The sequence below is a fragment of the Pavona decussata genome, unplaced genomic scaffold (genome assembly GCF_977016875.1).
Source record: "Pavona decussata unplaced genomic scaffold, jaPavDecu1.1 SCAFFOLD_386, whole genome shotgun sequence".
Classification (NCBI taxonomy): Eukaryota; Metazoa; Cnidaria; class Anthozoa; order Scleractinia; family Agariciidae; genus Pavona; species Pavona decussata.
The window spans coordinates 3,335,559-3,407,647 of NW_028145758.1; the positions used below are offsets into that span (position 1 = coordinate 3,335,559).

The 72,089-nt window shown below is 39.9% G+C and overlaps 3 protein-coding genes and 1 long non-coding RNA gene across 4 annotated transcripts in view; 1 reads left to right on the forward strand and 3 right to left on the reverse strand.

Moving 5' to 3' along the window:
- LOC146451714 (uncharacterized) overlaps positions 1 to 1,502 on the reverse strand; it is a 3,535-nt gene extending 2,033 nt beyond the window's left edge. Inside the window, exon 1 of the mRNA XM_085099004.1 lies at positions 1,316 to 1,502. Coding sequence (XP_084955130.1) covers positions 1,316 to 1,406 — 91 coding nt within the window. The 5' untranslated portion in view covers positions 1,407 to 1,502. The remainder of the gene's footprint in view (positions 1 to 1,315) is intronic.
- Positions 1,503 to 7,410: 5,908 nt separating this feature from the next.
- Positions 7,411 to 14,417, forward strand: LOC146451715 (uncharacterized). The gene is made up of 2 exons (XM_085098932.1): positions 7,411 to 7,570; positions 10,157 to 14,417. The coding sequence occupies exon 2, from the start codon at positions 10,157 to 10,159 to the stop codon at positions 11,252 to 11,254; it is 1,098 nt and encodes a 365-aa protein (XP_084955058.1). The 5' UTR covers positions 7,411 to 7,570; the 3' UTR covers positions 11,255 to 14,417.
- Positions 14,418 to 16,641: 2,224 nt separating this feature from the next.
- On the reverse strand, positions 16,642 to 23,082 carry LOC146451716 (uncharacterized). Its single transcript, XM_085098993.1, has 2 exons — positions 22,999 to 23,082; positions 16,642 to 17,908 (listed from the first exon to the last, which is right to left on the reverse strand). The coding sequence occupies exon 2, from the start codon at positions 17,891 to 17,893 to the stop codon at positions 16,781 to 16,783; it is 1,113 nt and encodes a 370-aa protein (XP_084955119.1). The 5' UTR covers positions 17,894 to 17,908; positions 22,999 to 23,082; the 3' UTR covers positions 16,642 to 16,780.
- Positions 23,083 to 65,264: 42,182 nt separating this feature from the next.
- On the reverse strand, positions 65,265 to 69,504 carry LOC146451717 (uncharacterized). The gene is made up of 2 exons (XR_014859996.1): positions 68,336 to 69,504; positions 65,265 to 67,560 (listed from the first exon to the last, which is right to left on the reverse strand). It is a non-coding gene; the product is annotated as an uncharacterized LOC146451717 (long non-coding RNA).
- Between the last annotated feature and the right edge of the window lie 2,585 nt (positions 69,505 to 72,089).

Here is a 72,089-nt window from a genome sequence, read left to right on the forward strand (position 1 = left end):
ATAAAAATGGTAAGCTTGCGCTTTCGCAGTGCTTTCGGCTTCCTGACTGAAAGATTTCGTTTTTAAAGGCTGAAAGCTTACCATTTTAAACATTCTTTACAGAGAAGTTCAACGTTTTCAAATAATGGTTTGTTGTTTTATTCCCATTTGATCACAACAGTACAAAGCAAACAAAAGGTATTAACTCCAGCAGAACAATCGCGTGCATTGTATCTGCACTCACTGGAAAAATAGGACAATCATATGCAAGGCGGCAAAAGGTAAAATAAAGAAGCAATGTCACAGGTTATCACAATTTAAAGCTGGCCAGTCGCACCTTTTGGCGGCCTTGAGAGAATTCAACGGGCCAGTCCGCTACCATGTTGTAAGTTTTAATCAACGTTTCCTACAAATTTTGTACAAGACTTCCACACAGCCCCAGAATTAATTATGCATACATTTAGTGACTCAAACTCTGATCGCGCTCACTCTTTGTGGAAGAGGGTTAATGCTGCAGTGGTGGGGGTTTAACTCTGAGTAATGGACCCCTTGTGGAAACATTTTCTAAATCTAGTAAATTTTGTTCTACGGTGTTATTAATAAGGTGACTTAATCATTATATTTCCGTTGGTTTAATTTCTTTGTTTTTCAAGAGGTTGTTGCTTTATTTTAATATTCGAACAATATAATTTGCATATTATTGGAAACCGTTAATAGTTGGGCAGCTTGATGCATTGTCAAAAGCGCCTCGGCCGTTTCCGTTAATGGGCTATCTTTTCGCCTCTGGAAAGTCAGAATCCTCAAATTTCGAAATATTAGTGGCTAATCCTAAGACATTCTTCTAAATCGGAATTTTTTCTCCGTTCAACGGGCCAAATTTCAAAATTTGAAAGAGGCGGTCAAACGGGGCTACTGCGAGAGTTCTAATTTACTTTATATTTATTTGGTAAAAGTCAACGAAAATTGTTACGATCTTTTTGCTTTTAGTTGAAGTTCACTACGTGACTGAAACAGATAAACTGGTTGAAAGGATTTGTCTCCACACAATGACATATACATATAATATGAAAGGTCACTGAGATTCACTTCGTTGACTACTGATCACCGAGCACATGTCTGATTTGCTTGCGCGAGTGACAAAAGGAGGCTGAAAGACTATCACAGTCTTATGTACTGACCAGATTTGTAAATTTTAAAAACTTAAGAAGTGTTTTATCGATTGTTACGGCATGACTTCGGTAAACAACGCGAGAGACGATTTCGAAGTCGTAGTTTAATTTACACCCAGATTAAAAATAAGGTAAAACTTACATTCGTTTACCTTACACACACGTACCTGGCATGTAGATGCGATCCACAGTCCTGAAGGCAAGACTCAGATAGATGGAAAATGCGCACAGGATGACAAACGCAAATACGCTCTTCATATTTCGGCCGTCAGAAATCTTTGAGTAATCTGTAGCGTTCTTTCCCACTTATATCCAGTTAATACAACAGGCCGAAGCAGCTCGGGAAAGCCGTTGGTTTTCAAGCCTATTTCAGCGCGCACAACTGCATATCACGTGATGACCGTGATTGCATTCATTGGATTGTCACAATTGCCCATCACACAATGCGCTTTTGTTCTGTCCTTTGTTTGATCAGGGGTTAGATCAAGCTTATTTCTCAGTAGAAATAGTGGATTTGAATAGACTTTATCTGCTTTATTCGCTTCGTTGCCCCATTACAGATCATGTTAGGGGGTACTCTAGGGAGTAGTCTCTTTTAGAGTTGGTCATATTTATTTACGCTGGCATGCATTCTTTACTTCCAAAAGGACAAATTAGCATATAGGCCTGCGAACAAGGGTGTAGGCGCGAAAATTAAGATTTTTGTTGTTTTGTATGTCGGCGTTACGTATTTCTATGGGTCATTAGCGTTCTTGTTTTTCGTTTCTCGTTTATTAGTTTTTTCACTCCGTTGCCCTTTGTACTTAGTTTCTCGTTGATTAATCTTCTTTGTTTTCTTAGGTTGTTTTCGTACTCGCTAGTTTTATTTTGCATAATGCTATATATATATATATATAGGTTACTGGTTAGTTTTGTTTTGCTGCTCATATTGCGTAAGTCGTTCTAGTTCTAGTTAAGTTCAGTTACGTTTTTAAGTCTAGAGTGTCTGGCTTTTAAGTCAAGTTCCAAGTTCTAAGTGTTTTTCTTGTCGTCACATTCGTCTTGTAAGTATTCGTCGTTTATTTCGCTTGTCGTTTTCTATTCGCATGGTCATTTTCATTTTCATTGTTAATTTATTTATCTCTGTTATTTTTTGGTTATTTTTTGGTTAATAAAATGTTTGGTTTGTGTACGAGTTAACGCGTTTGCGACGACAAAGGGCTATGGCTGTTGATACAGATAGTACAAAGACATTCTTTGTATTTCTTCGAATTACGAAAAATCGTCGTGCATGAATATTCAGGTTCGGATAGGACTGGAAATTTTGTGGAAAATTTTGCCACTGTGTCATAATAACAAAAGTAGACTTATAAAGTGGCACATGCTTTAACTATTTTTCTGCTCAAGCGGCACTCCTCTTATAATCGCCAAATTCGATTCAGGATCGATGGGTTTCTGCCGCTGATGCACTACACGAGGTGAAGTGTTTAAAACATTTCTGACAATCGTTTTTCTATACTGAAGACTTTAAAAAGTTTTCTGGTTTGCAGGTTACCGGAGTGGAAAAAAAAGGTACTCAGAGTTTTATTTTGCTCTTGCTCCTTGCCACATAGGCTCGATTTCCGCCGCTCTCTCGGGTCCGGCTTTGCTCTCCTACTACCTAACAGTAGACCGCAAGCATTCCTACTTTTTTCCTCAGATCACGCGCGCAAAAGCGATGATTAAATTTCGCAAATCGGAAAAGTGAACGAGGAGGGATTGGGGAGAGGGAGGAAAATTGCGCGCGCGTGACAGAACTTACTAGGAGAGAAAAGAGCCTGCTCGCAGTCTAACCTTACTGCTACATCAAGATGAAATCTACCATTAACCTGCAGCTATTCGGCAGTTTTGTATTCCGATTCTTTTATCAGCAATTTACAATTTGCATTTCAAAATAATTCAATCCTAATTTTCTGCCTTTAGCAAACTTTTCACACGAACATGATCAGGTTCCACTGACCCAGCATGACTCAAAACTGGATCCCTAACGAGTTGGTTCTTACACCAACATCATACACTGTGCACGTGCTCCATCGCTTTTCGTTGCATCGAACAGTTTGGCTAGTGCAGGTTTTTATCGTTTTATGGGCTAGTTTTGCCGCTTAGATAAAGGAATAGATTTATACGGTTAAGTTAAAAAAATATTATTCTATTGTATTTACAAGTTTTCAACACACAAAATTATCTTCATTTCAAAATCTCAGCCTCGGGGTTATTCTTAAAATATTCTTAAAATTTCGCAAATTTCAGCCGTCGGTATTCTTATAAAATAAATTTTTATAAAAAAAAAAAAAAGAGTGTACTTTTAAAACGTCGCAAATTATAGCTCACCGGTGGTAACACGGATATTTGATGACGGTGAGATAATCACAGACTCAGGGGCCATACTTATGTATTTATACTTTGAAAGTGAGTAACAGTATTCTAGCTATGCAATGCGGCTGCACACAGGAAACCGGCGTACCGCGACGGGTAGAGGCATTACATGGCATGCAACACTCAGTGCTAAGATAAATCTTGCACTAGCATTCTTGACATGTTGTAACTTAAAACGTTGATATTCCGATCCGGTGGTCCTTACAGTAAGCTGTTGCGAAAGTGAAGTCTGCTAGTGATAAAGCATTCATGAACAAGTGTCTTAGCAGTGTATTTAGTGGCGGCTACTTCCTACTATGGTTAAGGGTAATGCGTTTTCAAAAGTATCCGTTTTCATCGCGGCGAAAACGAAGCAAAATATTTTTATCCACACTAGCGTTTTTGTATCGTTTTCACCTGTCCACACTAAAACGCTCAAAAACGATGAAACGACGGGGACCTGGGATTGCGCATGTGTTAACCATCATCCATCTTAGATACATGCTCCGATTTGGACTGGAACCGATGGCATGTGACTGCTTTTTACATCACCGTTTTCACCTGTCCACACTAGAAACGAAGCGTTTTCAAAAGTCTCCACTTTTGAAACCGTTTCCGAAAGTCTCCGTTTTCGTCAGCGTTTTCGGGCGTTTTAATGTGGATGTTAGGCGTAAACGTATCAAAACGTGTGCGTTTTCAAACGAAAACGTTAGTGTGGATGGGGCGTAATTAATCCTGTAGGTGATGAAGAAACACGCTACTACATACAATACAATACAAATTTTATTAACACTCTCCAAAGGGGCTTTTCAATATATAAGATTACAAGACAAATTGCAATAGGATTATGATACTACACATAGGATATGATACTATACTAGATATTTTAGCAATGAGCACATTTATTTGTCTAAGTGAAAGTCAGTAATCTTAGGTAATTCATATCCGCTTCCTGCTGCCTCCGCTTCCGCCTGGCTCCAGTTGGTTTACTCCTCCTTTCGTCCTCTGAAAGAAAGGAATCATTTCCTAGGCGGGAAATTACTGGCGCATCACAAGTGAGATCAGTTTTACAGTCAAAGTCAGAATCGGAAAAGAAGTCAGCTTTTTGCAAACATAATTAAGCGCATACGACATCAAATCCTATTTAATATTTTAATCAGTGTTTATTGTAGCCTTGTTTAATTAATCTCACTTCGATTATTGTAATGAGGTGTAGGGAAACTGCAACAAAGGCCTTTCTGATAAGCTTCAAAATCGCGCAGCCCTCATTTTGATGTCTGCCACTGAGTTATGAGAGTAATTTGAACGATTTGTTCCAGGCACTAGGGTGGCGAAAACTCTGTCATCAAAGATTAGACAAGAAATCTACGGAAATCTACTATGATGACTCCAGAATGTTTAAGATCATATCTTGTTTAATTTTCGCAATAACATGAATTACCGAAAACACACCAGCTCTTCCTGTCCATTTCCGATATATATTAAAATTCTAGATTGGCGAGGAGGCTTCGGGGAATAAGGCAAAAGAAATTAATTATTCATCTCTGAACCTCAATGTCAGATTTCTGTTGTTTTACTCCCCCAAGCCTCTTAGCCAATCTAGAATTTTAATATATCGAAAATGGTCAATTATTTAAAGCCGGAAGCGGTTTCTCATTGCCAGTGGAGCTCAGTTGAGAAACGGTTTACCCTTACTAGAATTGTGGCAAGCTACTTCCTTGAACTATTTTAAGCCTTAATTGAGTCGCCGCAGTTTTAATGCGTGAAATTGTAAATAAAATTTTAAACACGGCCTCCAAGAAAAGCAGCCTTGTTTTCGATAGCTGTAGTTAGGTAGACAGATAGTTGATAATGACAAATTTATAGGCTGATGTCGAAATACCTTGTATAAATAAAGTTATCGTATCGTATCGTTGAGCTTCTTTGCTATTTCGAGATCTTTCTGGGAATGTGATAGCCTCCCACGCGGATGGAGTTTTTTCGAGGAGCTTTTTTTTCTCGTGGGAAGAATAAGCCATAATCAACTCTTAGCGGCTCCTCTAAAATACACAGGAAGAACTTGAAAAAAATTGGACAATCCCTGATTTTTTCAAGTTGCAATCCACTTTTTTCCAACCTAGCCATCTGCAGACTGCAGCCAAACATAATTAATAAATCAGCCATTATTTTAACGATCCCATTAAAACAAATACCGTTTTTTGACTATTCATAGTGACACTTAAAGTTGGTGACACTGCCCCCTTAAGAATTGACGTACCGATGATCGAGTTATGGATGCCCTAGGGAATTAAGTTTGGTGAGCACGAGAGAGACGCGTGAGAGTTGCTGGAGGCTTTGTCAGTCTGGAGCAACTCTAGCTTCTTGAGTGCTCTTCAAACTTCCCAAGTGCATCTCATGAACTCTATACGCACAGCTAAAAGTAGAACCAAATATTTTATAGTGAGTTTTAATTGTGACTGGATAACCAAATCCTATCAATACGCTGTGCAAGGAAAACAAAGGTTCTGATTGGTTGGTTAAAATCACACCACGATGGTATGATCCGAAAGAGAACGTTTTATCTGAAATCTATTTTCATCTGTTTTCTTCCGTTTCTGGGGAAACTATATAAAAACTAATCGACGGAAAGTCGAGTTTGTCTAATTTGCGTGTGCATATGTTAAGAAATATACCATGATGACTCTAATAAAAATTGAGATGGGGAAGATAGCTATGAGCTATTCAGCACACGAGAATTTTGACAGTTATTGTAAATTAATACGGTATTCAGTAGAACTATCAACTTATACTCTTGGCGCTCGTGGATGCGAGTCTATTATAAGGCAACTGTGATATTGAGCGTCTATTCACCAGGCTTAACATATTCCATCACATTATTTCAGTTGCGCATACGCCGTACATTGACATTCAAATCCTAGCAATATGCAGGATGTTTACGAGTCTCCTGTGGCTCAGTCGGGTAGAGCATCCGAACAAGTAATCGGAAGGTCTTAGGTTCGACTCCTGATAGGGGCACTCAGTTTTTTTTTCCGAGCATGCCTTTATCATTAACTGATTAATACATCATTCTTAGATATTGAGCGTGATTTGATAATTACAAAAACGTTGATTAATGGATCTTGGGATCCGTATTTGACATCCCCCGCAGCGGAGTTTTGTAGGGGCGGATGGTATCATCCGGCACCAACTTGGTGAGAGAGACCCTGGTGACATCGAACGCACTCCCTAATCTTTGATTATTACCAGTTCTATTTATCTTGGTCTGTATAGCAGCTATCATTTTGAGGCTAGAAACTATGATACCGAACCATGCAGAAGTGGCCGTTTTCCCATGAAGCGACGTTGCCTCACTGTTTTTACAGTGAAAGAGATTCGATTTTAAGGAGAAGGCAACTTTATGACCACGAAGGAAATAAACTTGTTTGTGCAAAGCAAGATGCGTCAGCGTAATTGAGCTTAATAGAAATTGCCTTAGGGCCTTGTTTACGTGCTGCATCGGCTGCATCGATAATTTTTACGAGCGAGTTATTGCCAAATGGTGCTCCAGCTGGTCGCTCATGCGAAAAACATACGATTTTATGTCATTTGAATCTCATTGGAAAATAACAATTTCCTTTGACGGAAATCTGATGCAATCTGTATTTGTTTTCCTTTACAACTTTTGTTATGGTATATACTCCGTTGCTCATAATTACGAGCCGCAACGACTGAGAAATCAGTTTACTAAGGTTTTTAAGCTTGAACGTCGAACCCAAATCAGTTGACGCAACATGTATCTCTTGTTTGTCTTTTCGGTTAACTGGAAACAAATAATCACAAATAACATTGTTTGACCTGGGGTTCAAGTGGTTAGTCAAGCCGATTTCCTCTTAGTGATTGTGCAGTATTCGCCAGAACTTTCCCGGTGCATTCCAGAGGCCTCACGTAACCTCGGTTCTTTGTTTAGAAAACTTCTTGCGAGAGTATAAATATGAGTACCGTGGCTGATCACCGAAATACCCAAGGATACGGAACAAGTTTTCGAGTTCAGGATAGTAACAGGCTTACAGGTAACTTGAAAAACGTTTTCTCTTAGTGATTTAGATGTTATTATTTTAACCACTGCTTAGTTACTCTGTTAGAGGGCACACGTTTTTGCTTAGGGAGGAAGTCAGAGTTGTTTCGCGCATTTTGACGCTATCACATCCAGTAATGACCGATAAGCATCTTGGCGAGATGCTAAAGCGGACAGATTGAGCTTGATAGAAACTTTAAAACAGTTAACATTTCCGGTTGAATTATCGTCGTACGTCCGGTAATAGATTCCTCCGCGACGATCTATTTTGTTTACATCACATTCGAAGCAGTTTTTCGTGGCTAACAGTTCATCTCATCGAGATAAAAGGGCACTCTTGTGTGCCTCGACAAGTAAGAAAGAAGAAGAAAGTTGCCTTATTGATTAAAGCATAAGCGGAAGCCGGCAAGCGAAAACGAACGAACTGAAAAGGCAAGACTGTGCTTAGCTTTTGCAACCACAACGGTTCTTGGTTCAACCAAACTGTTGCAGTCAGTGATGACGTACCGTCAGGTTAACGAAATCAGTGCAATGATCTCAAAATTCGCTCCCTATGAGTATCAGAGAGTCGACTATCGAAATTTATCGAAGGCGATGCTTGTGCTGCCGCGCTGTTCAACCAGCGCTCGTTGAACGGAGTATCATGCCGTTTTCTTCCGTTGTTCTTTTGCTGCATTCTGCTGGTTCTGCGCTGATTAGGTTTGATCGAAACATTTCCTGCACGAGACGTCGGCTTTCCCGACTTTGCCGCGAAGTTTATCGACTGTCTTGTCACGTGACTCTTTTAGGGGGATTCCTACAGGGTTGGCGGCATGACCACTTCAGTGAGCTTCAGTGAGATGCGAAAACTGTGCCCAAAACTCGAGTTCTGTTTTTTCGCGTTTTCCTACCATTCAAACGAATTTTTTAGGGTATCTGTATTTATCGGATTTGAACGAAATATGGCCCTAATGTTCGTAACACATCAATACACCAGAAAGTATAATCTCCCAGTATTTTTCCGATGGCTGACAAGTGCCTGGTAGCCCACAACAAAATTTCAATTGTTCAACTTTACAATAGATTTCCTGTACTCTCTGTTATTAGTTTGATATCGGGTCGTCACGCAACATTCAAGTGCATCGTTGCATGACAACACAATGAAGAACAATTGCGAGTGGTACATGCGTTTCAAGTGATTTCAAACTTTCCATATTAAAGTGCCAGTCGATGTGTAAACATTTTCCCTTTGACTTACTGTTCGCAGGTGAACTATAGTAACATTACTTGTTTGGTGTAAGGAGAGAAAAGTCCGATATATAAACAACGCTGATAACGCCTTACACCCCAACAATGCAATTTCATGCTGGTATGTATGAAATTTAACGCTCTTTAGCACTTTGAAGTAAACTTTGTACTCTCAAGGTTGCTAAAAACAAACAAACAAACAAACAAACAAAATAGGTTTGAAACGGGATGTTATTAAAGCGAGGAATGAGGAATTGAGTATGGTTCAATTCTGGCTGCTACTCCCCCTCCCCTCCCCAGGCACACCCCCGGGATTTGCCCTTTTCATTTTTCTTCACTCACGTTCTATTCCCCATCCTCGAGAACGCAATAAGAGACTAAAAGTAGACATATTTTGACTTGATAATGACGTTTAGCTTACGTCGAAACGTCGTCGTTTTTCAGCAATTTTTTAATCTTAAAATGATTTTAAGAAATATTTTTAAAATCTTGTCTAAATCACTTCTTGGTCGTATAACCAATCAATGAGTAATCGATGAGTAATCAATGAGTGATAAACTGATTAGTCATTCATTATTGGCGATGATCAATGGGTGGTGGATGAATAATCGATGAACAAAAATTTTGTGGCCTGTTGATTACTCATCGATGTCATTGATTATTCATTGATGCTATTGATTACTCATCGATTACTCTTTGATTCATATATATTATTATGCGGCATTTTTCTATAATATAACCGAGTTTCCTGTTATAAATCTTAACGTGAATGGTTCGCGACAAGGTAGGCAGTGAGAGGAATTGTACATGCAAGGTTAAAAAAAAGTAACTGAATTCCTAGGAATCCAAGAGTCGTCTCTAGTCAATTACAATGTATGGGCCGTCTATGAGCAAAACGAAACGGCACGCATCATACTGTTTTTATGGATGGTAAAATTACCAAAAAGGAAATGTTCAGAAGGTCGAGCTGTCTGTCTCACTCTCCTGGCTATCAGAGTCTGGAAAACATACGTGTAAATTTTAGACAAGTTTTCTGCCGGGGTCGTTGTTTCGATCTATAAATGCAAATAAGAACTTTACGGTACGGTTTGTGTAGCCACGAGATTATATCGATGACTAATCAACGTCATCAATGACTAATCAATGTAATAAATGAGTAATCGATGGCTGAAAATTTTGTGGCCTATCGATTATTCATCGATTACTCATTGATCATCGGAAGTCATCGATGACTAATTAACTGATTACCCATCGAATACCCATTGATTATTACTCATTGTTTTATTGATGTCATCGATTAGTTACTTCTGGCAATTTCAACTTATTGAAATTGTCGTTTCTTTTGACTATTTAGATGCCCCCCTCGGTCACTCCAATTAAACCGGAAGACGATGAACCGGGATTGACCAACCAGTCAACCAGGTTCGTTGGCAATGTGGTGCACTCGTCACCAGTCTGCACAGATCCAAACTGCGTTCTTCCGGCATGTGTAAATACGAAACTACTGAAGAGCCATTTACAGAAATGCAAGAAGAAAATCGAACACTGCGACATTTGCAAAAAGCTGAAAGGCGGTGCAGAAGAACGAGAGATGCTGATGCCTGATGCGTTGGCTTGCCCTTCACTTAATCCCATTAAACATCGTGACGTGCAGTTAAAGGAGATCATAACTCCAGACGTTCAGAGCGATGATGAAATCAGCATTATCAAAGTCGTAAGCGGTGACAATAGGCGCAAAAAGAACCCGTCAGAGCCCTGCCTTTCTAGCCAGCAGATGGCGCCTTGTGATGCTGCAGGAAACAGTTCAAACTCTCTGGAACAGAGTTCATGCACTGCTGTAATACCCCTTGATCATAAACCCACCATCAGCTGTAGTATTCAGCAGCACCAGCAGCAGCAGCAGCAGGAACAAAATAACCTGATTGCATTGCAGCTAAATGGCGCAATTAACCCATGCAACCAAATCATACTGCCCAACTTGGAAGTTCTTTGTAAAGCTTTACAAGCTTTGAATACTGTTATTCAGTTGGTGAAGTCATCTGAATTGGAGATGCATGCCATTCCACTACTAGAACAGGCGCTTGCAGAGATGAAAATAACAGCGTTAAATCGTGTTGACGAAAAGAGAAAGCCCACGCCCTTTCCCATCACAAGCACCCCAATCGTGATGGAATACTGCGAAAGCGACATAACCGGAGGAGAAAACCAGTGGTTACCTTTGCAGTCGGTGGAATCACCCCAGCTTCCCCCTCCATCATCAGCCTCGCTACCCCTACCAGTGGGGTCCGTGGTAACAGAATGGCAATCCTCGGCATCATCAATGATGTTATCATCGGCCACACCTTCCTACAAAGCGAATTCTGTTTTGGAGCTTTGTGAAGACGTGACTGACCAAATCGATTTTGATCAGGATACCATTCTGCTGGATTTCGTCGAGGAATTGCTTGGATGAACCTAATCCACTGTGCTTCGTTGCAGGTGAGACAGAACGCCGCAGTGTAACTGCGCATGCGCCCCCTCTCGCTGGGCATTTCCTCAGCCGCGCCTTGCTCCACAACAGGCCCATCAAGGTTGCGGCCACTGTCCTACGACAGACAATGATTGTCTCACTCTGCCACTCTTCCCCTGTGGGTCCATCTCAGGGCAACTGTGGGTATGGTGTGGTTGTCCTTCCCAAAAACATGATCCAACCAGTGAAGTCTGCGTTGATCGGATGAAATGTACAGTTAATCAGTGTTGGTAGAAGTACATAGAGAGACCAAAAAATTTTAAGCCATCTAATTAATTAAGCTCTCGTCAGTACTGACTGGGCAACTACAATCTTGGACAGGACTAGTTGAGAAAAATGTGAATTGCGCGCGTTGATTTCCATCTTCCCTGGAGAAAACGCTGAGAGCAGAATTACAATTACAAGTGGAGAGGAAGGGGGTTGGGGTTGGGGGGAGGGAGGTGAGTTGCTGGTGTGTGAATGTAGCGAGTGCAATTTGTAGGTCCATGAAACGTTTCTCAACAGTTTGGTCCAAGATTAAATTGTAGGCTTAATGATTGAAAGGGGCACTGTCACGGAGCTTTTGCTGTATGTCGGTCAAAAATGCGCAAATATTCGAGAGGAAACCTCTTATCTAACGTAAGATTGCTCTTAGAGCATCGTGATGAAAATTTGAAATGTTTTCTCCGAACAAGAGTTAACTGTGATAATCTTTCAGCCATTTCTCTAAAATACACAGTGAGAACTTAAAAAAAAATGGCCAAGTTTTTCAAGTTGCAATCGATTTCTGTACAAGCCATCCGCAGCCAAAGAGAATAGTACTAGTTTCTGTGCATTAGTAGGATTATTGTTAACAAAACTGAACCATTATTTTGACGTTTACATCCATACCTGCATGAGTTTTTGCTATTGCTGAAAATAGGTGACATTGCCCCTTTAACCTTTGGGCCAAACCCTTTCATCACGTTGATAGGTAGCTACGTAACCTAGAGGGACAGTGGAGTTGGGTTTACACCCTCGTACTCGATACTTTTTGAAATTGGGGAAAGATTGAAGCAGCCTAAATTCCGATTGACGCCTGCTTTGTTATGTAGCTACTTGTCAGGGGCACCCAACGACAGTTTTCTCTCAGACCCTTTGAAACGCTATTTTAGGCTATCTGGAGAGCCTTTAAAGCTCTGTAGGTTCATTTCAGGCCACGCTATAATATTTTTATCTGTTCGGTCATTCTAGGACAACTTGAGTCTTTTCGAAATTACTAGGGCATCTTTGTCCATTTCCCGAAAACCTTAGGCCTTATTTCGTTTCCGGGAATCTTAGCTGACCTTTTTTCGGCCCTTGAAACGATACTTTTATCAATCCGAAAACACTAGGCCTAAAGTTTTCCATATCACGAAAGTTCGAAGTGAAAATTCCCTTTAGAAAATTGTAGGGGAATAAGGGCCTTCCGAACAGATACTTTACCGAAACGATTCGTTGGGTGCCCCTGACTTGTAAACAGGGATAAAAAGTATAGCAAAAAGTAACTTGTCTACATGATAGCCGTGTGGGATCCCAAAGCCGAGTGAGAAGAAAAAGTCATTAGGCCAGTTGTCCAGTGTACGAAAGTGTTATTGTGTCCCTGAGTGGACAGGTGAATTTCTTCAATACTATATAGAGAGGCCAGACCTACACTTCCTGAAAACGAGATGCAAGAAAAAGCAAAACAACAGCAGCAGCAGAGTTTTAATTTTTAGCAATGAAAAATAACTCCCGGAGAATATAAATGAATAGAACCAAAACAACGGAATTCAACAAAATTTGGAGTTAATGAAACCGCAAGGGACAAAAATTGAAAACAGCTTCGTCAAATGGTCCATTTTAAATGCAAAGAATTTGTCGGGCGAAGAAGGAAAAGTTTTCTTTGGCATAACGATCTGTTGGCACTTAATTGAACAACTTACCTCAATCAAGTATTTTTTTTTTAAAGCGATAATCAAAATCGCTTCTGGCAGGCTTCCAATAGGGACATCAGGCCTGCTTGCTACGTAGCACTCGAGAAATAAGGGTGCTCCGATAAGGAACACTCGATATCGTCGAAAAATTCGACTGATGCTAATTTTTAGTTGTTTCGATGTCGCTCGACAATTATAGTAACATAGCTAATTTCTAGAGAACGTTATCCAGATCTCTTTTCAAAGCATTTAATTTCGTGGCTATGTTTAATCAATTTAGTTACTTACTAGAATTTACGTAGTTTCTAGAAAACGTCATCATTTTCAACGCAATGCTTGGCTATGTTTAATCAATTTAGCCACTTACTATCACCAATTTAACTGTATTATATCCGCAGGAGATTAGACGTTCTCCTTAGTAGGGGATAAGGTGTACGTTTCTGCGCAATCTTTTAATAGGTACCATGTTTTGGTTTTTTTGCTGTACGTGTTAAATGCCTTGCTTTGTGACCTTAGTTGAAATTTTACCAACTCAGACTATTCTTAAGATATCCCATAGCAAAATTACCATACTTACGAACAAACAAAGACTTACTGGATATTCTCATACGGGGCTAATCCAGCAGAGAACGAGACGAGCAAAAGTACATGAAACAGAGTCTGAGGCCGGAGGGAAAGAAAGCGCGCTGGGAACGCTGGGAAGGGAGAAGAACAAAGGCCCGCCCTTGAAACCCAAATGATTGCAAGGCTGCCATGCACCAAGATAAAAGGCAATTTGTCTTAGTGCCAGCCTTAAAATCAGTTTGATTGACATGTTAATTGACGACTGACTCTTGTGTCTCTACAGAGTTGGCAGCAAAAACTATATCAGTACAGTTTATTTGTGCGTTGTAAGGTCAACTTCATTTAAACGTTTTGCGGCTGCCTCAGTTCACCCCCCCCCCCTCCCTCCCCATCCTTCCTTGCGCGTCATTTTTCTCCCCTTTTGACCTCTTTATTTTTGAAGGTATCTTTGTGGAGGGCAAAGAAAGACAACGGTCTTGATAACGTTTTTGAATTTTTTGAATTCGACTTGCCTGTAGATCAGTTTGTTAGGACGGATATGGCTGTAACAATATTTGTGTATTATAAATAATTTTGTTTGTATAATAAAATTTATTAAAATGCAACACAGTTGTCACCATGGGTGACCACCGAGAGTTTGAATGTTCATCACCTTCTAAATCTAACCTCCTACCTGGGCCCGGTTGTTCGAAAGCCGACTGACACTAATCCACGATTGAACGTTAATCAACCGAGGTTTTCATCTTGCTCGTTAAAAATTAAACTAAAAGCTAATTAAAAGCTAATTTTAAGCTAATGGTAAAGAAAAGTCTTAGCCAAAACTGATGGACAAAAATATTGTTGAAGAATCCCAGGATTAGCTTAATCAGGCTTTGAGCAACTGGGACCAGGTGGATAACTGATACACCCAAGTATTAGTCAAGAGCTGTGCACATCGTCTAAAAGTACCATTCTCATACTCTTTTCAACCAGGACTTTCAAGTTAAGTCACGTGCATAGGCCTTGAAATCCTGGTAAAACACTAGAACCAACCTCGTTCCCAGGAACTTTTCCCTTGTATATTGGGAGGGGCGGGAAAACACCCTGGTATCGGCTGGTCACGTGCTCAACAAACTTTCTCTGCGCCCTGTGCTTTGGGAGACAATCGTCCTCGTTTGTCGCAATTCCAGAAGCAAAATAAATGTTCTTGTCGACGCCGAAAAACTGACTGGACTACAAGCGAGGATCTTTGTTACAGTTGACTACACAAGATATTGAGACCGAAGGATTAAAAAATTTTCGATTTTTCACTGGGGGAAATTCCAACAATCAATAAACGGATTATCCAGCGGGTTGCATAAATTAGCCGTTTCTGAATTATTTATGGTGGGCACTTGACCTGCCGATGCCAGGGTCTTTTCCATCCCCTGCCAATTTACAACGGAAAAGCCCTGGGAACGAGGCTGCAGTGGAACAAGGCTTTACCCACGAGTATAATATAATATTAAACCCTAGAGTAATAAAGTTTCTTAATTCGGATATTATGACACAAAAAACAAGCCGAATGATAAACTTTTATAACAAAAGTCAATTACAGGTTTATTATAGCCTCCCTCGCAAATACTCTCAGTGACTCGACCAGCAATCGTTCCTCCCAAACAAGAAGACTTTTCGTTGGGAAAGAAAGAATGCTTGGCGAGCCAAAATGGCGTCTGCGAGGGAGGCTACTCTTGTAGTGGAGTTAAGTTCACTCATCAGTGATTCATTAAAGTTCTACCTGGAGTAAACCCCCCCCCCCCCCCACCGAATTTGGAGGAGAGTTCAGTCTAAAACATGAGCCCCCAAAAAGTGAGATGTGAAATCTATTTCTTGAGTTTTAACTTAATCTTCAAAAATAAGTGTAACTGCAGTTGTGGCGCTTTTGTTTTTATTTCAAACGTGCACGTTTTCGGCATTTAATAGTCACAGTGGCAAAACTTACGATAACAGTGGGTTTGTTTTATCACATTTACAGTGATGCTGATTAATACATACATTCAAAAATGTTTTGTTTTGCATTTGCTTTTTGCAAGAACGTATATACGAACAAAAATTAAGAGTGGGTTTATTCGCTTGTAGCAGTGATATTTTTACAGGTCATCTTGACAGAAGAGCCAAGATTTCACATACCCGGGCTAACACGATTTCCTACTTCCTCCCTAAATTTGTGCACGTTCTACTTTATTTAATTTAGGGCTTTTAAAATTAAAACTATATTTATGATTTTCATACTGAAGATGAATGTGGTGTTGAGTCGATATTACTGGTAAGGTCGAGCCTGTTTTTCTGGCGCAGAAAGAAGAGGAAGACTGGGACTGGCCAGTGCAGCATGAAACGCGATTCCATTCGCTATCAGCCTTCCCCTCTTCCATCTCCTTTCCACACTTGATAGGAAGGTAAATTACCCTTGAGTTAAGATAAGTGAACGGTGGTATAAAAGTAAGTATATTTGGCCTTAAATTACTCTGTAAATTCAAAATATCTGTTTCAGATATAGGAAGAAATGGCGTTATGAAAAATCGTTTCAGCCAATCTCAGAGTCATTTAAAGGAGCACTGTCACGGTAGACGTTGCTGAAATATTTGACAAAGAACCTGTTTTCTGACATGAATTAAAAATTGCTCGTATAACACCAGGGAGAAAATATTTAGGATAACTCAGAGCCGAGAACAAACTATTTTACGTTTTTTTGCGACTGCTCCAAAATACACAGGAAGAACTTGAAAAAATTGGCCAGTTATTTGCAATCCAATTCCATCCTAGCCATCCTTAGCCAAACATAACTAATGCTAGTTTCTGCGCACTACTGATAATGAGTAGGGATATTGTTATTCAAAGTGATACAATAAATAGGTAACACTGCCCCTTTAAGTCCTGAGGTACAATTCAGCCCTTGAGATCATGCTATTTGGTATTTTAATAGCGGGTCCCAAATTTGGAGTTCAAACGGATCTTTTGAACTTACATAGCATAATTAGTGCAACAGAGTGCTCATGAAGTCTGACACTGTGTCCTCTAGAGCGATGAATGATTCCTTTTGAATCACGTGATTATCTTGTTGCCGTTGGCAACTGTCTTTTTCGTTGTCTTCTGAAGCAGTTAAATCCACAGTCTCTGTAGCAATGTCTTTCGATTGAACACACTGGCAGCCAGATGACAGAGAACGCCTCGGTGCTTCGGAGGGATCTAACTTTAACCTTGTTTTATGATCAGGTACAGACTTGTTTGGTTTTATTCTCTGTCTTTTCGAGACAGCATGCTCTCCCTCTACTTTCGTCCTCGCACGTTTGTGTTGGGTCGGCTGCGCAGCGGCCTCCATTTCCTTTAAGGCGTTGTTAAGCAAACGTACAAAGACGGAATCCAAATGATCCGATCTCGGTTTCGAAAGAAGATCACAAAGCCTTCTTATTGCTGTGATCAAGCCCCGAGAGGGATTTTCAAGACCTTTTACGAGACCAAAGTTAAATCCCTGAAATGGGTTGAACGAATTGCTGTTTGGTATGCGAGAGTTGGGTAGTTGATAGAGGCCATCAATCTTGTATAACGGATTTTCTTCTTTTGCATGAGTTAACGGGGTTGTGAAAGTATCACTTCTCGGTATCGGAGTCCCAAACGGAGCACTGGGGGCAACGGAATTATAAGGGGTGCAGAAGGATGCAATATCTCCAAAGCCCGACCCAAAAGTATCCATTTCATCTAACATGCCATCAAGGTCATCAAAGACATCATCAAGGCTTGGTGCAGCCTCCAAAGTGGTGGATGACACCTCCGTATCAACGCTCGCAGAAGACACCTTTCTTTCGGGGCCATCTGACACACTTAAGACCGATGAACGCCACGTGCCGTCGAACAATGCCTCCACAAAGTTGTCCGTGTCATCTACACAATGCTCGCAGAGTGCATATAAGAAAGTGCTATCACTGCCACTGTCCCTAACACTGCTCTTTGCAGCTGGAGGCGATGCACGTTCTACTTCTTGATTACAAATGTCGGCTTGACCGCCACAAACACTATCCTGCCGGTTCCTTTCGCATACAAAGTCAGTAGACGTGCTCTGAGGTTTTTGACGTTGGATCTTTGATTTCATTTCAGTCTTCTTTACCTGGTAAAATACAATTGAAGATAATACCATCACCTCCCTGAACTGCACTTGCTGGAGCTTCATGAATGAATTAAACACCGCCTCAATGGCGTGTGTGATCACACGCACGGTTATGGTGTTCAATCCTCAGTCCCTATACATCTGTTACAGTACAGTAACATTTTCTAGAAGAGTTATGACTGGAAACGTAATTTTAATATAGTTAACGGGACGCTTACTAAATTAAACCCTTAATTAAAGCCTTGTCGTGCATGGCGTTGAGAAACCGATGCACCAGATATTCAGCTTTTGGTTGACGTACGCGTTTTTGCGCCAACGCCGGTTTGAGCTATTTGCGGTGGATATCTATTAGGATGGACTCAATCGCCTTAGAAATTCGTTTTAGTCGAAGAGAAAATCTACAGTTTTCTTCCGACGTTAATACTTGCGAGAAAAGGTCATCTACAGCTAGCATTTTCGAAAAACCAGCAACAGCTAATAAATTCGAGGAATGAAATTCCGTTTCCTAAAAGCAACTTAAATTTTCAGCTAAAGAGCCAAACAAATCAACACAAATAGGTCTTCTAAACATTCAGTCAAAACAGGAGACAACATTATTTTTAAGTATTTAGCTCAAGCGTTCTCGTTGGGTGCCCCTCTAACAACAGGTGGATTGTGAATAATACCCCCAAAACGTGGTTTGCATGGCCCTGAAGATGACTAATCACCCCCAGCCTGTTTAGACCATTAAGGTGTTAGCGATCACGTTTTTTTTTAATCCATTTCGCGATAAAGCCCAGTTATGTTAAACGTAAATTCACTTTCAAAAGTCAATCGAACTCGTTGCCGTTTTAGTAAAAGTTGTATAAACAAGATATTCACGAGACAATTTTAAAATTCGTTAAAACCGTTTTTACCGCGTAACATGCATAGTACACTTGGACGATTTTAGTATAATGCAACAGTTTCTGTGTTGGCCGCAGTTCAAACGTACCTTTCTTCTAAAAACCATTCATTGGTACCCAACGTTAGACAAACACATGTTCACCACCGGCGGATACGGCATGTGTTTAATTTCCGTTTTATTTCTCGACCATTAAAGCTAATATTAGACAATAATTACATGATCAGTGTTGTTGAATTCCTTCCTCGGCTTCAGGTCCTTCCGGGAGAAATAAATCATAGTCTCCGGCAAACGGAAGCAAGTGTGACGTCTATTAAAAAGTCTTTGAAATTAATTTCTTTATTTATTGGAAGAGTTTTGTTTACAAAAACTTGTTCGACGGTGTTTAAAAGAGTCCCAAGGTGAAAGGGCAATTAAGACACCGAAAATATCCGTGCGACATATACACAGTAGAATACACTACTGTACTTCTCTGCAGTGACCACGTGCTTTTTTCGTCTTGGACGATTAGTTTAGTTCATTTATTGACTATTTTTCAAATACACGAGATATCCTCATAAAAGAATGCATGTTGAAGGATATTTTCTAACATAACTTTGAGTTCATTAATCCCATCAACAGCAATTTCCAATTTAGATCAGTTCATGTCGTAATTCTGTCAATATAAAGTATTAAATAAGTTCCTGGGACACAAAATACTCAAAACAAATTGGGTGCACGTGAGTTTTTACAAGGGAGGGGAGGGAGGAAGGACGGGTCCCCCAAGGTCCAAGTTGTTGTCATACCCGGTGCAAGGAGAGAGAATAATGGCGTCTTATCCCTGGGGTACAATCTGAACGCATTGTGAAGTTCTAAAAAGTAAGATATCATTGTTTGTTCAACTTAAAGAAAAAGAGAATATAATTTTTATCCTTTTTGCCTAAAAATATATGTTTGCTGTAGAACTGTTATGTTAACGGAAGGAACTCGAAATAATCATGTTATCGAGATGTTAAATTGCGTGGGGGCCGGGGTGGGTGATGGACTGATATAAATAGCGCCAGAATTTACTCTTGCTTTCTACGTAATACTGAAATCATAGTGTGCTTTAGTTCGCAAGGACAGTAACAAAATCAAGATTTCACTTTATCCAAGAAACGCCGGTAAATTTTTCGTCGTCTTGGTTCGGAGTAGAGATGATCGGTTGATCGATTGACTGATTAGAAATTTCAAAGAAGGATAGATTCCTTTGGATTGTTTTCTTGGCCGACTCCAGTTTACTGTGTGAGAGGACTCCACTGGATTTGACCCTCAACTTTGGGTGCGTATGAGCTCAACGTCGATTTATTTGTTTTTTTCTTTTTGATGGACAGTTGAAACAACTTTCAGGTTAGTAAAATACTGACCTATTCCACATTTGTAGCGGGTCAGATCAAAACGGTCGCAGAGCTTCCATGCAACTCGGCGGTCTTGAAATCGTCATCACGATTCTGCACTGAGCTTGTACGTTATATTTCACAGATTCCAGTGCAACCAACATTGTTCAAGACCAAGGACTGTGATTTTTGTCAAGTTGAGTACTTTGAGTTACTATGAAAGTTAACTGAATCACTTTTATGCAAGTTTTAATAAATTTAAATTTGCAAAATCTGAATCTGCATGAGTCAGAGCTATGTCTTTGTGTGTTGCTCACAGAGTTGCCTCCAGACTACCTGTAGCATTCGATCACTACTTGACTGTTATAGATCATTCGATTTCTCCATCATTACAACACCACTGATTTTCTGTTTTCGTCAGTTTGCTATTTCCTCTTAGTTTGAGTTGAAGGAGTACATTCGGCTTTTGAACACCGGCAGTCAGACAACTCATGTACTGAGAATTTTGATCATTTATAGATCCTAGCTACGGAATTTCGGGCCCGCAACGAAATTAAGACCAGTCGGAAAGCATCGAGTCAAATCATCTCAGTGAACCTCGATGCGGAGGAAGTGTTAGAAATGTAGTCGGGGCGGCATAGGCATTAAAGCAAAACATATACCAACAAACTTACTCGACTTAACATCGAAATCTAACAATTTGATAAACACTCAGTCGACGCCATATTTTCTCGAGGGCAGCTTTAGTCGAAGATTTCAGTAACGAATTTCAGTGTTTTATAGGAATTCATTTGAGATACTCTCAACTTTAGTTGCTGATGACTGGTAAGGTTCTCATTAACGATTGGATAGGAGATTTATTTCCAAGTGTAACTAGAGAAATCAGATCGTTGTCCCGAAGGAGTGACATTTTGAATGGTAAATGAGCCAGCATTCAGTTTGACTCAATTCGTGATGAGAGGTATGACCTGCCACATTTCGGCTGCCTCTAGTAGCAATCAGCTATAGTGATATAGGAAGACGAACTGCTTTGGGTTTTTATTTTTTATTGGATCATAACTGGATTTACAGCCACTTTGATTATTCTGTTGAAGAGGTTATACTGCACATCTGTGGAATCCTAGTGTTCTCAAGAAACATGCATTACAAGAAAGACTACTGGCAAATTGATCTTTTGAATTCATATTGATCCATTATGTTCAGTCAGCATCATTGTTAGTAGCTTTAGCAGTCTTTCAAGATCGAAAATCTTCACTTCAAGGCATTTTAACCTTACCAGACTGAAATGATATGGGTTTTGTAAGGAAGGGCTGTTCTTAGTTATTCAACAGTACTCTTGTGAAGTTTGCCATTCGCCAGGAAAGTGTATGTAAGCTTCTTAAACCGTGATAGGATTGGACGACATTTGGATCAAGAGCTTTGATTTATCTTCTGATTTGGAACTTGCACATGTATTTAGTTTTGCACATTTATTGATATCCCAATCATAACTTTTAGCATTGTCGATCTCTGCAATTCAAGGAGGTTGGCACCTTCAGAGTTTAAATTAAATCAGATTTTGACCATGCATGACTCACGAAAACAGAAGTTAACCTGAAGAACAATAACTTCTTGAACTGAACTGCTACAATTAAGTGCATGAACAATCACAATCCTGTTGCTGCTAAATATGTTATGTTCTACAACGTGGCGCTCTGCTCAGTCTGTAGAGAAGATTAGAAATTGGGGTCATTTAAATGAAAGCTACTGAGCAGTACTTTTCTGTGTTTCTGTTTATTTTGCTGTACAAGGTCGTTACAGTCTCTGTACCTAAAGCGTGACCATTCAGATAAAAGCTACTGAGCAACACTCTCCTGTGGTGTTTATTATCGTGTACAAGGTGGTTCTAGGTTTAACTCTGTATATGAAATCCTAAAGTGTGACCATTTAAATGGAAGCCGTTGAGCAGTACTTTCCTGTACGTGGGTTGGAGTCGAATTGAGAGGGTTGGTTGAATTTATGAATTATAATACGCTGAGCACGATTCATCTAACCTTTTAGTTTGAAGATGAATAATCCTACAGTGTCAGTGACCGTTAAATTAAATGAAAAGTGATTGAGCAGCCCCATGCTGTGGTCTTCAGGGTTTATCAAGCACTGCAAAGTTATTCAGTTAACCGCAGTTTTAACCTTTCACTTAGAGAGTTGAAGGGTTAACCAAATTTTTGCCATTTAGTACTGTTTGAGCATGAGTGTAGACATGGTGCCTTACTGAATAGTTTGGGTAGCAACACAATTTCCCAGTTTTGTGAGTTATTCCGGTCTAAGTGATACTTTAGGGATACGGGGTCAATTCAGTTGATATTACTTGTAATTACTTAAATAGTTTGTATTCCGAATACAACTTGACGTCGAGAAATTGTCAAATTTCAAGGGAAATTCGCTACGACTAAGTGAATTCTGGTCAATTAGCATGACTAGTTAGAGTAGAAACTTCAATTGTATAACGGATAAGGTATTTTTCAATTGCTATTTCTGTTAAAAACTGTTTATTTGTTTGGTGGCCCATGTAAGAAATAAGTATTAAAAAGTTCTGACATTACTTTGGAAGTAAGTACAAAATTCCTATCGTATCGTTGATAGTGACGAACATTTCCTGTGTCGTATATCTAAGGCCCTTTACAGCAAAGCCGTTAAATCAATTTGGACCTCAGAAATTTTTTACAAAAGAGAAAAAAGTAACTAAATTGAGCGAAGTATTAGATGTTTTCCTTCCAATGGAAAGCAAATTATAAACCCATGTACATATTTTCTTTCTAGAAAAAGAGAATATAATGCTTCTTAGTCACCAAATCAGTCAAATTTTAACTTACCTACTCACGTGATCAATTGGGAGGAAACGAAGAAGAAAAATGAGAGAAAAACTGTTTTGGTGAGTGAATCCCACGTCTACTGACTTTTGACACTAAGCACCTCAGCTGTTTACGATCCTTATATGTAAACACAACTTATTTCTTATCAATATTCAAACATTCGCGAATATTCGAGACCCTTGTCACGCTAAGTATTTTCACAAAACCCTAGCAACATATTTGAGACGATCTGTAATCACTTTTTCAGCAATAGGGTATCATATACGCTTCCGAGTTTATTGTAAAAAGCTTCCGCCGAAAATCGCCGATTCAGTTGAGAAGAATAACTAATGACGTTTGCAATTGACGTATTTCCGCCTATGAGCTATTCAACTTGTACACGCTAGCGTGAGTCCATTGTTTCTTATTTCCGAGTTGATACTAAAATATTCTCAGTATAGGATGTTTTTGCCATCCAAGAACGCAAATTTAAGTCAAGAAGAATTTTGTTGACATAATGAGAAAATGATAGTTGTATAAACAGGTGAATTGCATGGGCCAATGGTTTCACACCGACAAGATATGCACCTGTTTACCGCGAAATGGTCAGTTTGAAAAATACTTTTTTTGTTGACTTACTTAAGAAAGATAAAAAAAGATTTTAAACAGCACTTTGAGTACGATCTTAGTTAATGAAGCGCACCATATGCGGATGTTTATTGTGAATTGCACCTCACTAAAACACATTAGTAGTTTTATTTCAATAACCATCAGCTCAGTGGATAAAGTGTAAACAGATTTAAAATTGAAAAATCATACTTTTCTCTCACAAGATTCAGAAAAACAATAAATAAATTTCCCTTTTTCTATCACAGCAGTTTGTTATTTATATTCGCTAACTGATGAAAATCCAAGATACATAATTGGGAACTGAAAATACCGCGTGGGATAGGTAATCGTTTCGTTTTGGTAATTGGTGAATGGACGACTACTGGAAGACCAGCTCTACCCAAAAGTAAATATACATAAAGTACATAGAAAAAAATAAAAATTTGAGCTAGCGCAGCGATATCCTTCGACCATTCTGCCATTTTAAAGCCCCCACACTTCCGTCCGGGCGAGACCAATCTCAACAAAGCGTATACAAGAAGGAAGCCCAACCAACCACGGTTAAGTGTGATACCCACAGGCTTCACGACACGAATTCAGAATTATCGGTCCAAATAAGAACAGATGTTTTCAGAAAGCGCTCGTTGTGATACTTCAAATACGAACTGATATTTGCGCGAGGGTTTACTCGATAGAAGTTTGGCAACACCTTCCAAATTACTGCGCGTGCTTATCGATTTGAACCTTTAGTCTTGGTAGACGTATTATGGCTTGTCATTAAAAACAACTTATTGTAAGTGGCACTTAGCGGTGAACCGCAAAATCAAAATCCAACAAGTGTAACAGCTATAAGCCGGCCCACGCTTAAAGTTAAGGCTTGTTTCAGATTTCATTTTTTTTGCCGCCTTATGTCACAACTGAGACGAAAAAGGGTCAGATTGGTTACAAGTTAAACGTCCTTTTATAGTTCACAGAGTAGTCTTCAACAACTCGACACGAATATTTCTCTAACACGTTGACCAAAAATGATTATCGAGATCCTTTTTCTTTGCAGTCATCATTTTGGAAGGAGAAAATAGATGTTGATCACTACTGGAGTTTAATCCTGGAAATTTCACATGACTGACAAACTTGTTTCAAACCTTGGCCAGCACTTTGCCTCCAGATATATCGACTTCAAAAACCTCAACTGGCTCAATAGCTCTGGCTCGAACCGTTTAGTTTACATAGTCAGGGAATATTTCAAAGACTAGAAACGTATTTCGTTGATATCCGGATCCTTCCAAAAGGAGACAATTAACTAGCGGTGTATGTGAAGAAAGTCAAACTGTTACACTGACGCCATACTGTATGTTTAAGCTAAAAACAAAAGGTTAAATTCGCTCCGATCCCTATAGCTGCTTTCTTTTATTCAAAGATCGATTTGTCCGTTATCCGTTATACCACTTGACATTTAAAGCAATTTTGGATATTGGCTTCACTAAACTTGTTATTGAGTAGAGAACAATTTGATACATCAGATATGCAAATTTAGTTTCTGACGTGACGGTTCGCAAATCGGCAGGGAAACAACGTGCTGAAATCTGCCAAATGGCCGAGCTGATCCGTCTACCAGCAAATGCGTTTAATTTAGTCGTGTTTGTATTCATTTTCAATCAAGAGTCAAAACCAACCTGGTGATCATAACTAGCTTTCGTTATGAGCGAGCATACATACAACACTGCACATGCAATGTCCACATGTCTACGCGTTACCGTGGGCGCACGATCCGTAGAGCACCGACAAAGGTTGCAAAGTACCGAGTAAGTTCACGTGGTGTCTGGTGCAGCAATACAGATGATAGTAATTTTACAGCGTGTTACGGTTATCGTAGCTCTTAAAGCTTAAGGGCCACAAGGCTCCAACCCTCCGTTCCCACCCCACCCCTGTAATACGAAAGTAATCGAAACTTACGCTCCAGCAAGGGTATACAGCTCCAAAGATCAATGATCTCCAATACGTTTCAAGATGAAGCTGCTAATTTATTTAATAACCTTCCCCTTTCTTCAAGAAACTGCATGGATCCAATTTTATTTTTTAAGGAGACGAAGAAATTGCTACAAGATAAAGCCAGGTCCAGACTGTGATTGATTTTCATTTAGCGTTTGGAACACATATTTTGTTATTCATTTTAACACCGTTTTTCTTAAGTTTGTCTTAGTTGTAATTAATTTTAGTTAGATATTAACGGATGAAGAGCCACTCTGTGGAAATGCTGTTAATAAAGTCTTTATTATTATTATTATTATTATTATTACTATTATTATTATTATTATTATTATTATTATTATTATTATTAGTATTATTATTACTATTATTATTATATATTTGCCAGCTCGAAGAAAGTGGAACAGTCGCGTCACAGCTCACTAGTCAAGTGTTCGGAAGTGATCTAAAATGTTCGCCAATGTCCGTTAGTACACAGTTATCAACTTAATTTAGCCCACGTGTAGAAAAAACAAAACTAAACGAAAAATGAAATAATAATAATAATAACAATAATAATAATAATAATAATAATAATAATAATAATAATAATAATAATAATAATAATAATAATAAAAAAGTTAGCACTCATTTTTCATTATTGTTTGGAACAGAGTTCGCAAAGTCGCTTATTGTTGTCAGAATCTACGTCAAGATTCGGAAGCGCCCACGCAAAGAGTCGGAAAAGAGATTTGCCCACGCAAAGATTTTGGAATATTTTGTGAGACGCCTTTTAAGTGTTTAGATTGCTTGAAAACCAGAAAACATGTTCTCTTTGGCAAGGAGTCATGAGTGCAAGTTCTAAACACTAAGTCGAAAGTCTCGAGTGCTAACTGCCAATCCCCTAGCTCGTTTTTACTGGTGTTGCATGTTAATAACAAGTGGAAGTCGAGTTTATTGCTCGTCATAGTTACCACTCAAAGCAATATTGGTTCAACTCATGTCGAGTGGCGCATAATCAGTATTTTAATAGATATAACTTTTCAGATGTGTTACAAACAACCAGTCGAAAAGGTGATAAATAGTTGATGAAGCTTTATGAAGTCACTGTTGTTATTATCAGTTTATCAATGCAATAAGAATCAATACCTTATTACATCCTCTCTTGCTTATTATCAACCGACCGGCTGGCTGAGGATAACAATTTTGCAGATTGTTCTCGCTAGCATGTCTTTTATTTTTGTCAGGTCAGTGATAACTTGATTTCTTCTCCAAATTTACAGCCTTTTGCTAGTACTATGAATGAACGCCAACTTAAAATTTGAATGCGGAACAACCCCGTCACAGCCCACCAATCAAGCGGTTCGGAAGGGTTCGAAAACATTCGGCAATGTTCGGAAGTGCTTGGTCATTGTGAACTGAAAAAAACAACTCATAAGAAAATTATCGTTTATTATCAGTTTATCAATGCAATCAGAGTCAAGACCTTACTGATGTTCACATCATGACATATCATGACTATGGGTGATCCAGTAGAGACGATAATGTACTGTAGCGTACACATACAGTCGGAAACTGATATAGTACAAGTTGCAAATAAAGTTAATGTTGCATTTGTTAAATGCAACCGACCGGCCGGTGGATGAGAAAAATTTTGTAGGGTGTTTTCGCTAAAATGTCTTTTATTTTTGTCAGCTCAACTCTAACTTGTAGTATTTCGCTAGCTAGTCATGACTGTGCATGAACGCCAACTCAAAATTTGAATGCGGAACAACCCCGTCGCAGTCCACCAATCAAGCGGTTTGGAACGGGTTCGAAAACGTTCGGCAATGTTCGGAAGTGCTGGGGCATTGTGGAAAAAACAATTCATAAGAAAAAGGATTCGGAAATGTTCGGAAGTCGCTCGTTTATTGTTGGTAAATATCTACGCAAGAAAATCGTAAATTGTCCACGCGAAGAATCATGAGTGGCAGTTAAGTGTTCGCGGAATTGTTTGGAAACTTGTAAGATAACGTTTTCTCTTGTTTGCAAATGGTTATGACATGATCATTGCTGGACTGAAAGAAATGATTTTGTTTCAGTTTTCATGCCCTGCAATTACAGAATTTCCGGCTTCACAGCACGTTATTGAACTTTGGTACTGTTTAAAAACACGTGGTGGCCATTGAGAATTCGTGGAAGGTTCGCCCACGCTAAGTACATACCTGACACATCAATCAAGCTAAAATTATTTGCCTGTTGGTGATATCCTGTTGGATATTTTCCCATCAAGAAATACAGAAAAACAACATCCTAAAAATAGCAAATCAGTTTTTGTAAGTGGTTTGTGGCTGTCGGTAGTTTTCGAGAAAAAAAATTGTCATTATGTTCAGTTATTGATGTTTTTCAGGATGCTGCTGGAACTAAAAAAAAAACGGAATGGCCTAACTGATAGAGGGGGGTGAATAGGGGTATGTAAATCCGCCGATCCGCTAAAATCAATGGCTGAATCCGTCGATCCACTCAAAAAATCAACTAAATCCGAATCCGCAAATTGTTTGCCGCGTTAGATGATACGCGAGTACAGAGGGACTTCAGTTTTTGGAGTTGCCTTGCGTGATATTGTGTTTTAGCGTTGAGGATGACTATCAACGAAATATTTATGTAACCAGCGTCTGTATCGAAACAAAATCTTGCAGATACGAGAAAAAAGAGCAAGCTTGAACTTCCTAACAACCAAAATCCAAAATCCGGGCTCCAAAACTGGATAAAACCGCGATCCGCTGTGATCATAGGATCCGCAGATCCGTTAAAATTTCGCTCTGAATCCAGAATCCGGGCTAAAATATTTACCAAATCCGCCGATCCGTAGACCTATTCACCCCCCCTCTGATACTTTTATCTGACTCAAAACATTCAAAGTCCTCTATTTTCCCGCGTGCCGACCGAGTTCGATTTGTTCAGCTGCAATTTTTGATAAATGCCGAATATTTGGGGAGAGGGATAGGGAGAAAAGAGGACCGTAACGAAACAACCCCATCCCCACCTCCTTGGTAGTCTTGTGCTCTTTCCAGAAACTAAGGCCCGGTCACATAGAGCAGTGTATACACTTAATATATATTTGAAATTGATGTACCAATTTTCATACGCTTTCCATCAAATGAAAAGCAAAACCGCTGCAAACGCCGGTAACCCGAATGACAGTCACTGAGTTAGCATTTGGGATTTTATGTGTGACAAAAAATCCGTGTTCTATTTTCTCTCCACCTCGTTTCCAGGCCTTTTCCTTCCCAATTTCTCTATCTGCATAAATTGGGAACATTCGTTTGATCTGTTCCAACTTTTTGGCTGAAAATTCAAATGGCAGAAGTTTAAGATAACGGCATCTTAAACTTATTCTCTGAATTTCCAAGGAACTGTTGATTTTCCGGTGAGGCTTGTAATGAATATATCTGCCTCGCAGAAAACAAAAGGGATTGGCTTTTCAGTCAACGGTTACGAAAGTCTGAGATGATTTTTCGCTGAAGGAAAACGTTGTAAGCTTTTTCACATTTTGATCTGAATTTCTGAGGAGGGAAATGTCTCCTGAACAGTCATTTATAATAACGAGCCATTGGATGCTGCTAAAGAACTGCTAACATAATGTAGTCAGTAAAACACTTTCAAACAATCGGCCACTAATCAACTGATTATTTTTGCTTTCTATCTCTGAAGCATAACAGGGTCAATTAAGGGAGTAGGAATGTGACAACTTTAGCGGTTCACCAAAAGATCGCTAAATTCGCTAAGGATAGGGTCAGAAGTCAAACTTCACATACATGCATACCAACTGTATTATAATTGGAACTTGGGTAGATCCAGATGAGTTAACTTATGTTTAATCGGCACTGTAGAGGTCAAACTTACCAAATTCAGAGTTAAAGCGAATCTTTGAGTTAGTGGGATTTCTGGGAAAGTATATTATTCATTTATTTGAACTCATGAAAAGGTCGCCGTTGCCCCAGAGTCGATCTCTCACGTTGAGTATCCGTCTGAAGCAGACGGGGAACTTGTTGGTCGTATAGCCTTCAGAGTCAAACGGAGAGCTGATCATAGGCTTTAAGTTCCATGGCTCATTTAAGTTTGTCTCATACGGAAGTTCGACTGGCTCAGTAGCTCTGGCTCGAACCGTTTAGTTTACATAGTCAGGGAATATTTCAAAGACTAGGAACGTATTTCGTTGATATCCTTCCAAAAGGAGACAATTAACTAGCGGTGTATGTGAAGAAAGTCAAACTGTTACACTAACGCCATACAGTGTGTTTGAGCTAAAAACGAGAGGTTAAATTCGCTCCGATCCCTATAGCTGCTTTCTTCTATTCAAAGATCGATTTGTCCGTTATCCGTTCTACCACATTTAAAGCAATTTTGGATATTGGCTTCACTAAACTTGTTATTGAGTAGAGAACAATTTGATACATCAGATATGCAAATTTAGTTTCTGACGTGACGGTTCGCAAGTCGGCAGGGAAACAACGTGCTGAAATCTCCGAAATGGCCGAGCTGATCCGTCTACCAGCAAATGCGTTTAAATTAGTCGTGTTTGTATTCATTTTCAATCAAGAGTCAAAACCAACCTGGTGATCATAACTAGCTTTCGTTATGAGCGAGCATACATCCAACACCGCAACCACCGCACATGCAATGTCCACATGTCTACGCGTGACCGTGGGCGCACGATCCGTAGAGCACCGACAAAGGTTGCAAAGTACCGAGTAAGTTCACTTGGTGTCTGGTGCAGCAATACAGATGATAGTAATTTTACAACGTGTTACGGTTATCGTAGCTCTTAAAGCTTAAGGGCCACAAGGCTCCAACTCTCCGTTCCCACCCCGCCCCTATAATATATTTGCCAGCTCGAAGAAAGTGGAACAGTCGCGTCACAGCTCACTAGTCAAGTGTTCGGAAGTGTTCTAAAATGTTCGGCAATGTCCGTTAGTACACAGTTGTCAACTTAATTTAGCCCACGTGAAGGAAAAACAAAACTAAACGAAAAATGAAATAATAATAATAATAATAATAATAATAATAATAATAATAATAATAATAATAATAATAATAATAAAAAAGTTAGCACTCATTTTTTATTACTGTTCGGAACAGAGTTCGGAAATGCTCGCTTATTTTTGTCAGAACCTACGTCAAGATTCGAAAGCGCCCACGCAAACAATCGGAAAAGAGATTTGCCCACGCAAAGATTTTGGAAAATTTTGTGAGGCGCCTTTTAAGTGTTTAGATTGCTTGAAAACCAGAAAACATGTTCTCTTTGGCAAAGAATCGTGAGTACAAGTTCTGAACACTAAGTCGAAAGTCTAGAGTGCTAACTGGAAGTCGAGTTTATCGCTCGTCATAGTTACCACTCAAAGCAATATTGGTTCAACTCATGTTGAGTGGCCTATAATCAGTATCTTAATAGATATAACTTTTCTGATGTGTTACAAACAACCAGTCGAAAAGGTAATAAATAGTCGATGAAGCTTTATGAAGTCACTGTTGTTATTATCAGTTTATCAATACAATAAGAATCAATACCTTATTATCAGCCGATCGGCCGGCGAATGATAAAAATTTTGCAGGCTGTTCTCCGGCTAGATGTATTTTATTTTTGTCAACTCAATGATAACTTGAGTATTTCTCCAAACTTACAGCCTTTTGCTAGTGCTATGCATGAACCCCAACTCAAACTTTGAATACTGAACAACCCCGTCACATCTCACCAATCAAGCAGTTTGGAAGGGTTCGAGAAAACGTTTGGCAATGTTCGGAAGTGCTTGGTCATTGTGAAAAAAGAAAATTATCGTTTATTATCAGTTTATCAATGCAGTCAGAGTCAAGACCTTACTGATGTTCATATCATGACATATCATGACTATGGGTGATCATAGAGACGATAATGTACTGATAATGTAGCGTACACATACAGTGGGAAACTGATATAGCACAAGTTGCAAATAAAGTTAATGTTGCATTTGTTAAATGCAGCCGACCGGCCGGCGGATGAGAAAATTTTGTAGGGTGTTTTCGCTAAAATGTCTATTATTTTTGTCAGCTCAACTCTAACTTGTAACATTTAGCTAACTAGTACTGTGCATGAACGCCAACTCAAAATTTGAATGCGGAACAACCCCGTCACAGTCCACCAATCAAGCGGTTTGGAACGGGTTCGAAAACGTTCGGCAATGTTCGGAAGCGCTGGGTCATTGTGGAAAAAAACAATTCATAAGAAAAAGGATTCGGAATTGCTCGGAAGTACTCGTTTATTGTTGTTAAAAAACCAAGCAAGAAAATCGTAAATTGCCCACGCGAAGAATCATGAGTGGCAGTTCAAGTGTTCGCGGAATTGTTTGGAAACTTGTAAGATAACATTTTCTCTTGTTTTCAAATGGTTTTGACATGATCATTGCTGGACTGAAAGAAATGATTTTGTTTCAGTTTTAATGCCCTGCAATTACAGAATTTCCGGCTTCACAGCACGTTATTGAACTTTGGTACTGTTTAAAAACACGTGGTGGCCATTGATAATTCGTGGAAGGTTCGCCCACGCTAAGTACATACCTGACACATCAATCAAGCTAAAATTATTTGCCTGTTGGTGATATCCTGTTGGATATTTTTCCATCAAGAAATACAGAAAAACAACATCCTAAAAATAGCAAATCAGTTTTTGTAAGTGGTTTGTGGCTGTCGGTAGTTTTCGAGAAAAAAAATTGTCATTATGTTCAGTTATTGATGTTTTTCAATATGCTGCTGGACTTAAAAAAAAAAAAACCGGAATAGCCTAACTGATACTTTTATCTGACTCAAAACATTCAAACTCGTCTATTTTCCCGTATGCCGACCGAGTTCGATTTGTTCAACTGCAATTTTTTTATAAATGCCGAATATTTGGGGAGAGGGGTAGGGAGAAAAGAGGACATAACGAAACAACCCCATTCCCACCCCCTCGGTAGTCTTGTGCTCTTTCCAGAAACTAAGGCCCGGTCACATAGAGCAGTGTGAACAGTTAATATATTTTTGAATTTGATGTACCAATTTTCGTACGCTTTCCATCAAATGAAAAGCAAAACCGCTGCAAACGCCGGTATCCCGAATGACAGTCACTGAGTCAGCATTTGAAATTTTATGTATGGCAAAAAATCTGTGTTCTATTTTCTCTCCACCTCGTTTCCAGGCCTTTTCCTTCCCAATTTCTCTATCTGCATAAATTGGGAACATTCGTTTGATCAGTTCCAACTTTTTGGCTGAAAATTCAAATGACAGAAGTTTAAGGTAACGGCATCTTAAACTTATTCCCTGAATTTCCAAGGAACTGTTGATTTTCCGGTGAGGCTTGTAATGAATATATCTGCCTCGCAGAAAACAAAAGGGATTGGCTTTTCAGTCAACGGTTACGAAAGTCTGAGATGATGTTTCGCTGAAGGAAAGCGTTAAGCTTTTTCACATTTTGATCTGAATTTCTGAGGAGGGAAATGTCTCCTGAACAGTCATTTATAATAAGGAGCCATTGGATGCCGCTGAAGAACTGCTAACATACTGTAGTCAGTGAAACACTTTCAAACAATCGGCCACTAATCAACTGATTATTTTTGCTTTCTATCTCTGAAGCATAACAGGGTCAATTAAGAGAGTAGGAATGTGACAACTTTAGCGGTTCACCAAAAGATCGCTAAATTCGCTAAGGATAGGGTCAGAAGTCAAACTATACCAACTGTATTATAATTGGAACTTGGGTAGATCCAGATGAGTTAACTTATGTTTAATCGGCACTGTAGAAGTCAAACGTCCAACTTACCAAATTCAGCGAATCTTTAAGTTAGCGGGATTTCTGGGAAAGAATATTATTCATTTATTTGAACTCATGAAAAGGTCGTCGTTGCCCCAGAGTCGATCTCTCACGTTGAGTATCCGTCTTAAGTAGACGGGGAACGTGTTGGTCGTATAGCCTTCAGAGTCAAACGGAGAGCTGATCATAGGCATTAAGTTCGCTCATTTAAGTTTGTCTCATACGGAAGTTCGACGTTTCGTCCGTTCTAAATCAATGTGAGTAAAGAGTTTGGTAGTGACTTTTGATGCTGTTGTTGTTTGTTGTTCAGTTAACCTAAAATTAGCCAGCAAGAGAAACTGTCTTTTCCGGCTCTTGTTCAATCGCACCCGCGGGAAGAGGCGTCTGCCCGCAGGCTAGCTAATTTCAAATGTTGCAAAAAATAGTGTCCGTAATTAAGGTGATTTAAAGGGATAGTGTCAAGGAGCTAGAATTGATGTCATCTCGAAACACCACTGAGAGGTTTTTTTTTTTTAACAGAGACCTGAAAATAATGGTTCAGCTTTGCTATAAACTACGATCCCAGTGTACTAAAGCTGTCCTGATTGTCTCTGGACTGGGTCGGAATGGATTGTAACTTGAAAAAAGTTAGGCTAATCTTTTTTTATCGAGTTCTCGCACTTTCGTCTTCAAAATCCTCTAGAACAGAACATGTTCCCTTTCGAGAATTCAGTTGATTTTTCTCTCTTTCTATCTCTCTAAAATTATTTTGAAACGAAGGTAAGGTATTTAAAAAAAATAGCACCTTTTCACCAAAAAGGTCAAAATCGCCGTGACACTTTAAACGGGTGTAATAATTGTGCACTGATTTGACTGTGATGGCGGGTCTCTTTAGAGAACCTTAAACCAGCACACGTGCATTGCGTTTAATTAATATTGGATCTTTATAGCATCCTTCGGCCTTCACCAACATCGACTATAGGGTGCGTCAGTATCGGTCCTTACCGTGATTTGGAGTCCGTGGGGCATAGGGCGTGACGTTATACGCTTCCTGTATTGAGTATTACGGCAATAAGTTTGTGGGAAGATAAACACGCAAAAAGAAACGACTTTGTGACGGGAGGTTTTTCCACTCTAAGCGAACGGGAACGTTTCGGGATATTCTGACTTCAACGGGAGTACTTCTGTGACAATTCTTGGGGGAAGATTAACTCAAGGAGAGATCGCTTGCGAGAAAGGGCCGTCACTCCCTTGAGGTACCAAGATCTAGCCGCAACTGGATGCAGAATTAACAGCGACAACTTCACTTTTGGTTCCAACAGTAGTTTATTCTCGAGGGACGAACTGACATAAGTTCGTCCAGCAGCAAGGTTGTAACATAATCACTTATGTTCACCGATGTAATCAGCGATGTAATCACTTAGCGCTACTAACAGAGTTGTATATATATGATTGTACAGGTATCCATTGTAACAGAATACAATGCGTGTGAATGTGAAAAGTAATTACAGAGGACGCGGCAGTACTTTGAATAACGCGTAAACGTAAAGGTAGCAAATGAGTTTTCCGAAGTGTCAGTGAACGGCTCGTGCCGCGTAATTACCGTCATTACAGTTCACAAAGAAACGCCCTAAGTATTCATAACTAACAGGTTATCCTATTGAATACTCCTAAAAACGCAATTACAGAACGGAGCTCATTTCAAGAGTATTCATTTCAAACGAAACCAATTTACTTCAAGTAACACTTCTAGAACTTCCAAGTTGATTAACCTTATTCAGGTCAACGAAGATAATTTGAACATATTTCCTAGCATAGCTACTGTTGGTTTTCTAATAATTTTCCCGTTAGTAACAAGCATGATAAGGTTTTCGAGAACAATTGCACAGCTCGGCAAATTACTGAAAAGCTCAAGCGGAAACTAAGGTTACCATTGCCCTTTACAAATTGAATGATATACGATATAGAACCAATAATAACAAAACCTTAAACCCCAAAATATACTTGGATAAATATGAAATATTCCCTATAATTTCGAATATGAGTACAATAAATATCGACCAAAGTTTCCCTAACATACGCCTTTCCTTAAAACTCGACGTCCACGTTGAGCAAAATAAGTAACACTCACTAACTTGTTGTCAAGTGACGAGAACTGCCCGGTGTAGGTATACGTCGGTACGTATATAACGGTCTAAAACACATTTGTAAATTTAAAACGAGAAAGGCCAAAAGCACACAAATCAACCATTCTTTGGGTTTTCCTTCCTAACATATCTCCTTCCTTAAGTCTCGACGTCCCCGTCGAGCAAAAATAAGTAACACAAGGTACGTACTTTCCGTAGTACGTTTTTCTAAGGTGTGGTTGTCTAAGATAAGCAAACGAGTAAATGGCTTTTTTTTTTGTTTGACGTATAATAATCGATATCATTAATTCTTAAAACGATCTTCTTCTTTTCTGACAAGAGACCGAGTAATGAAAATTTCGTAATACGTGACATAACATCTCTGAAACACTATGATTCTACGCTCAATAGGCTAGGGTAGTTATCTTCAACTACATTGAACAGCTATCTTGTACAACTGGTGCGTGTCTATTGTTTGTAAGTTCAAAGTTGGGCTTTGGTTTTTATCTTTAACTCAACTTTGGGCAAATTCAGAGCAACGGATATCAGGCTCGCGTGGACCAAATCTCTGACGGTATTCTCTTCCTGTATTCTAACACTTTTTGGAACTGTATACTTGCAATCTGTGAGGATTTCTGTGGCGGTCTGTGTGGTCTTGAACGATACTCTGTGTGATTTCGGGGATTCGCGTTTACCTCGTGTAACTTTATAAGGTTCCTTGTGATTGGGTTGGTCAAATGTGTGGACTGATGCACCTGCGTTGTCTCGGTCAGCGTTTTCATTTATGGCATCGTGAAAAATAATACAGGATCGTTGTATCGTCTGGACAACGGGCTTGTTGCTTTCCTGCATAACTGTAGGCGATGCTGTGAGTAGGTGCAGAACGAAACAGACCCATACCAGGAGGGAGTAATGAGGTACCCTCTTATTTCCGTTTTGGCTTTCCTGGACTTTCTTTGGGCTAGATATCTTGGGGTGAGGTTGTAGATCAGTTTCCGTGGAGGTCTGTCTTTCTACAGAGGTAGTTGGGGAAAGGAAGGTTCCTAGAACAGGCAGCCTTGACGTGCGCTTTCCAGTCTTCTTTGCGTCTTTGGATCTTTTAAAGGTGATGTTGTTGTTGTCCAGGTCAATCAAGGCTCGGTTCTGCTGTAAAAAATCTCGGCCAAGGATAGCATCATAGGGAAGGTTCTGCATGACATGAAAATCACAGACAAACTCACGTCCATTCAGCTTGATAGGCACGGTAATCTTTCCTAATACTGGAACACGCTCTCCATTGACTGTCTGGATCGACGGTAGGAATCCATCTGACATCTTAGGCGAAAACGGGCCATAAATCTTCTGGAGAACCCTTTCGTCTATGACTGATAAACACGCACCAGTGTCCACGAGTAACTGAACTGCTTCACCTGCAATTACACCACTGGTGGTCAGATCACTGTAATGGAGACTTGCATCTGAGTGTGGCAATCTTTGCTGTACTTTCTCTGAACTACTTGTTGCTGTGCTGGGACACACCTGTTCTGTTGAACTCTCATCTTGCGCTGGCATCACTTTGTTGGAAGTGCAATCTTGGATTTCTAAGGTTTTTCTGCTAACACTAGTTTGATCTAGGTCAGAGGAGATCTTTTCTGAGCAATCTTTCACTTCGCTATTAATGGGCTGTGCTGTAGTTGCGTTTGGGATATTCATGATCTGGGGACTCAGCGATTTGTGTTCAGTCGCCGCGGTTTCCTGCGAGTGCCGTTTTATTGCACGAAGGAACAAGTCAAATGCTGGCTTGAATTCCACAGGGACATCTGAAGTATCGTAACCTTGGTCTGTTACTGGCTCAGGGGTAGCTTGGTTGTCCCTGGGTGCCGGAAACTTTTCAACTGCCACTGTTGCTGAAGGTTTGGCCTGTTTCGATTTCTGGTTGCCAGGCAACATTACAGCGTGCTGTGGTGTAACCTTCTCATGCAAATTTGTTGGACAACGAACCATCCTTTGTCTGCGGCTCGGCTTTATTGCAGAAATCACGTTATTTTCACGTTGATGCGGCGTGGATCTCCGAGCGAAATACATTTGTTCAGGGTTGCCTGGCGCTAAGTGGCCTACAAATTCCTCATCGTACAGGTCGTCATCAAGGACTGCCAAACGCTGGTCTCGTCGATTGGTTTGGGAATAATTTCTGTAATTATCCCTTGGTTGATTATAATTCAAATTCGGTGAATAATTTGGCCTGTGCGACTGTTGTGGTTGTTGTGGTGTAACTTGCGCAGGAAGATTCCCTCGCTCGGGACAACTTGTTTGTAAATGGCCGACTCTTCCACAAGTGAAACACACGGGGCGGCCATCGCGAGTTCTTTTCCTGGGTATTTCGAAGCGTGTTCCTTGATTTTGTCGCGCCAAGCCTCGAATTCTAGCATCCATTTCTCGTCCCAGATTTTGGATCATTTCTTTTAGTTGCTGAATTTCGCTTCTTGCTCGGTTAGTATTATCGGAACTGACATTGGACGTATCGTGCAAGGCTGCGACCGCCTGTGGTCCATTTAACCGAGTGGTACTTGTTGAAATCGGTACTTGAGATGTCGGAGAATTTTCCAGCTTACTGCGGACCTCAGCTAAAACGGCGTTGTTGTGTTCCAGGAGGCTCACGATCTTCTCATCCTCGGATATTTTCATCGGTGGTACCAAATTACTGGTATTCTGAACTGTCGCCAGCGAGTTTACGGTTTGCGATAATTGATTCAATTGAGCTGCCATGTGGCTAACTGGCGCACTGCTCATGGTGTTTTCCACCGAGCAAGCTAGTCTGGCTATCTCTTCGGCTTCGCGGAAAGTTGTCGGCTGTCTTAAGAAGACTGTCTTTCGAACGTCGGCTCGTAACCCTTGGACGAAATACCTCATTTTCTCAGCGTCGGTAATATTCAACCGCCGAAACTTGTTTGTTAGATCGGACAAATAAGTGTCCAATGGTTCCAAGGTACCTTGTTGTCGAGTCGTTACCGACTGCCAAATAAGCCAGCTCTGGTTGTCGTTTGCGAATCGCTCTCGCAAGGCGTCTCGGAGTTGATTGAACGTAGTCTTATGGTCTTCCGGCAAGGAGTAATAGAAATCCTCTGCGGGACCGGCTAGGTTCAAGGATAATTCTGCTAAGGCTGTTGGGGTAGCTGGGTCTATTCGTCGAAGTTTCAGATAGCTTTCGATTTTATTTAACCAACGGACAACATCCTCGGAGTCATATCCGTGAAATGGAGCTGGTCTTTGTGTGGCAGAAGAATCTGGAATCGGCGCCTTTTCCAAAGCGCGAGTAGTCTTTTGTTGTTGGAGCCGCTGTTGTTGAAGCTGGGTTTGCAACTGTGCTATTTGGTCCTGAAGCCCGTTTAACAACTGTCCGTCCATGGTTAGGTGGCTGGGTGTTTCTGCTGAATTAATTTCTTCTTCGTCAGAATCACTGGTTTCGTCGCTACTCTCAGTTTCACTGGTACTTGATTTGTAACCGTCGCTTGCGTCGGGCTCGGTATGTATCGAAGTACGTGCCACTAAATTCGCTAAATCTGCGGGTGAATGAATATCTGGTGGCTTTGACTGTGTGGGGTTCGGCTTAGTTCTCTCGTCCACTTCAGGTTCTTCGATATCGTCGGAGTCGGAAATGTCCTCGACTTGTAATGCGATACGGGCCGAACTGGTCGGTTGCGGTGTACTGTAGACGAAGGACTGAAAATCTGGGTCTATTCGCCAAACTCAGGCGAATTTGGCGGAGTTGATTGGCTCACTGATTCTGGTTCGTTGCCTAAATCCAGGCTAATTTCTAAGGGATCTCTAGTAGTGACGTCTGCGTGATCAAGCGTGGAAAATGCCGTGGAACTTCGGGGTTTCGATCTGTTTTGGGAGTTCAATTCACTGGGAAACGTACCGCTTCCTGGTGCCGCTTCGGCGCTCGGGAATGTACGTCGAGGTAAATCGGTGAACAATGAATGTGTACAATTGTCTTCTTCTTCTTCTTCGGATAAATTGACTTGAACGGAATTATTGACTTTTACTTTAGGCGTACTTGTATGATAAACGGGATTACTTCTTAAATTATATCTAGGCAATGTTTTCCTTATAACCTTCTTCACTGACTTCATAGGATTAAATAGGTATTTATCTCAAATTTTCACTCACGATACTTGACGAACTGCTCCTGTGTTGCGCCAAGGGATTACATCTTCTACTGACACGTTGGAATCGTCAAATCTGTGCAGTTTTGTGCTCTTGTCCAGTCGGCTACCACTCTTCTCAGCACCAGTGTGACGGGAGGTTTTTCCACTCTAAGCGAACGGGAACGTTTCGGGATATTCTGACTTCAACGGGAGTACTTCTGTGACAATTCTTGGGGGAAGATTAACTCAAGGAGAGATCGCTTGCGAGAAAGGGCGTCACTCCCTTGAGGTACCAAGATCTAGCCGCAACTGGATGCAGAATTAACAGCGACAACTTCACTTTTGGTTCCAACAGTAGTTTATTCTCGAGGGACGAACTGACATAAGTTCGTCCAGCAGCAAGGTTGTAACATAATCACTTATGTTCACCGATGTAATCAGCGATGTAATCACTTAGCGCTACTAACAGAGTTGTATATATATGATTGTACAGGTATCCATTGTAACAGAATACAATGCGTGTGAATGTGAAAAGTAATTACAGAGGACGCGGCAGTACTTTGAATAACGCGTAAACGTAAAGGTAGCAAATGAGTTTTCCGAAGTGTCAGTGAACGGCTCGTGCCGCGTAATTACCGTCATTACAGTTCACAAAGAAACGCCCTAAGTATTCATAACTAACAGGTTATCCTATTGAATACTCCTAAAAACGCAATTACAGAACGGAGCTCATTTCAAGAGTATTCATTTCAAACGAAACCAATTTACTTCAAGTAACACTTCTAGAACTTCCAAGTTGATTAACCTTATTCAGGTCAACGAAGATAATTTGAACATATTTCCTAGCATAGCTACTGTTGGTTTTCTAATAATTTTCCCGTTAGTAACAAGCATGATAAGGTTTTCGAGAACAATTGCACAGCTCGGCAAATTACTGAAAAGCTCAAGCGGAAACTAAGGTTACCATTGCCCTTTACAAATTGAATGATATACGATATAGAACCAATAATAACAAAACCTTAAACCCCAAAATATACTTGGATAAATATGAAATATTCCCTATAATTTCGAATATGAGTACAATAAATATCGACCAAAGTTTCCCTAACAACTTCTCCAGGTAAGCCACAGTTTCTGTTCGTTGAGAACTAAAAACAAAAATTAACAGATAAAACGTCACGTCTACTGCTTTCTCGAAGGAGCGGTGAAACATCAAGTCAGCGCTGACATATGCCTTCGCAGATGAGTTCTGGTGCGGTCAAGCGGAGAGAACTAGGAAGTTCAACAGGTCACGTTTCAGAGCTGGTAGGTCGTTGCACAGACCGCCCTAGTTCCTTCCTGCCTTGGAACAGGGAAATTATCTTTAGAAGTCTGCACGTGAAATAAGCAAAGAGCTAAGTGCATAGAAGCTCGTGCTTTGGAACCAACATCAACAGCGTCAAAGGAACTTTAGTCTGTGCCCTCCACTGGACGTTTACAAGAAAAACAAAAAATAAATGATGCGAGAACAAAACGCGAATGAATTGGACTCTTCGGTTTGCATTTTAAGAATCAGGCGTGCGTTTCTCGATGTTCTGAGAACTTTTCGGGTCCCGCCGAAAAACTATTTCACGTGCGCAATGTTCATTACCAGATATTCGATTTTCAACAATTTGAACAATTTTAAAACTTTGAAAACTTTTCAAGATCATAAACTGCCACTAATCCATGGAATAATGGTGATGGAATAGTAATGCGTGACTCGTACCGGTGATGAGAAGAAAGCGAACTTCTCATTTCATCGTCGCAACGGAAAATGATTACAAATCACAAAAATGACCAGCTAGAAGTTGACTTGATATTTCAATTTGTAGAGCACTGCACCGGCATCGCAGAGGTCATGGGTTCGAATCCCATTCAAGTCTGACTTTTTGTCAGTCTTTGCTTTCCCAACTACATAAGTTGCGTACATCAACTGCGATGGTCAATTACTTAAATCATTCTTTCACCCGTACTGAGTTCAAATGTACGAATTTCCTATAGTTCGCTTTCATCGATTGTCCTTTTCTTGAATACACTCTCTCTTTTTTTATAAGAACCTTTTTCATAAGAAAGTTGAGTCTGAGATTAACCAAAATTTAAGAACATACTCAGACTGAGAGTCAGTTAAGGACATTTTTATTTTGACCAAATAAATACACATAAAATAATACATGTAAAACCTCAGTCTATATTGTCCAATTAACCCAAATGATAGATGTCTTGGTCACGTCCACATAGATTTATTTAAAGACTATAACAAGTAACTTAAGTGCATCTTAAGAACTTTTCAGGCTCAAATTGCCAACAAAAAATAAAATAAATAAAAATAAAAATGTTCACCCTTAGCTCCAAAATTAAACGTTCTTACATGAAAAAGGCTGTACCAACTAAAAACAAAAGATTACTAGTGACGTTTTGAGACTTGCCCCGGAAAAAACCGGAAAATCGTTGGAATTTTATGCCAGGTGTTCTAGCGAAAGCGGTTTTCCGCGATTATTTATGGGTCCCCTGTGAATTCCAGCTAAGCCGTTTTAAAAGAGCGTTTAAATATGCCTCAAGATATTTTAATATCACTACGGCAATATAAGATATCAAGTTCTAATATGTTTAACAAGGGTTTACGCTATTCTGAAAACTAAGCCGATTTTATTGGTAAAAGCTGAATAAAAAGACACATGTTGTTTGTCAGTAATTTTCGCTCTGATGGTTGATTGACAACTGAAGGTGAGAAAGGCCAGGCCAGGCCCCCGTTATACCGGAACTTCTTGTTCAAGCTGGACCCATCCTCTTTCATTAAGAAAATAAGTTATGTGATAAGTTCATTGCTATTGATAGGAAATCTATCAGGCCGCTTTGGCTGATCTTCTGCCACCAGAGCGATCTGGTATCACATTAAAGGGGAAGTATCATGAGGTTTTTGATATCTTTTGTTAAAAATGATGAAATAAGACCTTCAATCACCTGCCAAATAATTCTAGAATGACGAGAGGAACGAAATCAACTCAATTCTTGAAAGAAACAACTCGTGATCTGTTCTAGCGCGTTTTGGAAACAAAAATGCGAGAACTTGAAAAACATTAGCCTAATATTTTTTAAGTTTCAATCCAAACCGGCCTACTCTGTCTCTGGCCAAAGGCACTAATCGACAGTTTTATTGCACTGGGGTGATAATTTTTAACAAACTTGACAATTATTTCGTTGTTTCTGTTGACAGTCAAACATTTTTGGGTTTTGAGATGACAGCAAATTTTCGTGATACTTCCCCTTTAAGGTACAGGCGTTAATGTCTTTCGCAGCGTCATACTTGTTTTGATCACTGATATAGATGCTGAATCTTAGACTGAGCAATAACAAGTGTAGTTAATTCATTTCCTTTCATCATTGTATTAGGGAACAGGACTTGTTTGTTTGAAGAGGACCCACTTGTCAAGAGTATTAAAAGAATTATCGACGACACGACCTCTCATGAATGTTCCCGACAAAATTTTATTGCCTTTAAAATTTGAGTTGACACAGAAATATTCAGCTTGAAAGAGTCAGCATTGCTATATAAAGAAGAAAAGTGAGGTTTGAATCTCATTGCCATTTCTCACTGCTGGATAGAATGGTGACTGTGCAATAAAGACACCATCTTTGAGGTTGACCAAGGTGAGGGGGGTGGGGGGGGGGGGTGGGGAGGTTGCAGGCAGAGACCACCATCTATTTCTGGTTTGGTGGGTCCTGTTCTAGTATAGTAGATTTTACCACTTCCCTTAATCTAACCCGTTTGTTCTTCAGAGTGGTTTTAATAAAGAATTATTAACCCGGACAGAGTATGAGAGATCCGCTCGGTCTTTTAAAAAATTCCAGAAATTCGCGATCGTTGATTCTGACAACCAAGGAGAGTCGAGTGGTCTACCAAATGCACGTGGTAGTGATTTCGGATGGGCCCAAATTCAGACATCCGTCCACGTCATAGCGTGTGACTACGAACAATTTTGAGTTCTTTGAACTAGGCTAAGGATAACAAACCAAGCAATATTATAAATATTCTACTCACGTCTGGAACGTTCTGTGCCGCTAAGTACTAAATGCTGTGTGTGGGGGTATTAGCAATAACTGATAATACAATAACAGTTGTTCTCAAAAAGGGCTAGTTGTTGCTACTTTAAACACGAACTGATATTTGCGCGAGGCTCTACTCGATAGAAGTTTGGCAACACCTTCCAAATTACCGCGCGTGCTTATCGATTTGAGCCTTTAGTCTTCTTGTAAGTGGCACTTAGCGGTGAACCGCAAAATCAAAGTCCAGCAAGTGTAACAGCTATAAGCCGGCCCACGCTTAAATTTAAGGCTTGTTTCAGATTTAACAAGACGCTTTTCAGAGCGTTTACGTGGGATGCGTTGACTATGTTTAGCACTAGTGGCCTCATTTATTGTACGCCTCACCGATTTTTTAACCTTCCCTCCCTTCGCGATTGAACTAACTGAACGGTTTTAGTCAGAAAGATTGCGTGATATTGAGTTGCGCTACTGGAAATTTTGCCGCCCAAAAATAGTTCCCGCCAGAAAATGTCTTCAGCTGAAAGGAGCACTCTTTTTATCTGAAAAGTTCACTGCTAATCATAACTTTTTGCATACATGAAAACTTGACAACTTTCATCATATTTTTGCTTCTCATACAAAAGTCTTTCGTTGTACCGGGGATTCTATTACAATAACGTGGCGTGACTCACGTTTTCTACTCTGGTTATGTAAATAAAAGTGTAAGATTACAATGTAAGATTACAAATTGTTTTCGTTTCATCAAAAAAACAGAAAGAAAACAGGCAAAAAGCTTTCCTAAATCAAAACTTTTAGTAAAAATTGACAATCAAACCTTTAATCTTTTTGTGAAATGGATTTCAAGTTGCGTTTAAGCATCAAATCGACAAAGTCATGCGATGTGTGTTTTAGCTTATCAATGATCTTTCCCCCACGTATTCTGGATGGTTCTACAACTGTCAAACAGAAGCATGATTCCTTCGCTTTGAACTCTCCAATTTCCACCGTTTTCACTGTCGAGTGCTTCTTAGAAGTTATTCTTTCGATTTACTGCTTCAAAAGGGTTAGTTTTCTTTTTGAAAACGGCACATTGGAATCTAAAACATTAAAACAATATGGCCACGCCACTAAAGTCAATCCTTTTCAGTTCCACCGAGAGACCACTAGGACCTGAATAATCACAATAGTAATTAACTCCCGTCCGATCCCTCCTGACATACACTAAAATATTGCATTCTGATTGGACCGTTTTTGTTAAAGACAATAAGGACAATACGAGACAAAAAGATCCCCTCTAGGAGAAAACTGAATTTGATACATCTAAAACGAGTTAATAATTGAAAGATGCGCATTTGTGGATACAAACGGCCCCCATTTTATAACGTGGGCTGCACAGGCATCCCACGTAATTATTTTTGCCGCCTTATGTCAGAACTGAGACGAGAAAGGGTCAGATTGGTTACAAGTTAAACGTCCTTTTATAGTTCACAGTGTAGTCTTCAACAACCCGACATGAATATTTGACCCAAAATGATTATCGAGATGATGAAATCCTTATTCTTTGCAGTCATCATTTTGGAAGGAGAAAATAGATGTTGATCACTACTGGAGTTTAATCCTGGAAATTTCACATGACTGACAAACTTGAGTTTCAAACCTTGGCCAGCACTTTGCCTCCATATATATCGACTTCAAAAACCTCAACTGGCTCAGTAGCTCTGGCTCGAGCCGTTTAGTTTACATAGTCAGGTAATATTTCAAAGACTAGAAACGTATTTCGTTGATATCCTTCCAAAAGGAGACAATGTATGTGAAGAAAGCCAAACTGTTACACTAACGCCATACTGTGTGTTTAAGCTGAAAACGAGAGGTTATATAGAGAATATTCCGTCAATAAACTTGATAGCTTTGGGAATGAAAACCGGAACAAAAAGCAAATTTTAAATGTGCTGTCGAATTTAAGACGTAATCAGTCTAACTAGGCATGGGATTTAAAGTCGGACACGTCATTCTACTTCAATAACATTTTTATTACTGTTATTCTATAGCAACTGTTAAACAAATACCTATCGTCAACTTCTCTGAAATTCGCTCCGATCCCTATAGCTGCTCGCATTGCTTAGACCGGTGTTAATAACAAATTCAAAGATCGATTTGTCCGTTATCCGTTATACCACTTGACACTTATCAAGCAATTTTGGATATTGGCTTCACCGAACTTGTTATTGAGTAGAGAACAATTTGATACATCAGATATGCAAATTTCGTTTCTGACGTGACGGTTCCGTTCGCGAGTCGGCAGGGAAACAACGTGCTGAAATGGCCCAGCTGATCCGTCTACCAGCAAATGCGTTTAATTTAGTCGCGTTTGTATTCAGTTTCAATCAAGAGTCAAAACCAAACTGGTGATCATAACTAGCTTTCACTATGAGCAAGCAAACATCCGTAACTGTGGGCGTACGATCCGTAGAGCACCGACAAAGGTTGCATTATAAATTTACGTGGTGTCTGGTGCAACAAAACAGGTCGATGATAGTAATCAGTTTACAGCGTGTTACGGTTATCGTAGCTCTTAAAGCTAAAGGGCCACAAGGCTCCAACCCTGCGGTCCCACCCCACCCCTGTAATATATTTTCCAGCCGAGTCGAAGAAAGTGGAACAGTCGCGTCACAGCTGGGTTCGAAATTGTTCTAAAATGTTCGGCAATGTCCGTTAGTACACAGTTATCAACTTAATTTAGCCCACGTGAAAGGAAAAACAAAACAAAAAGAAAAATGAAATAATAATAATAATAATAATAATAATAATAACAATAACAATAATAATAATAATAATAATAATAATAATAATAATAATAATAATAATAATAATAAAGTTACCACTTATTTTTCATTACTGTTCGGAACAGAGTTCGGAAATGCTCCCTTATTGTTGTCAGAATCTACGTCAAGATTCAGAAGCGCCCACGCAAAGAATCGGGAAAGAGGTTTGCCCACGCAAAGATTTTTGTGAGACGCCTTTTAAGTGTTTAGATTGCTTGAAAACCAGAAAACATGTTCTCTTTGGCAAGGAGTCATGAGTGCAAGTTCTGAACACTAAGTCCAAAGTCTAGAGTGCTAACTGCCAATCCCCTAGCTCGTTTTTACTGGTGTTGCATGTTAATAACAAGTGGAAGTCGATTTTATTGCTCGTCATAGTTACCACTCAAAGCAATATTGGTTCAACTCAGGTCGAGTGGCGCATATTCAGTATGTTAATAGATATAATTTTTCAGATGTGTTATAAACAACCAGTCGAAAAGGCGATAAATAGTTGATGAAGCTTTATGAAGTCACTGTTGTTATTATCAGTTTATCAATACAATAAGAATCAATACCTTATTATTGGCCGCCCGCCGGCGAATGATAAAAATTTTGCAGGCTGTTCTCCGGCTAGTCTGTATTTTATTTTTGTCAACTAAATGATAACTTGATTATTTCTCCAAACTTACATCCTTTCGCTAGTGCTATGCATGAACCCCAACTCAACTTTGAATACTGAACAACCCCGTCACATCTCACCAATCAAGCAGTTTGGAAGGGTTCGAGAAAACGTACGGCAATGTTCGGAAGTGCTTGGTCATTGTGAAAAAAAACAACCCATAAGAAAATTAACAGTTATTATCAGTTTGTCAATGCAATCAGTTTGAATACGGAACAACCCCGTCACAGCCCACCAATCAAGCGGTTCGGAAGGGTTCGAAAACGTTCGGCAATGCTCGGAAGTGCTTGGTCATTGTGAAAAAAAAAAAAAAAAAACTCATAAGAAAATTATCGTTTATTATCATTTTATCAATGCAATCAGAGTCAAGACCTTACTGATATTCACATCATGACATATCATGACTATGGGTGATCATAGAGACGATAAGGTACTGCTAATGTAGCGTACACATACAGTCGGAAACTGATATAGCACAAGTTGCAAAAAAAGTTAATGCTGCATTTGTTAAGCGCAGCCGACCGGCCGGCAATTGAAAAAAATTTTGTAGGGTGTTTTCGCTAAAATGTCTTTTATTTTTGTCAGCTCAACTCTAACTTGTAGTATTTAGCTAGCTAGTAATGTGCATGAACGCCAACTCAAAAATTGAATGCGGAACAACCCCGTCACAGTCCACTAATCAAGCGGTTCGGAACGGGTTCGAAAACGTTCGGCAATGTTCGGAAGCGCTGGGTCATTGTGGAAAAAAAAACAATTCATAAGAAAAAGGATTCGGAATTGTTCAGAAGTACTCGTTTACTGTTGGCAAATATCTACGCAAGAAAATCGTAAATTGCCCACGCGAAGAATCATGAGTGGCCAGTTAAGTGTTCGCGGTATTGTTTGGAAACTTGTAAGATGACATTTTCTCTTCTTTACAAATGGTTTTGACATGATCATTGCTGGACTGAAAGAAATGATTTTGTTTCAGTTTTCATGCCCTGCAATTACAGAATTTCCCGCTACACAGCACGTTATTGAACTTTGGTACTGTTTAAAAACACGTGGTGGCCATTGATAATTCGTGGAAGGTTCGCCCACGCTAAGTACATACACTTGACACATCAATCAAGCTAGAATTATTTGCCTGTTGGTGATATCCTGTTGGATATTTTCCCATCAAGAAATAGAGAAAATAACATCCTAAAAATAGTAAATCAGTTTTTGTAAGTGGTTTGTGGCTGTTGGTAATTTTCGAGAAAAAAATTCTCATTATGTTCAGTTATTGATGTTTTTCAATATGCTGCTGGAAGTAAAAAAAAAAAAAAAAAAAAAGAAAAAAACCGGAATAGCCTAACTGATACTTTTATCTGACTCAAAACATTCAAAGTCCTCTATTTTCCCGTGTGCCGACCGAGTTCGATTTGTTCAGCTGCAATTTTTAATAAATGCCGAATATTTGGGGAGAGGGGTAGGGAGAAAAGAGGACATAACGAAACAATTCCATCCCCACCCCATCGGTAGTCTTGTGCTTTTTTTAGAAACTAAGGCCCGGTCACATAGAGCAGTGTGAACAGTTAATATATATTTGAATTTGATGTACCAATTTTCGGACGCTTTTCCCGCAGTGACTGTCATTCGGTAGCCCGAATGACAGTCACTGAGTCAGCATTTGGGATTTTATGTATGGCAAAAAAATCCGTCTTCTATTTTCTCTCCACCTCGTTTCCAGGCCTTTTCCTTCCCAATTTTTCTATCTGCATAAATTGGGAACATTTGTTTGATCTGTTCCGACTTTTTGGCTGAAAATTCAAATGGCAGAAGTTTAAGGTAACGGCATCTTAAACTTATTCTCTGAATTTCCAAGGAACTGTTGATTTTCCGGTGAGGCTTGTAATGAATATATCTGCCTCGCAGAAAACAAAAGGGATTGGCTTTTGAGTCAACGGTTACGAAAGTCTGAGATGATTTTTCGCTGAAGGAAAACGTTGTAAGCTTTTTCACATTTTGATCTGAATTTCTGAGGAGGGAAATGTCTCCTGAACAGTCATTTATAATAACGAGCCATTGGATGCCGCTAAGGCTAAAGAACTGCTAACATACTGTAGTCAGTAAAACACTTTCAAACAATTGGCCACTAATCAACTTATTTTTTTCCTTTCTATCTCTGAAGCATAACAGGGTCAATTAAGGTAGTAGGAATGTGACAACTTTAGCGGTTCACCAAAAGATCGCTAAATTTGCTAAGGATAGGGTCAGAAGTGAAACTTCACATGCATGCATACCAACTGTATTATAATTGGAACTTGGGTAGATCAAGATGAGTTAGTTATGTTCAATCGGCATTGTAGAAGTCAAACGTCGAACTTACCAAATTCAGAGTTAAAGCGAATCTTTAAGGTAGCGGGATTTCTGGGAAAGAATATTATTCATTTATTTGAACTCATGAAAAGGTCGTCGTTGCCCCAGAGTCAATCTCTCACGTTCAGTATATGTCTAAGGTGGGGCTCTACCTGAATTTGAGTGAAATTTGAAGAGGTTTTAAGAATGGATAGAAGAAAGAAAATGATTTTTGGAACACTAACAGACAGTTGATACCCACGCAAGAGCACGCCAGGTTGCTAGTGGACTAACTTGGTATCCGTCTATTAATTATTAACTACAAATTCTAATTTTAAAACTTAACTAAATCTTCAATATTTCTTATTTCTTTTAATTTTACCAATCCTTCAAGAAAAGTCATTTCCTTCCAAATATACCTAAAAATCACCCCAAAATTCATAAAACACCCCAAATCATTGATTTGTGTTATGAATGGAGGGTTTTTGTATTGCTTGAAATGCAAACAAGATATTTCCATTTGACCGATTTTAAGGGGCGTGAAAACGGCTTTCAGGTGAACCCCCACCTTAAGCAGACGGGGAACGTATTGGTCGTATAGCCTTCAGAGTCAAACGGAGAGCTGATCATAGGCGTTAAGTCCGCTCATTTAAGTTTGTCTCATACGGAAGTTCGACGTTTCGTCCGTTCTAAATCAATGTGAGTAAAGAGTTTGGTAGTGACTTTTGATGCTGTTGTTGTTTGTTGTTCAGTTAACCTAAAATTAGCCAGCAAGAGAAAATGTCTTTTCCGGCTCTTGTTCAATCGCACCCGCCGGAAGAGGCGTCTGCCTGCAGGCTAGCTAAAATCAGTTGTTGCAAAAAATAGTGTCCGTAATAGTGTCCGTAAGGTGATTTAAAGGGATAGTGTCAAGGAGCTAGAATTGATGTCATCTCGAAACACCACTGAGACGTTTTTGTTTTAACAGAAACCTGAAAATAATGGTTCACCTTTGCTTTAAACTACCATCCCAGTGTACTAAAACTGTCCTGATTGTCTCTGGACTGGGTCGGAATGGATCGGTAACTTGAAAAAAGTTAGGCTAATCTTTTTTTAGCGAGTTCTCGCACTTTCGTCTTCAAAATCCGCTAGAAGAGAACATGAGTTATGTTCCCTTTCGAGAATTCAGTTGATTTCTCTCTCTTTCTATCTTTCTAAAATTATTTTGCAACGAAGGTAAGGTATTAAAAAAAATAGCACCTTTTCACCAAAAAGGTCAAAATCTCCGTGACACTTTAAACGGGTGTAATAATTGTGCACTGATTTGACTGTGATGGCGGGTCTCCTCAGAGAATCTTAAACCAGCACACGTGCATTGCGTTTAATTAATATTGGATCTTTATAGCATCCCGCCTTCGGCCTTCACCAACATCCACTATACGGTGCGTCAGTATCGGTCCTTACCGTGATTTGGGGTCCGTGGGGCGTGACGTTATACGCTTCCTGTATTGAGTATTACGCGGCAGTAAGTTTGTGGGAAGATAAACACCCAAAAAGAAACGACTTCTCCAGGTAAGCCACAGTTTCCGTTCGTTGAGAACTAAAAACAAAAATTAACAGATAAAACGTCACGTCTACTGCTTCCTCGAAGGAGCGGTGAAACATCAAGTCAGCGCTGACATATGCCTTCGCTGATGAGTTCTGGTGCGGTCAAGCAGAGAAAACTAGGAAGTTCAACAGGTCACGTTTTAGAGCTGGTAGGTCGTTGCACAGACCGCCCTAGTTCCTTCCTGCCTTGGAAGAGGGAAATTATCTGTAGAAGTCTAAACTTGGAACAAGCAAAGAGCTAAGTGCAAAGAAGCTCGTGCTTTGGAACCAACATCAACAGCATCAAAGGAACTTTAGTCTGTGCCCTCCACTGGACGTTTATTTTTAAGGCTTAAAAAATAAATGATGCGAGAACAAAACGCGAATGAATTGGACTCTTCGGTTTGCATTTTAAGAATCAGGCGTGCGTTTCTCGATGTTCTGAGAACTTTTCGGGTCCCGCCGAAAAACTATTTCACGTGGGCAATGTTTATTACCAGATATTCGATTTCCAACAATTTGAACAATTTTAAAACTTTGAAAACTTTTCAAGATCATAAACTGCCACTAATCCATGGAATAATGGATGATAGAATAGTAATGCGTGACTCGTACTGGTGATGAGAAGATAGCGAACTTCTCATTTCATCGTCGCAACGGAAAATGATTACAAATTCACAAAAATGACCAGTTTCAGTTGATCTTTCAATTTGTAGAGCACTGCACTAGCATCGCAGAGGTCATGGGTTCGAATCCCATTCAAGCCTGATTTTTTGTCAGTCTTTCTTTCCCCAACTACATAAGTTGCGTACATCAACTGCGATGGTCAATTACTTAAATCATTCTTTCACCCGTACTGAGTTCAAATGTACGAATTTCCTATAGTTCGCTCTCATCGATTGTCCTTTTCTTGAATACACTCTCTCTTTTTTATAAGAACCTTTTTCATAAGAAAGTTGAGTCTGAGATTAACCAAAATTTAAGAACATACTCAGGCTGAGAGTCAGTTAAGGACATTTTTATTTTGACCAAATAAATACACATAAAATAATACATGTAAAACTTCAGTCTATATTGTCCAATTAACCCAAATGATAGGTGTCTTGGTAACGTCCACATAGATTTATTTAAAGGCTACAAGAAGTAACTTAAGCACATCTTAAGAACTTTTCAGGCTCAAATTGCCAACAAAAAATAAAATAAATAAAACTAAAAATGTTCACCCTTAGCTCCAAACTTAAACGGTCTTACATAAAAAAAGGCTGTACCAACTAAAAACAAAAGATTACTAGTGACGTTTTGAGACTTACCCTGAAAAAACCGGAAAATCTTTGGAACTTTATACCAGGTGTTCTAACGAAAGCGGTTTTCCGCGATTATTTATGGGTCCCCTGTGAATTCCAGCTAAGCCGTTTTAAAAGAGCGTTTAAATATGCCTCAAAATATTTTAATATCTCTACGGCAATATAAGATATCAAGTTTTAATATGTTGAACAAGGGCTTACGCTATTCTGAAAACTAAGCCGATTTTATCGGTAAAAGCTGAATAAAAAGACACATGTTGTTTGTCAGTAATTTTCGCTCTGATGGTTGATTGACAACTGAAGGTGAGAAAGGCCAGGCCAGGCCCTCTTTATACCGGAACTTCTTGTTCAAGCTGGACCCAGAAATGGCGATTTTTTCTAAATCGCTAACTATGAACTGGGAGACCACATGTGATGTACCATTTAAAAGGTATTTTCTGGGGTGTGCTATAAATCACACCAACAGAGATGGAGGAGGTCACATATTAGAGTGAGAAAACTCCAAAACGAAAGAAGAAAAACATTAAAAGTTTTCCTATTCGTTGTATATACTGGGTATCCCCCTAAACTATAGCTTAATGTACAGCTCTCAATGCATTGCTTGTTGTAAGATATCAACTGGACCCTTAACGTACAAAGCAAAAAAAATCCAAAAGTTTGAGGGGTGGTAAATCAAGTCTCATAGAGGAGGGGGGCATGATTTTATGCCTTCAATTTATAGATCTTTCAAAGATCTTTTGATTGTGCAAATTTCACACAAATTGACCACTTGTACTGAGCTCATAATTGCGTCTTGTGCCATATGGCACTCTTGGGCGGGAAAGGCTTAAGAAAATAAGTTATGTGATAAGTTCATTGCTATTGATAGGAATTCTATCAGGCCGCTTTGGCTGATCTTCTGCCACCAGAACGATCTGGTATCACATTAAGGTACAGGCGTTAATGTCTTTCGCAGCGTCATATTTGTTTTGATCACTGATATAGATGCTGAATCTTAGATAGCAATTACAAGTGTAGTTAATTTATTTCCTTTCATCATTGTTTTAGGGAACAGGACTTGTTTGTTTGAAGAGGGCCCATTTGTCAAGAATATTAAAAGAATTATCGACGACACGACCTCTCATAAATGTTCCCGACAAAATTTTATTGCCTTTAAAATTTGAGTTGACACAGAAATATTCAGCTTGAAAGAGTCAGCATTGCTATATAAAGAAGAAAAGTGAGGTTTGAATCTCATTGCCATTTGCCACTGCTGGATAGAATGGTGACTGTGCAATAAAGACACCATCTTTGAGGTTGACTAAGGTGAGGGGGAGGGGGTGTGGGGGGTGTGCAGGCAGAGACCACCATCTATTCACGCTGGTTTGGTGGGTCCTGTCCTAGTATAGTAGTTTTTACCACTTCCCTTAATCTAACCCGTTTGTTGTTCAGAGTGGTTTTAATAAAGAATTATTAACCCGGACAGAGTATGAGAGATCCACTCGGTCTTTTAAAAAAATCCAGAAATTCGCGATCGTTGATTCTGACTCAAATTTCTGCAAGGCTGATCGGACTGCGTAGAAAACCTAACACAACAGCGACATGATAGAGACCAAACCGAGAATCAACAGAATGTGGCAACCGTGGACAGCTGTTTCGAGCTGGTTGGCTCTCGTCAGCACGGTGTAGCACAGCAAAAAGTAGAACAACCAACGAGAGTCGAGTGGTCTACCAAATGCACGTGGTAGTGATTTCGGATGGGCCCCTGCTGGAAAAAATGGTGACTGTGCAATAAAGACACCATCTTTGAGGTTGACTAAGGGATGGGGGGGGGGGGGGGGGGAGGTTGCAGGCAGAGACCACCATCCATGATTTCTGGTTTGGTGGGTCATGTCCTAGTATAGTAGTTTTTACCACTTCCCTTAATCTACCCCGTTTGTTGTTCAGAGTGGTTTAAATAAAGAATTATTAACCCGGACAGAGTATGAGAGATCCGCTCGGTCTTTTAAAAAAATCCAGAAATTCGCGATCGTTGATTCTGACTCAAATTTCTGCAAGGCTGATCGGACTGCGTAGAAAACCTAACACGACAGCGACATGATAGAGACCAAACCGAGAATCAACAGAATGCGGCAACCGTGGACAGCTGTTTTGAGCTGGTTGGCTCTCGTCAGCACGGTGTAGCACAGCAAAAAGTAGAACAACCAACGAGAGTCGAGTGGTCTACCAAATGCACGTGGTAGTGATTTCGGATGGGCCGCGCAAATGCAGACATCCGTCCACGTCATAGCGCGTGACTACGAACAATTCTGAGTTCTTTGAACTAGGCTAAGGATAACAAACCAAGCAATATTATAAATATTCTACTCACGTCTGGAACGTTCTGTGCCGCTAAGTACTAAATGCTGTGTGTGGGGGTATCAACAATAACTGATAATACAATAACAGATGTTTTCAAAAAGGGCTAGTTGTTGCTTCTTTAAGCACGAAGTGATATTTGCGCGAGGCTCTACTCGATAGAAGTTTGGCAACATCTTCCAAATTACTGCGTGTGCTTATCGATTTGAGCCTTTAGTCTTGGTAGACTTATTGTGGCTTGTCATTAAAAACAACTTATTGTAAGTGGCACTTAGCGGTGAACCGCAAAATCAAAATCCAACAAGTTTAACAGCTATAAGCCTGCCCACGCTTAAATTTAAGGCTTGTTTCATATTTAGTTAATTTTGCCGCCTTATGTCACAACTGAGACGAAAAAGGGTCAGATTGGTTACAAGTTAAACGTCCTTTTATAGTTCACAGAGTAGTCTTCAACAAACCGACATGAATATTTCTCTAACACGTTGACCAAAAATGATTATCGAGACGAAATCCTGATTCCTTGCAGTCATCATTCTGGAAGGAGAAAATAGATGTTGATCTCTACTGGAGCTTAATCCTGGAAATATAACATGACTGACAAACTTGTTTCAAATCTTGGCCAGCACTTTGCCTCCATATATCGACTTCAAAAACCTCAACTGGCTCAGTAGCTCTGACTCGAGCCGTTTAGTTTACATAGTGAGGGAATATTTCAACGACTAGAAACGTATTTCGTGGTTATCCTTCCAAAAGGAGACAATTGACTAGCGGCGTATGTGAAGAAAGTCAAACTGTTACACTAACGCCATACTGTGTGTTTGAGCTAAAAACGAGAGGTTAAATTCGCTCCAATCCCTATGGCTGCTTTCTTTTATTCAAAGATCGATTTGTCCGTTATCTGTTATACCACTTGACATTTAAAGCAATTTTGGATATTGGCTTCACTAAACTTGTTATTGAGTAGACTAGAGAACAAGTCGATACATCAGATATGCAAATTTAGTTTCTGACGTGACGGTTCGCGAGTAGGCAGGGGAACAACGTGCTGAAATCTGCGAAATGGCTGAGCTGATCCGTCTACCAGCAAATGCGCTTAATTTAGTCGTGTTTGTATTCATTTTCAATCAAGAGTCAAAACCAACCTGGTGATCATAATTAGCTTTCGTTATGAGCGAGCATACTATACATACAACACCGCACATGCAATGTCCACATGTCTACGCGTTACCGTGGGCGTACGATCCGTAGAGCACCGACTAAGGTTGCAAAGTAAGTTCACATGGTGCCTGGTGCATCAATACAGATGATAATAATTTTACAGCGTGTTACGGTTATCGTAGCTCAGTTAAAGCTAAACGGCCACAAGGCTCCAACCCTCCGGTCCCACCCCACCCCTGTAATATATTTTCACAGCTCGAAGAAAGTGGAACAGTCGCGTCACAGCTCACTAGTCAAGTGTTCGGAAGTGTTCTAAAATGTTCAGCAATGTCCGTTAGTACCCAGTTATCAACTTAAGTTGCCCACGTAAAGGAAAAACAAAACAAAAGGAAAAATGAAATAATAATAATAATAATAATAATAATAATAATAATAATAATAATAATAGTAATAATAATAATAATAATAATAAAAAAGTTAGCACTCATTTGTCATTACTGTTCGGAACAACGTTCGGAAATGCTCGCTTATTTTTGTCAGAATCTACGTGAAGATTCGGAAGCGCCCACGCAAAGATTTTGGAAAATTTTGTGAGGCGCCTTTTAAGTGTTTAGATTGCTTGAAAACCAGAAAAAATGTTCTCTTTGGCAAGGAGTCATGAGTGCAAGTTTTGAACACTAAGTCGAAAGTCTAGAGTGCTAACTGCCAATCCCCTAGCTCGTTTTTACTGGTGTTGCATGTTAATAACAAGTGGAAGTCGATTTTATTGCTCATCATAGTTACCACTCAAGGCAATATTGGTTCAACTCATGTTGAGTGGCGCATAATCAGTATGTTAATAGATATAACTCTTAAGATGTGTTGCAAACAACCAGTCGAAAAGGTGATAAATAGTTGATGAAGCTTTATGAAGTCACTGTTGTTATTATCAGTTTTTCAATACAATAAGAATCAATACCTTAATATTAGCCGATCGGCCGGCGAATGATAAAAATTTTGCAGGCTGTTCTCCTGCTAGATGTATTTTATTTTTGTCAACTCAATGATAACTTGAGTATTTCTCCAAACTTACAGCCTTTTGCTAGTGCTATGCGTGAACCCCAACTCAAACTTTGAATACTGAACAACCCCGTCACAGCTCACCAATCAAGCAGTTTGGAAGGGTTCAAGAAAACGTACGGCAATGTTCGGAAGTGCTTGGTCATTGTGAAAAAAACAACTCATAAGAAAATTAACAGTTATTATCAGTTTGTCAATGCAATCAGTTTGAATACGGAACAACCCCGTCACAGCCCACCAATCAAGCGGTTCGGAAGGGTTCGAAAACGTTCGGCAATGTTCGGAAGCGCTGGGTCATTGTGAAAAAAAAAGGAATTCATAAGAAAAAGGATTCGGAATTGTTCGGAAGTACACGTTTATTGTTGTCAAATATCTACGCAAGAAAATCGTAAATTGCCCACGCGAAGAATCATGAGTGGCAGTTAAGTGTTCGCGGAATTGTTTGGAAACTTGTAAGATGACATTTTCTCTTATTTACAAATGGTTTTGACATGATCATTGCTGGACTGAAAAAAATGATTTTGCTTTAGTTTTCATGCTCTGCAATTACAGAATTTCCGGCTTCACAGCACGTTATTGAACTTTGGTACTGTTTAAAAACACGTGGAGGCCATTGATAATTCGTGGAAGGTTCGCCCACGCTAAGTACATACACTTGACACATCAATCAAGCTAGAATTATTTGCCTGTTGGTGATATCCTGTTGGATATTTTCCCATCAAGAAATAGAGAAAATAACATCCTAAAAATAGCAAATCAGTTTTTGTAAGTGTTTTGTGGCTGTCGGTAATTTTCGAGAAAAAAAAATTGTCATTATGTTCAGTTCTTTATGTTTTTCAATATGCTGCTGGAACTAAAAAAAAAACAAAACAAAACAACAACAACAAAAAAAAAAACCGGAATAGCCTAACTGATACTTTTATCTGACTCAAAACATTCAAAGTCCTCTATTTTTCCGTGTGCCGACTGAGTTCGATTTGTTCAGCTGCAATTTTTGATAAATGCGGAATATTTGGGTAGAGGGATAGGAAGAAAAGAGGACAAAACGAAACAACCCCATTCCCACCCCCTCGGTAGTCTTGTGCTCTTTCCAGAAACTAAGGCCCGGTCACATAGAGCAGTGTGAACAGTTAATATATATTTGAATTTGATGTACCAATTTCGTACGCTTTCCATCAAATAAAAAGCAAAACCGCTGCAAACGCCGGTATCCCGAATGATAGTCACTGAGTCAGCATTTGAGATTTTATGCATGGCAAAATAATCCGTCTTCTATTTTCTCTCCACCTCGTTTCCAGGCCTTTTCCTTCCCAATTTTTGCTATCTGCATAAATTGGGAACATTCGTTTCATCTGTTGCGACTTTTTGGCTGAAAATTCAAATGGCAGAAGTTTAAGATAACGGCATCTTAAACTTATTCTCTGAATTTGCAAGGAACTGTTGATTTTCCGGTGAAGCTTGTAATGAATATATCTGCCTCGCAGAAAACAAAAGGGATTGGCTTTTGAGTCAACGGTTACGAAAGTCTGAGATGATGTTTCGCTGAAGGAAAGCGTTAAGCTTTTTCACATTTTGATCTGAATTTCTGAGGAGGGAAATGTCCCCTGAACAGTCATCTATAATAACGAGCCATTGGATGCCGCTAAAGAACTGGTAACATACTGTAGTCAGTGAAACACTTTCAAACAATCGGCCACTAATCAACTGATTATTTTTGCTTTCTATCTCTGAAGCATAACAGGGTCAATTAAGGGAGTAGGAATGTGACAATTTTAGTGGTTCACCAAAAGATCGCTAAATTCGCTAAGGATAGGGTCAGAAGTCAAACTTCACATGCATGCATACCAACTGTATTATAATTGGAACTTGGGTAGATCCAGATGAGTTAACTTATGTTTAATCGGCACTGTAGAGGTCAAACGTCGAACTTACCAAATTCAGAGTTAAAGCGAATCTTTAAGTTAGCGGGATTTCTGGGAAAGAATATTATTCATTTATTTGAACTCATGAAAAGGTCGTCGTTGCCTCTCACGTTCAGTATCCGTCTGAAGCAGACGGGGAACGTGTTGGTCGTATAGCCTTCAGAGTCAAACGGAGAGCTGATCATAGGCATGAAGTCCACTCATTAAAGTTTGTCCCATACGGAAGTTCGACGTTTCGTCCGTTCTAAATCAATGTGAGTAAAGAGTTTTGGTAGTGACTTTTGATGCTGTTGTTGTTTGTTGTTCAGTTAACCTAAAATTAGCCAGCAAGAGAAAATGTCTTTTCCGGCTCTTGTTCAATCGCACTCGCCGGAAAAGGCGTCTGCCTGCAGGCTAGCTAATATAAAATGTTGCAAAAAATAGTGTCCGTAATTAAGGTGATTTAAAGGGATAGCGTCAAGGAGCTAGAATTGATGTCATCTCGAAACACCACTGAGACGTTTTTGTTTTAACAGAAACCTGACAATAATGGTTCACCTTTGCTATAAACTACCATCCCAGTGTACTAAAACTGTCCTGATTGTCTCTGGACTGGGTCGGAATGGATCGGTAACTTGAAAAAAGTTACTAATCTTTTTTTATCGAGTTCTCGCACTTTCGTCTTCAAAATCCTCTAGAACAGAACATGAGTTATGTTCCCTTTCGAGAATTCAGTTGATTTCTCTCTCTTTCTATCTCTATATAATTATTTTGCAACGAAGGTAAGGTATTTAAAAAAAAATAGCACCTTTTCACCAAAAAGGTCAAAATCTCCGTGACACTTTAAACGGGTGTAATAATTGTGCACTGATTTGACTGTGATGGCGGGTCTCTTCAGAGAACCTTAAACCAGCACACGTGCATTGCGTTTAATTAATATTGGATCTTTATAGCATCCATCGGCCTTCACCAATCCTTACCGTGATTTGGGGTCCGTGGGGCGTGACATTATACGCTTCCTGTATTGAGTATTACGGCAGTAAGTTTGTGGGTAGATAAACACGCAAAAAGAAACGACTTCTCCAGGTAAGCCACAGTTTCCGTTCGTTGAGAACTAAAAACAAAAATTAACAGATAAAACGTCACGTCTACTGCTTTCTCGAAGGAGAAGGAGGAGCGGTGAAACATCAAGTCAGCGCTGACATATGCCTTCGCTGATGAGTTCTGGTGCGGTCAAACAGAGAGAACTAGGAAGTTCAACAGGTCACGTTTTAGAGCTGGTAGGTCGTTGCACAGACCGCCCTAGTTCCTTCCTGCCTTGGAAGAGGGAAATTATCTGTAGAAGTCTAAACTTGGAATAAGCAAAGAGCTAAGTGCAAAGAAGCTCGTGCTTTGCAACCAACATCAACAGCATCAAAGAAACTTTAGTCTGTGCCCTCCACTGGACGTTTAGAAGAAAAACACTTAAAAAATAAATGATGCTAGAACAAAACGCGAATGAATTGGACTCTTCGCTTTGCATTTTAAGATTCAGGCGTGCGTTTCTCGAAGTTCTGAGAACTTTTCGGGTCCCGCCGAAAAACTATTTTACGTGCGCAATGTTCATTACCAGATATTCGATTTTGAACAATTTGAACAATTTTAAAACTTTGAAAACTTTTCAAGATCATAAACTGCCACTAATCCATGGAATAATGGATGATGGAATGTTAATGTGTGACTCGTAGTGGTGATGATAAAAAAGCGAAGTTCTCATATCATCGTCGCAACGGAAAATGATTAAGAATTCACAAAAACGACTAGCTTCAAGTTGACTTTATACTTCAATTTGTAGAACACTGCACCAGCATCGCAGAGGTCATGGGTTCGAATCCCATTCAAGCCTGCATTTTTGGCAGTCTTTCTTTTCCCAACTACATAAGTTGCGTACATCAACTGTGATGGTCATTTACTTAAATCATTCTTTCACCCGTACTAAGTTTAAATGGACGAATTTTCTATAGTTTGCTCTCATCGATTTTCTTTTTCTTGAATACACTCTCTCTTTTTATAAGAACCTTTTTCACAAGAAAGTTGAGTCTGAGATTAACCAAAATTTAAGAACATACTCAGGCTGAGAGTCAGTTAAGGACATTTTTATTTTGACCAAATAAATACACATAAAATAATACATGTAAAACTTCAGTCTATATTGTCCAATTAACCCAAATGATAGGTGTCTTGGTCACGTCCACATAGATTTATTTAAAGACTACAAGAAGTAACTTAAGCACATCTTAAGAACTTTTCAGGCTCAAATTGCCAACAAAAAATAAAATAAATAAAAATAAAAATGTTCACCCTTAGCTCCAAAATTAAACGTTCTTCTATAGAAAAAGGCTGTACCAACTAAAAACAAAAGATTACTAGTGACGTTTTGAGACTTGCCCTGAAAAAACCGGAAAATCGTTGGAACTTTATTACGCCAGGTGTTGTAGCGAAAGCGGTTTTCCGCGATTATTTATGGGTCCCCTGTGAATTCCAGCTAAGCCGTTTTAAAAGAGCGTTTAAATTTTAATATCACTACGGCAATATAAGATATCAAGTTCTAATATGTTTAACAAGGGCTTACGCTATTCTGAAAACTAAGCCGATTTTATCGGTAAAAGCTGAATAAAAAGACATATGTTGTTTGTCAGTAATTTTCGCTCTGATGGTTGATTGACAACTGAAGGTGAGAAAGGCCAGGCCAGGCCCCCGTTATACCGGAACTTCTTGTTCAAGCTGGACCCATCCTCTTTCATGAAGAAAATAAGTTATGTGATAAGTTCATTGCTATTGATAGGAATTCTATCAGGCCGCTTTGGCTGATCTTCTGCCACCAGAGCGATCTGGTATCTCATTAAGGTACAGGCGTTAATGTCTTTCGCAGCGTCATACTTGTTTTGATCACTGATATAGATGCTGAATCTTAGATAGCAATTACAAGTGTAGTTAATTCATTTCCTTTCATCATTGTATTAGGGAACAGGACTTGTTTGTTTGAAGAGAACCCACTTGTCAAGAATATTAAAAGAATTATCGACGACACGACCTCTCATGAATGTTCCCGGCAAAATTTTATTGCCAGTTAAAATTTGAGTTGACACAGAAATATTCAGCTTGAAAGAGTCAGCATTGCTATATAAAGAAGAAAAGGGAGGTTTGAATCTTATTGCCATTTGTCACTGCTGGATAGAATGGTGACTGTGCAATAAAGACACCATCTTTGAGGTTGACTAAGGGAGGGGGGGGGGGGGTTTGCAGTCAGAGACCACCATCTATAATTTCTGGTTTGGTGGGTTCTGTTCTAGTATAGAAGTTTTTACCACTTCCCTTATGTTCTTCAGAGTGGTTTTAATAAAGAATTATTAACCCGGACAGACTATGAGAGATCCGCTCGGTCTTTTAAAAAAATTCCAGAAATTCGCGATCGTTGATTCTGACTCAAATTTCTGCAAGGTTGATCGGACTGCGTAGAAAACCTAACACGACAGCGACATGATAGAGACCAAACCCAAAATCAACAGAATGTGGCAACCGTGGACAGCTGTTTCGAGCTGGTTGGCTCTCGTCAGCACGGTGTAGCACAGCAAAAAGTAGAACAACCAACGAGAGTCGAGTGGTCTACCAAATGCACGTGGTAGTGATTTCGGATGGGCCCCGCAAATTCATACATCCGTCCACGTCATAGCGTGTGACTACGAACAATTCTGAGTTCTTTGAACTAGGCTAAGGATAACAAACCAAGCAATATTATAATTATTGTACTCACGTCTGGAACGTTCTGTGCCGCTAAGTACTAAATGCTGTGTGTGGGGGTATCAGCAATAACTGATAATACAATAACAGATGTTTTCAAAAAGGGCTAGTTGTTGCTACTTTAAACACGAACTGATATTTGCGCGAGGCTCTACTCGATAGAAGTTTGGCAACACCTTCCAAATTACCGCGCGTGCTTATCGATTTGAGCCTTTAGTCTTGGTAGACTTATTGTGGCTTGTCATTAAAAACAACTTATTGTAAGTGGCACTTAGCGGTGAACCGCAAAATCAAAATCCAACAAGTGTAACAGCTATAAGCCGGCCAACGCTTAAATTTAAGGCTTGTTTCATATTTAGTTAATTTTGCCGCCTTATGTCACAACTGAAACGAAAAAGGGTCAGATTGGTTACAAGTTAAACGTCCTTTTATAGTTCACAGTGTAGTCTTCAACAACCCGACATGAATATTTCTCTAACACGTTGACCAAAAATGATTATCGAGATCCTTTTTCTTTGCAGTCATCATTTTGGAAGGAGAAAATAGATGTTGATCACTACTGGAGTTTAATCCTGGAAATTTCACATGACTGACAAACTTGTTTCAAACCTTGGCCAGCACTTTGCCTCCATATATCGACTTCAAAAACCTCAACTGGCTCAGTAGCTCTGCCTCGAGCCGTTTAGTGTACATAGTCAGGGGTTCAAAGACTAGAAACGTATTTGGTTGATATCCTTCCAAAAGGAGACAATGTATGTGAAGAAAGTCAAACTGTTATACTTACGCCATACTGTGTGTTTAAACTGAAAACGAGAGGTTATATAGAGAATATTCCGTCAATAAACTTGATAGCTTTGGGAATGAAAACCGGAACAAAAAGCAAATTTTAAATGTGCTGTCGAATTTAAGACGTAATCAGTCTAACTAGGCATGGGATTTAAAGTCGGACACGTCATTCTACTTCAATAACATTTTTATTACTGTTATTCTATAGCAACTGTTAAACAAATACCTATCGTCAACTTCTCTGAAATTCGCTCCGATCCCTATAGCTGCTCGCATTGCTTAGACCGGTGTTAATAACAAATTCAAAGATCGATTTGTCCGTTATCCGTTATACCACTTGACACTTATCAAGCAATTTTGGATATTGGCTTCACCGAACTTGTTATTGAGTAGAGAACAATTTGATACATCAGATATGCAAATTTAGTTTCTGACGTGACGGTTCCGTTCGCAAGTCGGCAGGGAAACAACGTGCTGAAATGGCCCAGCTGATCCGTCTACCAGCAAATGCGTTTAATTTAGTCGCGTTTGTATTCAGTTTCAATCAAGAGTCAAACCCAAACTGGTGACCATAACTAGCTTTCACTATGAGCGAGCATACATCCGTAACTGTGGGCGTACGATCCGTAGAGCACCGACAAAGGTTGCAAAATAAATTTACGTGGTGTCTGGTGCAACAAAACAGGTCGATGATAGTAATCAGTTTACAGCGTGTTACGGTTATCGTAGCTCTTAAAGCTAAAGGGCCACAAGGCTCCAACCCTCCGGTCCCACCCCAACCAGCCTGTAATATATTTTCCAGCCGAGTCGAAGAAAGTGGAACAGTCGCGTCACAGCTCACTATCCAAGTGTTTGAAATCGTTCTAAAATGTTCGGCAATGTCCACACACACAGTTATCAACTTAATTTAGCCCACGTGAAATCAAAAACAAAACAAAAATAAAAATGAAATAATAATGACAATAATAATAATAATAATAATAATAATAATAATAATACTAATAATAATAATAATAATAATAATAATAATAATAATAATAACAATAATAAAGTTACCACTCATTTTTCATTACTGTTCGGAACAGAGTTCGGAAATGCTCGCTTATTGTTGTCAGAATCTACGTCAAGATTCGGAAGCGCCCACGCAAAGAATCGGGAAAGAGATTTGCCCACGCAAAAATTTTGGAATATTTTGTGAGACGCCTTTTAAGTGTTTAGATTGCTTGAAAACCAGAAAACATGTTCTCTTTTGCAAGGAGTCATGAGTACAAGTTCTGAACACTAAGTCGAAAGTCTAGAGTGCTAACTGCCAATCCCCTAGCTCGTTTTTACTGGTGTTGCATGTTAATAACAAGTGGAAGTCGATTTTATTGCTCGTCATAGTTACCACTCAAAGCAATATTGGTTCAACTCATGTCGAGTGGCGCATAATCAGTATGTTAATAGATATAACTTTTCAGATGTGTTACAAACAACCAGTCGAAAAGGTGATAAATAGTTGATAAAGCTTTATGAAGTCACTGTTGTTATTATCAGTTAATCAATACAATAAGAATGATAAAAATTTTGCAAGCTGTTCTCCGGCTAGACTGTATTTTATTTTTGTCAACTAAATGATAACTTGAGTATTTCTCCAAACTTACAGCCTTTCGCTAGTGCTATGCATGAACTCCAACTCAAACTTTGAATACTGAACAACCCCGTCACATCTCACCCATCAAGCAGTTTGGAAGGGTTCGAGGAAACGTTCGGCAATGTTCGGAAGTGCTTGGTCATTGTGAAAAAAACAACTCATAAGAAAATTAACAGTTATTATCAGTTTGTCAATGCAATCAGTTTGAATACGGAACGACCCCGTCACAGCCCACCAATCAAGCGGTTCGGAAGGGTTCGAAAACGTTCGTTAATGCTCCCAACCCATGAGAAATAAGAACACAACAATGATATGTGGGGTAAGGGGTTGGGAATGAAGTACTCCAATAGCAGGCCAGTGGAACTAAATGCCATCAATAACTGAATCACTAATCTGGCTTGGTAAGGGGGGTCAAAGCCCCCTCCTCTCCGGGGATGCAGGTCACAAACCCCTGGGAGAGGTTCCTAATCCTCTTCGGGGCTGCAGTCACAATACCCCGAAAGAGGTCCTTACTCCCTTTCAGCGCTGCAGGTCACAATACCCTGAAAAGGTCCCTACTCCCCCTCAGGGCTGCAGGTCACAATACCCTGAGAGAGGTTCCTAGTCCTAAGGGAGTTTTCCTAATCCTCTTCGGGGCTGCAGTCACAATACCCCGAAAGAGGTCCTTACTCCCTTTCAGGGCTGCAGGTCACAATACCCTGAAAAGGTCCCTACTCCCCCTCAGGGCTGCAGGTCACAATGCCCTGAGAGAGGTTCCTAGTCCTAAGGGAGTTTAAACTCATGGTTACCATGGTAACCCATCAATTCTGTGAGTCTATGGGGCCAAGAGTGCCTGTAAGGGAGCACTTCATCCCAGCCCAAAGTTTATTTGTGTATTTTGATTAGACAAATCTAAATTGTAGACTAACTCCTTACTACAATTATGTAGTCCTTGGGATTAGACAAGGCTAATCAGTTCATTCAGTGTCTTTGATGCATATAAACTGCATAAAATTAATGCCAACAGCATTGGTTGCAAACAGTAACAAAAATAGCTCATAACTGGAACGTTTTGTATAAAGAGATATCAATACATATTGCTGTGTATCTGAAAATTAGAAACATGTACATTGGCTGTACATAGGAAAGCTAGTCAATGATCCCGTAACGTGGGGGCCAAGGCCCAGCTTAGCAGCTTAAGTAAGATATATTATAACTATTCATAAATTCATAAGCATTGTGTAATACTAGTGTTAATTTGTGTGTGGCATGCTTAAACCATAGGGTGGGGGGGAGGGAAAAACATGTCGTAGAACAAGACAACTACAGTTTGCTAGCTCGCAGCGAAGGAATGAATGAACACACAACTCGTGCTCGATGTCTGAGGATTGATTGACAGTGAGATACCAGCCGATTCTGATTGGCTCAGCGTACAGTTTGCGTTACTAATGCATGTGATCCCGATAAACTTTGGACTGTGAAACCCTACCCCCTACCTTAAAGCATGTCACACAACCAGCACGTAATCTCTCATGGTTGTCCCATTAACTTAAATGTATGAGGACATAAATTGGTCTTTAATGCTCCCAACCCATGAGAAATAAGAACACAACAATGATATGTGGGGTGAGGGGTTGGGAATGAAGTACTCCAATAGCAGGCCAGTGGAACTAAATGCCATCAATAACTGAATCACTAATCTGGCTTGGTAAGGGGGGTCAAAGCCCCCTCCTCTCCGGGGATGCAGGTCACAAACCCCTGGGAGAGGTTCCTAATCCTCTTCGGGGCTGCAGTCACAATACCCCGAAAGAGGTCCTTACTCCCTTTCAGGGCTGCAGGTCACAATACCCTGAAAAGGTCCCTACTCCCCCTCAGGGCTGCAGGTCACAATACCCTGAGAGAGGTTCCTAGTCCTAAGGGAGTTTTCCTAATCCTCTTCGGGGCTGCAGTCACAATACCCCGAAAGAGGTCCTTACTCCCTTTCAGGGCTGCAGGTCACAATACCCTGAAAAGGTCCCTACTCCCCCTCAGGGCTGCAGGTCACAATACCCTGAGAGAGGTTCCTAGTCCTAAGGGAGTTTTCCTAATCCTCTTCGGGGCTGCAGTAACAATACCCCGAAAGAGGTCCTTACTCCCTTTCAGGGCTGCAGGTCACAATACCCTGAAAAGGTCCCTACTCCCCCTCAGGGCTGCAGGTCACAATACCCTGAGAGAGGTTCCTAGTCCTAAGGGAGTTTAAACTCATGGTTACCATGGTAACCCATCAATTCTGTGAGTCTATGGGGCCAAGAGTGCCTGTAAGGGAGCACTTCATCCCCACAAATACACAAAGTGTATTCCCCATAGACGAAAAAACCCCGACCCCTAAAATAAGTAATGAATTAACTAATTAAAGGTATCACCTAACAGCTGACGGGAAACCCCACAAAGAAGGGAAGGTGGGCACCGTAAAAGTTGCATGTGCCTCAGTTCGCATCCCCTGTTATAGACACATTTCGCTGGGGTCCATTGGAAAAGAGCGGATACTCTTCTTTGAGTATCGCTGGTGACACAGTAAAAATGGTTAACCAAAGCTGAGTGTCAACCACTGACCAATTAATAGACTTATTTACGCTAGCTTTCTGGCAAAACTTAAGGTGGCCGAACACAGTTTGCGCGCGCTTTACAGATTCTGTTAGTGACGCTATTAAGCGCGCGCTAGGGTTGTGGTACGCAAATACGACAGTCGATAAAGTGATCCCTCAATTTCACATGAAATGGATAATAAAAGTAAGTTTTGATCCTAAATAACTAAATTTCTCGTTTCCGGACTCTTTTTCTTTTCTTTCCGAGCAAAAAAGGCATTCACCAAGACCTTTTGCATGCTTTTCATCTTTGCCATGAAACCCAATTAAAGCCAGGCATGCGCATTTGAGCAAAAACATTGCGACTGGTTGTTTTCGTGGAAATGAACTGTTTTCTAAGGAACCGCTCATTAGAATTTCGTGAAATTTGGCATGAAAATAGTTCCCTAAAAGCGTAACTCGCCTACAAAGAGAAACCTAAATCTAACAGAGGGTATCTTCACAAAGTATAAAAATGCAAAATCAATATTTACAGGAGATCTCTCTGTTAAAATTACATGAAAATAGTGCAACTGTGTTAGTGTTTTGTGAGTTTTTCTGGATACAAAAAATGGAAAAAATCTAATGGGTACATTTCCTAAGAATAAAGGAAACCTACTATTTATGGACGTTCAATAGCTCGCTGTGTTGCCATGGAAACGGTACTTAGCTCAACAAGACGTACAAAAATACATTCTTTCTTAGTTAGTCTTACACCATACCAATTTTGGGCGTCCAGAAATACATAGTTTCCACAAAACGTCTTCTAACACTTGTACACTAAAAAACTGTGTTCGGTCACCTTAAAATCATAAATGGCCCATCCTAACCCTTTGTGCACACGGGCTGCGTATCTAATTAAACTCACATATTGCAAGAGTTCCTGCGATCGTGTTGGTAACTTGTCGATTAGTACACTCACATAGGACGTAAAAGCAGTGGTTCACTGTTCAATATCGGTTATAGGGGTGGAGGCCGTCTGCTTCGATTTCTTCGACACCTTAACGACGGAGTTCTCTAAGGAGAGGACAAGATTATCGTCCTCGTCGTGCAGCGACAGGTTCTTAGGAAGTAGTTTGGAAAGATCAAAAAGAAAACTCACCACATTGGATGTCTTTGTTATACTGCCCTGGGATGTCTTGGAAGGGCGATGCGAAGTTAACCGCAGCAGTGTTCGTGGGAACTGTCGTAACGGGCGCTGTGCCACGCACAAGCGAAGCGGGCCTTTGGGCAAGGAGGCTCGACGAAGCACTCACAGCGGCCCTAGCCGCTTCGGTCGCTATCTCCCTGGCAGATTGTTTCACAGTGTCTGCAATTAATTGTTGGATCGTCTGTATCTGGCCGTCTGGAAACTCAGTGCGCTCTTGCCTGTGTGCCGCCGTTTCGTCGTTGTTTTGAGTTGCTGGTTCGTGTTCATTGATGTTTTGAACCTGATTGTTCAGCTCCCGGAGCCGGCGTTCGAGAGTCCTTCGGACTCCTGTCGACGGAATACCATGTTGAACGCAAAGAGAGCGAAGGTCGGCGATGGGATAGGGCTCCAAGCACGGTCGGGTCGATATTCGGTTGTGCGCCTGGGCGAGAAGTCGACCGGCGTGCTCGTGGCGGCATGATTTGCGGTCCTGAAACTTAAAATCGCCTCACAGGATAGGGAAACCGTCTCAGAAGCGAGCGAAGAAACAAATTGAACGGCTGCGAAAGTTATTAAAAGACACGTCGTAGAACAAGACAACTACAGTTTGCTAGCTCGCAGCGAAGGAATGAATGAACACACAACTCGTGCTCGATGTCTGAGGATTGATTGACAGTGAGATACCAGCCGATTCTGATTGGCTCAGCGTACAGTTTGCGTTACTAATGCATGTGATCCCGATAAACTTTGGACTGTGAAACCCTACCCCCTACCTTAAAGCATGTCACACAACCAGCACGTAATCTCTCATGGTTGTCCCATTAACTTAAATTTATGAGGACATAAATTGGTCTGCAATGTTCGGAAGTGCTTGGTCATTGTGACAAAACAAACAAAAAAAAAAAAAAAAACTCATAAGAAAATTATCGTTTATTATCAGTTTATCAATGCAATCAGAGTCAAGACCTTACTGATGTTCATATCATGACATATCATGACTATGGGTGATCATAGAGACGATAATGTACTGATAATGTAGCGTACACATACAGTCGAAAACTGATATAGCACAAGTTGCAAAAAAAGTTAATGCTGCATTTGTTAAGCGCAGCCGACCGGCCGGCAAATGAGAAAAATTTTGTAGGATGTTTTTGCTAAACTGTCTTTTATTTTTGTCAGCTCAACTCTAACTTGTAGTATTTAGCTAGCTAGTACTGTGCATGAAGGCCAACTCAAAATTTGAATGCGGAACAACCCCGTCACAGTCCACAATCAAGCGGTTGGGAACGGGTTCGAAAACGTTCGGCAATGTTCGGAAGCGCTGGGTCATTGTGGAAAAAAACAATTCATAAGAAAAAGGATTCGGAATTGTTCGGAAGTACTCGTTTATTGTTGGCAAATATGCGCCGATCAACTCGAAACTTCAACATCCCCCCCCCGGGCAAACCCCGGGCATTTGAACTTTTGAAGATTGGATCGTTCAAATTCCCGCCCCCTCGGGCCAAAATGGTGTTCAAATGCCCCTCCTAAAGAACAATCGTTGTCGGCTCCTGTCATGAGTTACTACAAAAACCACAACTTTAACATTGAAACTAATGATTGGAAATTGAATTTATTAAGTCGGACAATGTCAATCAGCAAGCGTAAGCTGCTCTAACTCCGAAACACGGCGAAGGTTGTTTAACGAGAAATGCATAATAACATATTTAAAATGAGTTAGCCGGCTACGTAGACTGTTCGAGTAGCAGGGTATTCTGCAGTTTAAGCCAAAGTAGCGGTTTTTCATTCGACAATGTTTTTTTTTCTTTAACTGTTCACTGCTGATTTATGGCTATTCTAAAAACCTCTGCAGACACAAATGCGGGAGAAACGTGCAGCTTGACTGATTGCATAAAAAACTACATCGTTTGAAGAACTAGAAATACATATTAATTAGTTAGCCGGCTATGTAGAATGCTGTTCGAGTGGCAGGATATTCTGCAACTTAAGCCAAAGCGGTTTTTCATTCGACAGTGTTTATTTCTTTCACTATTCACTGCAGGACAAAGCCGCAGCTTGACTCATTGTATAAAAAATCTACATCGTTTATATACAATCTATAAAAACAAATTAATATTTAAACATCTCACTTTTGAAGACCTTTTTTTGTAACATTGTTTTGTAATGCTGCATACTCCTCCATCTCGTCCAAACACGTATTTATAGCTGTTAGCGACTTCGGCGCCCCCCCAAAAAGCGATTTGAAACCTGATACTTCCGGTTCAATTTTCCCCACCCCACCCGGGCAAGGTCAAATTCCCCACCCCCGGGCACAGAGAATAGTCAAATGCCCGGGGTTTGCCCGGGGGGGGGATGTTGAAGTTTCGATTTGATCGGCGCAATATCTACGCAAGAAAATCGTGAATTGCCCACGCGAAGAATCATGAGTGGCAGTTAAGTGTTGGCGGAATTGTTTGGAAACTTGTAAGATAACATTTTCTCTTATTTACAAATGGTTTTGAAATGATCATTCCTGGACTGAAAGAAGTGATTTTGCTTCAGTTTTCATGCCCTGCAATTACAGAATTTCCGGCTTCACAGCACGTTATTGAACTTTGGTACTGTAAAGAAACACGTGGTGGCCATTGATAATTCGTGGAAGGTTCGCCCACGCTAAGTACATACACTTGACACATCAATCAAGCCAGAATTATTTGCCTGTTGGTGATATCCTGTTGGACATTTTCTCACCAAGAAATACAGAAAAACAACATCCTAAAAATAGCAAATCAGTTTTTGTAAGTGGTTTGTGGCTGTCGGTAATTTTCGAGAAAAAAAATTGTCATTATGTTCAGTTATTGATGTTTTTCAGTATGCTGCTGGAACAAAAAAAAAAAAAAAAAAAAAAAAAGGGAATAGCCTAACTGATACCTTTATCTGATTCAAAATATTCAAAGTCCTCTATTTTCCCGTGTGCCGACCGAGGTCGATTTGTTCAGCTGCAATTTTTAATAAATGCTGAATATTTGGGGAGAAGGGTAGGGAGAAAAGAGGACATAACGAAACAGCCCCATTCCCACCCCCTCGGTAGTCTTGTGCTCTTTCCAGAAACTAAGGCCCGGTCACATAGAGCAGTGTGAACAGTTAATATATATTTGAATTTGATGTACTAATTTTCGTACGCTTTCGATTCCATCAAATGAAAAGCAAAACCGCTGCAAACGCCGGTAGCCCGAATGACAGTCACTGAGTCAGCATTTAGGATTTTATGTATGGCAAAAAAATCCGTCTTCTATTTTCTCTCCTCCTCGTTTCCAGGCCTTTTCCTTCCCAATTTCTCTATCTGCGTAAATTGGAAACATTTGTTTGATCTGTTCCGACTTTTGGCTGAAAATTCAAATGGCAGAAGTTTAAGGTAACGGCATCTTAAACTTATTCCCTAAATTTC

Excerpts from the sequence above, each read along its gene's own strand:
- LOC146451715 (XM_085098932.1), top strand. The coding sequence starts at position 10,157 with ATGCCCCCCTCGGTCACTCCAATTAAACCGGAAGACGATGAACCGGGA.
- LOC146451716 (XM_085098993.1), bottom strand. The coding sequence starts at position 17,893 with ATGAAATCAAAGATCCAACGTCAAAAACCTCAGAGCACGTCTACTGAC.